The sequence below is a fragment of the Pinus tabuliformis genome, chromosome 2_2 (genome assembly GCF_031772625.1).
Source record: "Pinus tabuliformis cultivar Carrire ecotype Pingquan chromosome 2_2, CPIR1, whole genome shotgun sequence".
Classification (NCBI taxonomy): Eukaryota; Viridiplantae; Streptophyta; class Pinopsida; order Pinales; family Pinaceae; genus Pinus; species Pinus tabuliformis.
In genome coordinates, this window is record NC_142300.1 from 699,101,397 (window position 1) to 699,173,485 (window position 72,089).

Sequence of the window (72,089 nt, forward strand, 5' to 3'; positions counted from 1 at the left end):
TCAAGCTTGGACGCAGCCATGAGCGGACCTGGGGGTGGGGAGTCCGCTCCCACCCCTCCTTCATCCTCTGAATAAGCATTCTAAAGACTCTTAACGCAAAAAGGGAAGAAGCGCCAGAATTCTGAGGTGCCGAAGTTCATAAAAAAGCTTGAAGAAATACCAGAGATAGCACTTCCAGAGGAACAGCCGATTAAAATCGCTCTTGCTCTGTCTGACAGAGGCCTGGTAGGGCAGTTTATGGGCCGCTGGCCTTCCACTAAAACCACGGACGAATGGATTCAGCGAAACTGGAGACCTCAGCTGAAAAACAACGTGATTTGCTATGCTGTGGGACGAGGCTATTTCATTTTTGAATTTACCACCAAAGAAGATCGCGATCTGGTGTTCAGAAACGGGCTGTATTTCATGGGAAATCGGGGACTGTATCTTAACAAATGGAGCCCTGACTTTGACCCATCTGTCGATGTCCCCAAGGAGGCGCCGGTCTGGGTTCGATTACCTAATCTCCCGATACACTGTTGGAGCTATCAATCCCTGCAGAAGATTGGTAATGGGCTGGGTCGTTTCATTGACAAAGCTGATCACAAGGGCCAATATACATGCGCTAGAATCTGCGTGGAAGTCGATTTGGAAGCCGGTCTGCCAGAAGCGATCAAACTAAAAGTTGGAGAATGGCAGCACTACCAGAAGCTGGACTACGAGCAGTTGCCTTTCAAATGCCGAACCTGTCATGAGCATGGACACTTCCAGCGAAACTGCCCAAAAGCTTCAACAGGGAACACGGTTGAAGAAGAAGGATGGAAAGAAATCAGAAAGGGAAAGGCTGTTCCAAAGCCTCCGGGCAGAACAACTCCGTTCCAATGGGGAAACCTCAAACTAATTCAAAAGCCGCTGCTGCTTCTAAAGATGGCTCCTCCTCAGGAGAAAAGATGGATGTCAAGGAGACCCAAGAGGAAACAGAAAATAAGGAGAAGCAAGTGAAAGTAAATGAAGTTGAATCAACTGTTCCACCAGCTGAGGATTATCAGAGGGGAAATGAAGGCAACGAAGAGCACATCAGTCTAGCCTCAAACTCTGAGGGAGAATCAGAAGAGAGAGATTCTGAAACTGACAACTCGCTAGTCACTTCTATCAAGACGACTAGAGGGCGGAAATCCAAGAAGAAACAGAGAGAGGAAAAAACTTATATAGATGTCCTCCAAGGTTCCCAAAAAACTCTCAAAGCAATGATGAATACCAGATCTGGGCGCAAGAGTAACAGGGCTCCAATAGGAGCCTCATCCCCCCAAGTCAATAAATAATGAAATACGTCTCCTGGAACTGCAGAGGTTTAGGTAGTAGGTCGAAAGAGGAAGCCTTGAAAGATATAGTGAGAATATACTCGCCTGAAATCCTCCTCATCCAGGAGACAAAGCTGGAGGATCTTCCTCTCCTCCATTCTAGTAAAGCTTTTTGGAAAAAAGGCCATGGAAGAGCGGTTAGTGCAAGAGGCGCTTCTGGTGGAATAGCCACCTTCTGGAACATCGCCATATATGATCTTATTCAAGAAAAAAGTAGCCCCCACTGGCTTTTCACTCAGCTCCTCCACAAGGATTCTGGTCAGCAAGTATGTTTAATGTTTATGCTCCTGTATTGCCAAGCGAGAAAAAAATCTGTTGGAACTCGCTTCAATCATTTCTTTTAGAGCAAAATCCTGGAAACATCATTATTGCAGGTGACCTGAATGTCACCCTTGCTCTTGATGAGAAAAAGGGAGGCTCCATTGTCAGGGACCCTGCCAGAGAATGGGTTGAAGATATAATGTTGGGCTGGGACCTGGAGGATATTAAACCATCTTCCGGTAAATACACCTGGTCCAACAAAAGAATAGCCCCTAATCACATTGCTGCTCGTTTGGATAGATTCCTTGTCCACACTACTTTCCTGACATGCGGTCTTATGGCCACCTCTAAAATTCTTCCAAATCTCACTTCTGATCATAAGCCCATCCTCCTCGAGCTTTCCCTGGATAGCAACCTAGGTCCCATTCCAAGAGGTGGTCTCTGAATCCTGGAATAGGCCCGTTCATGGTTCTCCATTCTTTGTGTGGGAAGAGAAAATCAGGGTCCTAAAAAGAAACCTTAAAGAGTGGGCTAAAAGATTGAAATCCCCTACTGCCAAAAGAAAAGAAACTCTAAACAGGCTTGCTGCTCATCAATTAGAAATGGAGCATAGTCATGTTTCTCAAAGTCTTCTCCAAAAAGAAGTCGAGCTTCAGAAAGAGGTTCATAGATCTAGCAGGGAGGAGGAAGAATTTTGGCGACAGAAGTCTAGGAATCTATGGTTGCAGTCCGGAGATAAAAACACCAGCTTCTTTCATAAGCAAGTCGAAGCCCGAAAGAATTTCAAAGCAGTTTCAGAGATACATTACCAAAATACTGTGATTAAGGATTTTGAAGGCATTAAGAGAGCTGCTTATTCCTTCTATCAAGATCTTTATTCGGCTCCTGAAGAACCAGCTATTGATCCTCATGCCTATCCGATTGAATTAATCCCCAAGTGCGTTCAGGATTCGGACAATGCCATGTTGACAGCTCCGATTAGTATGGAAGAGCTAAAGGATGTTCTGGACAGCATGGAGCCTGATAAAGCCCCAGGCCCAGATGGGTTCTCTGTCAGGTTTCTTTTGACTTGCTGGTCAACAATAAAAAAAGACCTATTGAGAATGGTCAGAAAGTCCCAGAACTGTGCAAAGCTGGGCAATGGCATTAACTCGGCCTTTCTCGCCTTGATCCCAAAAGAGAAAGGCGCCTCAGACTTCAGCAGATTTAGGCCAATATCCCTGTGCAACTCCAATTATAAGTTGGTCTCCAAAATAATAGCCAATAGGCTTAAAAACTTTCTGCCAGACATCATCCCTGAAAATCAAGGCGGATTCATAAAAGGAAGAAAGATATTGGACAACATTGTGCTGGTGCAAGAAGCAGTTCACTCTAGCTGCCAAAGAAACGAGAAAGGTATGGTTATTAAGCTCGATCTGGCTAACGCATTTGATAGGGTGAGACACAAATTTTTGTTCACTGTGATGAAGAAGCTAGGCTTCTCAACAGACTTCATAAATTGGGTGAAAGCCTGTATTGCCTCACCATGGATCGCGCCATTGGTCAATGGTCGTTCTACTGTCTTCTTCCAAGCCTCTAGGGGCCTGAGACAAGGATGTCCTCTGTCTCCGCTCCTTTATGTTGTTCAGGCCTCGGTGCTTAGTTTCCAACTCGATCACAATCAGCAGAATCAAACTCTGCCTGGCCTCAGAACTACTCACAAGGTGAAAGACATTAACCATGCCCAGTTCGCCGATGACACCTTGTTGCTCGGAGGAGCCAGCATAATCTCTGCCAGATCCTTCAAGAGGGAGCTGGACATTTACAGGTTGATCTCGGGTAGCAAAATCAACTATCGGAAATGCTCTATCTATGGCTGGAACTGCTCGATCAAGGAGCTGTCTGATATTGCAAGCCTTTTAGAAATGGATGGAATTCGAAATTGGGAGTCATTTAAATACCTCGGGATCCCAATCTTCAAATCTAAGCCTAAAGTTGCTTATTGGCTGCCACTACTCGATAAGATAAAGAATAGAATCCAAGCTTGGGGTGCCTCTTGGCTGAATAATGCAGGGAAAGTCACCCTTATGAAATCGGTCCTTATAAGTATGCCTCTATATCAAAACTCTATTCTCCTTGCCCCCAAAACCTTTCTCAGCAAATTGGACAGTCTGTTGAGAAGATTCTTGTGGGAAGGTGGGAATAACAACGATAGAAGGATCCATTTAGTGAATTGGGAAACTCTCAAGAGACCATATCTGGAAGGAGGCCTCCATCTGCGTAACTTGGCTGCTCAAAATCTTGCTTTGGGATCCAAGATTCTGTGGAATTTAGTCTCTGGAAAATCTAGCTGGAGTAAAAGAGTCATTTGGAAGAAATACTTTCAAGGGCAACGCTTGAGATGCTTGGATAAGCCCCCAAGATCTCTAAAAGGATCCCCGATCTTCAATCTTTGCGGTTCTGCTAGGGAGCAATTCAGCCATTATCTTTATTGGATCCCTGGTAATGGAAGAAAAATCAAAATCTGGGAAGACTCGATTTTGGGTGATCAACCATTGAACCAAGTGGAAGGTCTTGCAAACATCAAAGATTGTCTTCAGTCTTGCAAATTGCACACTCTGTGGGATATATCGAATTGGAAGGAAGCTCCTGATAGAACCTGGGACTGTTGGAATCTGGGGGAGGTCCCCATTATGCTGCAGGGGGAAGCTTCTTTTCTGTTAGATCTGCTCCAAGGAAAATCTCCTTCAAAGGCCACTACTAAAGACAAAAGAGGTTGGGGCTCTCTCTCCGGCACTTACACTGTTTCCGAAGGTTATAAAAGAATTATGGCTGTCCCATATGCTCCACCTAATCCAGCTCAATGGAAATTTATATGGGATTTCCCATCTCTCCCCAAAATTGACTTCTTCTGTTGGACTGTTGCACACCAAAGCATTCTTACCAGAGATAATTTGCGTAGACGAGGGATGGAAGGGCCTTCCAGATGTCCACTTTGCTTGTCTGATGAAGAAACTGTCAATCACCTGCTGTTGATCTGTCCCTTTGCTCAAGAAGTCTGGAGGGGAGTTCTGTTGTTAGATCCAGCTAACCTTGATTTCCCAGATAGCATTCCTTCTCTGTTCCGAACTTGGGCCAGTTTATCTCCCTTTTGCCTTAAAAAAAAAGTCTTCTTAAAACAAGTTGGATGTGGATCCCTAAATTCATCTGCTGGAAACTGTGGTTGGAAAGGAATAATAGAATTTTCCGAGAAGAAAGCTGCACTCCTATAAGAGTTATTTCTAAAATCAAAGCTTTGCTGGGCGAGGCTTTGGAAGCCAATACTTCCCCAAGGAATGAAATGAGTCTGGTCAAAGAGGAGGAGCAATGGCTCAAAAATCTGGTTCCAAATCTGAAGGATAGGTCCATGCCTCCTGCATTCACCCATGCCAACTGGGAGATTAGGCTGGAAGAATTGGAGTTCATTAAGTGGAGATCAGCCCTAGATGATCACTGTTTATTCTTCGACGGGGCCTCTAAAGGAAACCCTGGGGTTGCTGGCAGTGGTGGAGTTCTACTGAGTCCTGGAGGTTCTCCGGAATTGCGGTTCCATTGGGGTCTGGGAATCGAAACCAACAACAGAGCGGAGGCTCTTGCACTGTGGCAGGGGTTGAATCTGGCGATTAATAGAAATATCCTCTCTCTCACTGTCTTTGGAGATTCTAGACTTATCATCCAGGCACTGCTCTACCCTAAGACCTCCCATCAGGTTCATTTAGCCACTATTATCAAAAAAATCCGGCTATTACTGCCCAAGTTCAATAAAATTTCCTTCTTCCACATTTTAAGGAATCTCAACACTCAAGCTGACATGGAGGCCAATTTTGGCTCCCTCTGTACTCGGAGATCTCTGGTGGTCAACTCGATTGAATCTTCTTGCTACATTCCTTAATGTATCTGCTGACCAGACCTCCTATCCTATTTGATCTAAGGGCTATCTCTTTTCTCCTCATTACCCTGCTCTACGAGACCTCTTCTCACTGTATATTCAAACTAATTAAAATGGTGGTCTCAGGCCTGATCTCAGTCTTCCTTTCAATGGCCTCTGTTTCCTGTCGAGTACCTGCTTCTCAAGAGCCTACAAAGGACCTTCAAGGGGGCAACTCAGCTCCAGTTTTGATCTTTACTTTACATTCAAATCTGAAGGCCGTGCTCAGCATAATCAGAGATTCTCATCTCCGAAAGGTAGCAACCTTTGTGCGATGCAAAAACTGCGATGAAGCTCCTTGTTGCAGAAGCAGTCTCTCCAAAGCAGATGTGGATAATCAGGTTCCTCCACCAATCAATAGCACCGATGCCCTTATGTACAGCAAGATCAGGATTCGCCCAAGGAAGTCCTCTGGCTCTGTGCGATGTTCCACCCTGTCCAACAGCCAGCTCTGAGGGAATTCAGGTCAAAGTCGACAAATCGTTCAAAACACGGATTCCGAACATCGGGCGGACTGGTAAAATTCCGGATGAGAGGCGAACAAACCCACACCCAAACAGATTTCTTCAGGACTCTGTCTCTAACTTCGCTGTATTGTAAGAGCATGCGGCAGCTTGTTTGCCGCCCTAAATAAAATTAACCGTTATTGTCAAAAAAAAAAAAAAAACAATAAAGAAAGTAACAAATTTGATACTAATAAACCAATGGCAAATGAACATGTTAAAAAAATTTAAAATTAAAATTAAATTTCTAATCAAAGGTGTTTACCATCGTACACAATGAAGTCGTAAGTGGGTCTGCCAATCCTGGAGGTAGTTTAGATGACTAAACAACAATTTCAAAAGAATTTGGTGTAGCTTTTGTTTTCCAAAGTATGTATCGTTATAGATTTTTATCCTTATAACCTGCACAGCTTGTTTGACCAATCATAAACAGCAACATATTGTGTATCGTACCAACACTAATATTTCAATTCACCAATAAGTTAATAAAAATTTGTGATAAATAAAACTAGCATTTGCACCAGATGTTGCAAAGGAAACGCCGTAAGGCATAAATTGAAGAACACAAATACAACAAAAGAATACTTTGATAAAGAATAAAAATATATTGAACGCTCAAATCAATGCCCCATTAACTGGAACCACTTAGTAGACATATCTATCAACATTAGGATTATACACAATGATCAAGAAATTTCCCATATACAAACAACACCTTCCACAACAACCTTTTGTCACATCCACATTTTAAAAAATGCCTTGGAACGTGATTGGAATCTCCCATATTGCCTTTTTCATTATGTAGATAAATCTTCCATATTGCTATTTTCATCATGAATATTGTTAGTTCATTGTTGTAAAGTGTTAGTGTGTTAAATTCAATACTATAAGTTCGACAAGCGAAAAACATTCTTCAATTAGCATAATATGCATTTTTCTCTCACCGTGTATTTTTCAGTCAAAGAGCACATGTAACAGATTAACATGTATTTTCCCTTCATTATTTTCATCACAGAGCCAAGAAATCTATGCCTTATCTATAAAGTAACAAAAACATTTTGGAATAAGTTTCATATTTCAAGCTAGTGTCTAACCTATAAAGTAACAAAAACTTTTTGAAATGAATTTAATATTTTAAGCAATTGACTAACCTAATTTAATGATTGAAAAATTCTCAAAGATGAATTATACTCCATAATAAAAGAGCCAACATTGGAGCCCATACTTTCAATAAACCAAAAGAAACACAACCACTTGTTAAGAAGAAATTCAAGTAATAGTAATAAAACAAAAATAATAAACATTAAAGTATAAAATGGTATTTCTGCAGCAGTATCAGTTGATACTTCTCGTCTAACTCTTTGGCTTTGCTTTAAGTATCTTTTCCTAAGGTATAACCTTTTGATAGCATTGTTGTAACCACTTTTACTGCCTGGTCAGCAAAATGGAACAAAATAAAACAAAAATAATAAACATTAAAATATAAAATGGTATTTCTGCAGCAGTGTCCATCACTTGATACTTCTCGTCTAACTCTTTGGCTTTGCTTTAAGTATCTTTTCCTAAGGTATAACCTTTTGATAGCATTGTTGTAACCAATTTTACTGCCTGGTCAGCAAAATGGAACAAAAAATCTCAGTTGCTTATCAAGGACTTCAAACTGTCCAATAACAACAATGTTAATATCCTCAGAATATCATAGGTTAATTGAGAAAATCATTTTCAGTCTAAGAAGTATGACTTTCTAAATTTTGATGTAGTATCTAAATTTTACTTTTCTCCATTGGTAAGGTAGGTGGCCTTTTTAAGCTACTTCTATTCTACAAAACTACAGGAATAAGTAGAATTTGAAGGGTAGGATCTTCCTTCTTTGCAAATAGTTAAGTAGAATTTAAAGGGTAGGATCTTCCTTCTTTGCAAATAGTTATTTACAGACAATTTGTAAAGCAAGATTACATTTAAGACTTTTTCTTACAAAACAGTCAAAATAAATGAAATTTGTTTTTCATTATTTTCCTTTCCTTTCACAACTAAAATCTTATTCTAGGTTACTCTCAATATCCTTGACCAAAATGGCCTTTGAGGTAATCTACATGATCCAATCTTGATCTTGGAACTATACAACAGGAAAAAAGTATTGTCGTTTACCCATGAATGGTATTCATTTATCAAAGACCTCAAAACAAAATTGAAAGATCAGACATTTAAACACATATACAGAGACCATAAAATTGATTTGATATAAGAACGACTATGGCAGGGTAAGCAAGGTCTAGATCTAAGTGCAGTATGAATGCTATTTTGAGGAAACATATTTCTTCTTAAATTTATTTGAACATTGTTCCTCCACATATAAAAGTAAATCAAAAATATAAAAGAGTAAAAATAAGTAAATGAAAATACTCCTAATGCATTGCCCTCTTCATGAAATTTTATCATTTGCTTTTCTCACTGATTAACTGCCTCCTCTGATCCTCCCCATGGCACTATATACACCTCTTGATTTAGGATTGTTGCTCCCTGATTCAAAAACGCCAAAAACATCAGAAACCTACAATTTTTTTCACCTTTTGTATTTTTACCAGAAAACCAAAACTATATTCAGAATGCCATGTCAATCTGAAAGTGACTATCAGTAAAGTTACATCTTGAATTCCATCTCTTTATAGCAAATTCAAATCCCAACCCAAATCCACTTGTAACAAAATCACAACAGAGAATTTACCCTTTAAACCTTACAATTGCAAACACTGATAAACTAAGAAAACCATGCTTACACTAAGAAGGATAGCAGCTTCTAAAGCATGGGGCTCCTTGATAGTCACTAAAGCAACTTGTGTCCACTGCCCCGTCCTATCACCACCCAAAAAATATAATCAAGCACTGGTTTTGGCCGGTTAAGGTCTGCTGTTACACAGACCTTAAGTATGTATATCAATGCAAATCCTCTAGTGTTATCCAGTTTTATCAGGAAAAATACACACTAGGGCTACTGCCTGGCTTGATATTTCCTGAGTCATTGATGTCAAGTCTTACTACATCCAACAAGTTTTCCATGAATCACTTCTCTAATTTTGATAACACAAAAATAATATTGTGACTGCGCTCTATTTCTCAACCAATTCTTAATAGAACACTTCTCTACAACTCTGATAAAACACAAGTTGACAACTATTATGCTCAATAGATATTGCAACACAAAAATAATATTGTGACTGCACTCTATTTCTCAACATATTCTTAATAGAACACTTCTCTGCAACTCTGATAATACACAAGTTGACAACTATTATGCTCAAAAGATATTGCAGAAATTGGAAATCAACACTTTTACATAAAACTCAGTCAAGAAATCCAACACCCACCTCTCTAATTTTACGTTCTTTACTATGCCACAGTATGAGAAAAACTGCTTAACGTCCTTAACTGTTGCTTTGGTAGACAAATTACAAACTTGGACTATCTAACCATCTGTAATGGCCATTGACAACACTTGGAAGTATCTGTTATGCTATGATTCACAATCTTCTTCTCAGAATTTTAGGTGAATAGCAAACACATGGATATGATATATATACTGTGACACTAAATAGTAACCAAAGGAAGATTGATTAAATTAACATTAGTTGTTTTATTCGTTATCAAAATTTTTGATTCAATGCAGTATTGAGCCTCCAAATCTTTTTTTTCCACAGTTTGAAGTGTATCCATCGATCACTGTGCAATATTTGCAGATGCATTGTTGAATGTCATTGTTCAAAATGAAAAGTGCAAAGCATCACAGCATCACAGTGAACTACTTTTTTTGCAGCGTCTGATAGGGAAATGGATAAATATTATTTATATTGGTTGGCGGTAAGAGAGAAATTATGAAATTGTGTGTTTAGAATACGGTTGTGTTTTGATAGATGAATCCATAGAGGCGATATTTGCACCGTAACGATGTTTTATTTTCCATGTTTCTTAAATTTCATTTCCATAACATATATTTGAAACCAATTTATCTAATAAATTTCATTTACACTACCTAGATAATTTAAATAGAATCCTTAATCTATGTGATCTTGCCATTTGAACCATCCTTATTTATGTAATTTGAAAATCATTTTACGGGGAATGAGGTTGAATTAGCATGTTTGGTTAATCGAGATGATGAGGTTGAAGCAGATTTTGTGAGGGAATAACATGAATTAACCTATTTGGTTAATGGGGAAGAAAGGATTGAAAGAGATCTTGTTGGGGATGAGCTTGAATCACCCTGCTTGGTTAATGGGGAAGAAAGTATTGAAAGAGATCTTGTGGAGGACAAGCTTGAATCCCCCAGTTTGGTTAATGGGAAAGAAAGTATTGAAAGGGATCTTGTGGGGGACAATCTTGAATCACCCTGTTCCATTAATAAAGATGGAGCTGAAAGGAATTTTGTGGGAAGCAATGAATTGGAGCAGAGATCACCTCTGGTTGCGGAGGTTCAGGAGATCAATTCACCAGAGGTAATGACAGGGAATGATGAGAAGTATGTGCAGTGTTCGTCAAGTGGAGATTTTGTGGAGAACAACAAATTGGAGCAGGGATCACAGCCGGTTGCTGAGCCCCGAGAGATCAATTCAAATGGACAGAATCTAGCCTGTGATTCTGAGTTCCAGTGTTTAATTGATAAAAACCGTGAGTTTGAATCTGAGAGCATTTCAGTGGAGCAACAGAAGCTGGAATTGCCAGCGTTAGATGGTAAACTTGAAGAAATAGAGTCTGTGGTGAGTGAGGACAACCAGGCATAGCAAAATAGTGAATCTAGATGCCAGAACTTGGAAAATGAGGACGATGCATGTGGCTTAATAGATGAGGAGAAGCAATCTGAACCTGCAAACAAGGGGCAGAATGATGAGATTGAAATGGACTATTTGCCAAATGGGGACAGTGAGCTAGAACCTCGTTTTCATTTAAATGATGACAATGAGCTTGAATCAGGGTGTTTTGCTAATGAGGATAATGGTATTCTCACTGAAGACACGGATGGACAATGGGTTGACAAGGTGCATCATGGGAAAGATGAAATATATGATCCAGAGTCAAGTGACTGCAATGTGTCTAAAAGTGGTGGGTCTTCTGACGTGGTAGATAAAAATTCTGGAGGCTACAATCACACAGTGCAGCCAGACATGCAAGAGGGTGTTGTTGTTAGTGCCTCTGATTTGTTATCTACACATGTTCTTGCTGGTTCAAATGCTCTGTTTACTCCTGTTTCAGAGAATGAGCAAAACCCTGAAGCAGAGGTCACTAAGAAGAAGCTCCCGTGCTTAGTGAAAATACCAAGGCACTTGGACAACAAAATTAGAACTCAAATTCGACTTGTGCAGCTACATTTGGATGAGAAAACCCAAATCAGGGACTTCATCAAAGCAGCCATACAGATGAAGCGGGTAACATGCTTATATATCTTCGCAAGTCTTTTAATTGAATATTCTTTGTTGTTTTGAGCATCTAGTACATCTGCTTTAGTCTTTTGAAAATTGTTTCTTCTTCTCACTCTGCTATATTTCGTATGGGCTTTTGTGTAGTCCAACAAAGAACAAATGATAGAGAGGTTGAGAGCTGCAAGGCAGGAAGAGAGGGCATTTCGTGAGGCAATCAAGTCCATTGAGAAAAAATTTGGTGCCTTGAACTCTGATTTGAGGCAATTGCAAGATGAATGGAATGATGCAGATTTTGTTCGGCAAGAAGCCTATGAAGCATTGAAGGCTCTAAAAAAACAGGAGTATGAGCGGGTAAGAAAATCACACTCTTTTACATTAGCTGACTAAACTTTGTAAGATAGTGTTAATTACTGTCAGACTTTTTTTTTTCTACTCATTTTTATTGTTGTGCAAAAAACAAATCAGATCAGAGCAAAATTCCTCATTTGTATATTCTTTCTTTTGGTTATAATGGAAAATTATGTCCACGCTTTATCGAAATGCATGAATTTTGAAAGTCCTGTTGTGGTGTTCTTTTACCTATTGAAATCAAGTTATATATTCAATGTATTTCTGCCAGTTCTGACCAATGGATATCAAGATTTGAAACTGCTAGGAGTCTTCATGACAGGTGTAGGCTTCTGAAGAATTAATGGTGACGGCTATTCTAATGGCCTCCAATAATCTTTGAATAGTTGACATAGTTTTGGCTATTCTTGAAGCAGTTAACAAATATCTCCATGTTTAGAGGTTTTTAGGTTTGGTTGGGCGGCCATTTATATAGGGAAATGGCTCAAGCTACCTGTCATGAGCATGGCATCTGTAGCAAAGGGCATTGCAACAATTTTATTTTCATTCAAATTGTCTTTTATGATAGGCTCCATCATTTATCATATAATACACTGTGCACATTTATCATATAATACACTGATTTATGTGCAAAATAAGAGTTGGAGAGTTTCTAGTCCTGAACATTGAAAACATGGTAGCCACTTATATCAAGGTCATTGGTAATATCTTGAGGTGCCAAATTTACTGTAAGGTTAACAGGTAGCTTGGTCATCTAGTACTGGCATCCTCATTTATTTCTTTTTGGCAGTTAATAAATTAATGGCCTTCCACTTTATGGTCATCCCCAAAGCCAATAGATTTAAAGAGCAGATTGAGCCATTGGAAGTTGTACTTCATCTCTCTGCATAATCATTACGAACACCCCTTCCGATTAAAGGGGGGGTTGATAGACACCTAATCCTTAAGAATTTGGTAATTTGTAAATATTTAAAATAGGGGAAATCTGAACAGTTAGAATAGGAAGAGACATAGCAACTTGGAAGACAAAACCAAAGGTCATGAAATCTTGTATATATGAATGTTTGAGTAATGGAAAATCAATGTAACTTGGGGTTAATTTCTCTGTTCAACAGTTAGAATAGAATTCTAACACTAACGTGTGATTTCTAATTAAATAAATGTATATATGATTGGGGAAAATAAGAAATTCAAATAGTTCCTATATGAAATAGGAAATTCACATTCCATTATAATCTAGCAAGCAAAAGAAAAGGCTATACAATTTCAGGTAAGTGACACGAGTGGGTGACACAACTATAGTATGTAAGGCTTAAGCAGATCTACCATTTCCAATTTCCACTCTTTGAGGAAGTTGCTTCTTCTTCTTCTTTCTTCATTGATTCTTCTTTTTGGCGTGACCTTTGCATAAACTGTTTCACCAAAACATTACGAATAGGAAAGGCATGAGATTGCAGTCAAACTTTCTCAAACAGTAAAATTCCAACATAGTACAGTAACACCTCCTTCACAATCAACACCGTAAGGTGGAAGACAGAAGTTTCTCATAATGGGAAAAACACTTCCACACTTTAGGATCCTTCCCGGTTAGTCTCTGAAAGTGGGAAAAAGACATCCACACTTTAGGATCCTTCCCAATTCTCTGAAAGTGGTCCCCAGATGTATGGACAATGTGCAAACATAGCATGATTCAAAAAAATTGAAAATATGTCAAATGGTCTATCTTTACCTGTCTCATGGTCTATACATACTAAAAAAGTCAAAGCAATTAAAATTTCAAGAAACAATCTGCCTCCATTAGAAAAAACAGTTAGAAGGAAAAAAAAAACCCTGTGATGCTGCATTGTTACACTTTCACGAAGTCAGAGCAATTAAAAGTTCAAGAAAAACCCTCTGTGATCTTGCATTGCTACACCTTCATATACAGGAAAAAAGAAATAATGTTCCAATGACATGGATTACTTATCAAACACCTCCTTGGTTTGGTGTTTTGGTTAAAGATCCGCATCCATGGGTAAAAATTTATGAGTTCCAATCCCCTCGGTGGTGTTGCATCATTACATCTACATGTACAGGAAAAAAGAAAATGGGGTTCTAATGATTTCAAACACCTTAGTTTGATGTTATGGATCCATATCCACAGGTAAAAGGTTCTGAATTCAGGAGTAATATAAGCCAATCCAATCAGTAAAAAGAGGATTGAAAGAGAAGGGACTTCCACTCTTTGAGGAAGTTGCTTCTTCTTCCTCTTTCTTCACTGATTATTCTTTTTGGCGTGACCTTTGCATAAACTGTTTCATCAAAACATTACGAATAGGAAAGGCATGAGATTGCAATCAAACTTTCTCAAACAGTAAAATTCCAACATAGTACAGTAACACCTCCTTCACAATCAACACCGTAAGGTGGAAGATAGAAGTTTCTCATAATGGGAAAAACACTTCCACACTTTAGGATCCTTCCCAGTTAGTCTCTGAAAGTGGGAAAAAGACATCCACACTTTAGGATCCTTCCCAATTCTCTGAAAGTGGTCCCCAGATGTATGGACAATGTGCAAACATAGCATGATTCAAAAACATTGAAAATATGTCAAATGGTCCATTTTTACCTGTCTCATGGTCTATACATACTAAAAAAGTCAAAGCAATTAAAAGTTCAAGAAACAATCTGCCTCCATTAGAAAAAACAGTTAGAAAGAAAAAAAAAACCCTGTGATGCTGCATTGTTACACTTTCACGAAGTCAGAGCAATTAAAAGTTCAAGAAAAATCCTCTGTGTTCCTGCATTGCTACACCTTCATATACAGGAAAAAAGAAATAATGTTCGAATGACATGGGTTACTTGTCAAACACCTCCTTGGTTTGGTGTTTTGGTTAAGGATCCGTATCCATGGGTAAAAAGTTCCGAGTTCCAATCCCCTTTGTGGTGCTGCATCATTACATCTACATGTACAGGAAAAAAGAAAATGGGGTTCTAGTGATGTCAAACACCTTAGTTTGATGTTATGGATCCGTATCCATGGGTAAAAAGTTCCGAGTTCCAATCCCCTTTGTGGTGCTGCATCATTACATCTACATGTACAGGAAAAAAGAAAATGGGGTTCTAGTGATGTCAAACACCTTAGTTTGATGTTATGGATCCATATCCACAGGTAAAAGGTTCTAAATTCAGGAGTAATATAAGCCAATCCAATCAGTAGAAAGAGGATTGAAAAAGAAGGGATATCCAAAGGTAAAAGGTTCTGAATTCAGAAGTAATATACGCCAATCCAAACAATAGAAAAAGGATTGAAAAAGAAGGGATTGATCTAGAAGCCTGAAAAGGCTTCACATAATGGTTGTTATTTGACACAATCTCAGCCCTCTCCTTAAACAACCCCCACATCCGAATAGAGGATTACAACCACAGTGCAATTCCTTAACACCTGGACATCAATGTGTCAACTACAAAAGGAATGTTTCTGAGTGAGTGATCAAGAGGTAAAGGAAACAGTCTTTGGCTGGTTTGCTCAGTGTCCAAGTCGGCACAACAAAGAAAGAATCATATTAATCTCCACTGTTGAACAATGTCTCAAAGGAATTTCTAAGAATTCTCCAATCTAAAAACAAATAAGTGTGAGAAAAGCTAACAGTGTTATAGAACAGACATATATGAGATTCCCTTTTAACTGTGAGTAAAACTGCTGCAAGACGCAAATATCAACCTTACTCATCAATCACATAGGACATTCTCAATGCTGCAACCTAGCAAAATTGCAAACAAGTTGAACGTCAGAATGTGGTCTAGCAGCAAGTTTAAGCGGTTGGAGAAGTGATGACCCAAATTTAAATCCGGGCAGCACATTCTCCGTGTTGGCACTGTTGTTTATGCATATAAGAAGCTAGATGCAAGTCCTCGAGGACTTTGATAGAACAGACAATTCTCAGTTGCAGCTCCTAGACAAAGGTAGCACTGATTGTAAAGCAGATGTTGCATGGAGATTCATACTCTCTTCCGTCCAAAAATCGGGACATTTGATGTTAAATGCCCAAAAAATATCAGCAAACAGTTTTTCAAACACCGTAGGCACACAGATTGTCAGATTGAGAAATTTTCCCCTGTTCCTATAGTCTGATTCTTCTAAGTTTTGGTCAATTTTGCTCAAAATTCGGTAGATATTTGTTACAATTACATATTTGAGTTGTGTAACCTGCATAATGCAGGTGTTCCAAGATTGTCTCAAGTGTTCAATCCATTTATGGAATCAATAATATATTTCAAACAACCGAAGATGGCAATCTCACTCACAATTGTATCGCTAGAGTCCAGCCATAAAAGCTAAAATATTTGATGCTTTCATTTGGAGTTGATTACATCAATTAGATTTATTATGACCAGAATCTAATGTGAGTTATCATTTTGGGATTCAACTGCGTTAAGTAAGTCATTCACGTATGACCATTTCCATGAGAGGTATTCGTAACCATTGTTTTAAGAAACGGCCGTTTCGAAACCGAAACGGCCTGGTTGATCCGAGTTATTGGCCCAAGTTATGACCCGGCCATGGAAACGGTTCAGTTGGCCGAGTCACCCATGACTCGGCCGAGTCATAGTCATTGAATGACTCGGCCGAGTCATTGAATGACTCGGTCGAGTCATGGGTGACTCGGCCAACTCGCCCGTTTCCGTTATGACTCGGCCGAGTCACAAAAAAACGCCAGCATCACATCAAACTGTGATTTAATTACTTTCCTTGGGAAAAAAATGTATGTATTCAGTCTTGAGTCTATGAACTAATAAAATTCACTTATCTGTCTTTCCCGAACTTAATAGCGAATTTTATTATGCTTTTTTGCACTAGTGAACTCTTCAATTTTCATTGCCCCCGGAGGTGACATAGTATTAAACTATGAAACAGGCTACAGAATTGTATGCATCCAGTTTTGCACATTGACCCAAATGGTTACCACAGCTGTAAATATCCAGTTCCGTGAGTTCATAATTTTGTGTCAGAAGCTGTAGGGATTGAATAAACTAGTATCAATTTTGATCATATAATTTAGGGTATCAAATCTTTTATTTATCTAGTTTATAATGTGTGAGTGATCTTAGTTTGGTATTACAACCGCTTAAATCCGGTATTGTTATGAATATAGATCAATTTTTAAAATTTTTGGTATCAAAGCATTGTGCATATCCAGAGCATTAATGCCTAGAGAACAAGAGGCATGAGAGCTTTGAAAAATCGGATAGTGATAACAATATAGTTCATTTATTACTAGTTTGCTTATTCAGACTATTGATACCTAGGTCCTGAAGATTGAACATAATGTTTGGTATCTTTAAAATTATGTTTAAAATCTTTAAAATTATGTTTTTTTATAAAAAAAAAAATATATTTAATGTATTTTTTACAATGACCGAGTCATTGAAAGCGAGCCGGCCGAGTCATTACCGTTTCGGAGTCGAAGTCGGAGTCGATCCTCGGCCGAGTCGAAGTCGGAGTCGGAGTCTTAAAACATTGGTCGTAACTGACTAATTTCTCATGATTTTTGAATAGTTCACTTAGCACTCATTGCATCGGGTGATGCTCACAGGGGTGAAGAAGTGGGATTGAAACTAGTGAAATGAATCACATAGCATCAATCATCACTTCCAGGGCTTGCACCCGGTAACCAAGACTTCCCAGGAGGTCACCCATCCCAGAACTCCCTGGCTCAAGCGCGCTTAACTGTGGAGTTTTCCCCACAATCAAGCCCACTTAGCTTGCTACCCCATTTGCAAAACCTTAGCAAGTATTGTGTCTCATGAACCATTCAAGTAGAGATCCCTTGACTCTTTTTTAATTTAAGTATGGGGGTTTACGCAGTGCATTATATTAGATATCATTTTGGGATTCAACTGCATTAAGTAAGTCATTCACGTATGACCATTTCCATGAGAGCTAGTCGTAACTGACTAATTTCTCATGATTTTTGAATAGTTCACTTAGCACTCATTGCATCGGGTGATGCTCACAGGGGTGAAGAAGTGGGATTGAAACTAGTGAAATGAATCACATAGCATCAATCATCACTTCCGGGGCTTGCACCCAGTAACCAGGAGTTCCCAGGAGGTCACCCATCCCATGGTCATACGTGAATGACTTACTTAACGCAGTTGAATCCCAAAATGATATCTAATATAATGCACTGCGTAAACCCCCATACTTAAAATCTAATGTGAGTGTCAAATGTGTAGGATGGAGAAAGTAGACGTTATGTGTATTCACAGCAGAGCCAAAATTCTGGGAACTGTAATTTGTGTGGGTGGAGCAATGGCTATGAGTTTCCTTCAAAGTCCTACTCTAGCCCAACTCTGGCCTCTGTGGGGATAATCAACATCAGTTTCCAACACTAATATAGTACACCTACTGGAAACCATTCTACACGAGGAAGATTCACGCAACCAGATTAGAGGGTGTATTTACCTTATCTCAGCAGTGATAATGTTATCCACTACCATGATATTGCAGGTCTCCCTACCACCTTGCATATTAAATTGATACCTAATTATAACCCTTTTCTGTATTTAGAAGTTTCAGAGCTCCCCACCCAATCAAATGTATGATTATAATTTCATGTGCAGGTTGAGACATTGAAGAAGTTTCCAGCCACACTATCCCTTACATCAATTACTGCCATTCTAGGCTCCATCCAAAATGCTCTCCTAATAGCCATTCTTGACAGAGGCATCATTCCAACATCATGGATACTGGATAGGGCTGGGATTTTGACTGTGGTCGCTGCAGTAAGTCTACATACATGAATGATGTTCTTCCTCAATTTTCCCAGCCATGAATAACTTAAATTTTTGTTAGGTGGTTAAGCTGATTTGTGGAAGATTAATTCAATTTGGCAGGGAATCATATTCAATGCAATGGCATTTCCATTACAGTTATGGTGTTTGCAGAAACGAGGGCCAGTATTCATTACAGTATTCAGCCCAGTGTCTACCGTGTGCTCAGCAATTTTATCATCTATAGTTCCGGGAGACACGCTGCGTTCGGGAAGGTGTTTGTCATTCTGCCTACAGATTTACAAAATTAATTAACTGAAATGCTTGATTTTCCTGCACTAGAACAGTTTGATGGGCGTGATTCTTATATTCATTGGTCTCTACCTTTTTCTGTGGGGCAAAAGCCAAGACGATGCTACCCAGATCAAAATATCTTCTGACGAAGAAGCAGATATAGCCATAGCAACAGAAGGAGAAAAAAATCAGCACCCACCTCCTGCTTCTGAAGTAGTGGATGTTAAAACACCTTTACTACACTAACATTCTTGACATTTTGTTGAAAAATTGCAATGTTTGTAATAAACACTTAGTCATTAACACAGTAGAACTGCTTCTGAAGTAGTGGATGTGAAAACACCTTTACTACACTAACATTCTTGACATTTTGTTGAAAAATTGCAATGTTTGTAATAAACATTTAGTCATTAACACAGTAGAATCGCTGAGAATTCCAACACTATAACACTATTGTGTATTATTCTCGGTTGTTCAATGCTAACAAGATTCATAGGTAATGTGGTTACCTGACAAATTAGACAAAAATTTATTGCACAGTTTGAAAAAAACCAGTACATATAAACTATGAAAATGTACATTCTAAAATCTTCTTGAATCCTTACATTATCATTTGTATGATGTATAGTCAGTGCTCACAACTCACCAGCTGCTGGTAAGTGGGAATTTGTAAAGCATTAACTACATTCTGAAATCTTTATAATATTATCATTTGAATCATTTCTGATGAATGCTGCTCACCACTTTATCAGGGTTCTACATGGATTAATTTCGATAAAGAGTTGGTTGCACTGATTTTGAATGGCGCCAGCAGGATCCTTTTCCATGAGCTGTATCCTCAAAATTTCGATTAATTTGATCTTTCACACAAAAGGTATGAATAAAATAGCGTGTTCTAAGAAACATCCGACAAAATAGTTCACCTGAAGGTGCTTGGCTCTACCGTAAGGGGTGTCTCCAATCGGGACCTTGTACAGAGCATGAAAAGGATCAGTTTTCTCCTGTGTTTTCAGGAAGCCGATTGGCTTTGCCTGAGCAGAAGCAGGGAACGCGTTGTCCTGCTCATAGCACCGGCTAACGCGAGGGTTTCTGGAAGAAAACGGAGAAGACTCGGCTTCGATTGTCATTTCCTTTGGTTTTACAGTCTATTTCACCGAAATGTGCAAAAAGGTTCCTGTGCCAGGAGTTCTATGCACAGTAAACGCCTATTTGCCTAAACAATTTTAGCATCAGTAGTCGGCCATTAGAAATCAAACACCTTATGCTCTACTTTTCTAGACTAGAGAACATAAATTCTGAACTAAAATTCACGAAACTGTCTGAAATCTGTAACACCAAATAATATGAACTTAAACGCGTTCAGATTAGGGCATTTAAGGAATCTCCTAGAGTCTTCAGCTCAGAAAAATTCAGTGGATAAGCACAAATTTCGAAAAATACCTGTGGTCATTCGGATCCGAATTAAATTGAGACCTTTTGGAAATCTAGACCAGTGCGCGAACCATTTCAGCAACTAATTTTCAGAGACAGATTCAGCGACAAATTTGTAACCATTAGACCAGTCCACAAACCGTTTCAGCTTCTAATCTAACGGCTGAAACCTTTGCAATCGTCTAACATATAATCCTATGGCGTATAAAGATGACAGGTAGGCAGAGAGGGGAGTTGATTTCAGAGGGAAACGCCTTACGGCATAACTAGTAATCGATGTTTTTGCTTGCTATTTGCCAGCAAGTTTTGGGACAATGATCCATTCATTTCTTTGTTTGGAGAAAAGTTAACTAGTAATCAATGTTTTTGCTTGCTATTTGGCAGCAAGTTTTGGGACAATGATCCATACATTTCTTTGTTTGGAGAAAAGTTAACTAGTAATCGATGTTTTTGCTTGCTATTTGCCAGCAAGTTTTGGGACAATGATCCATACATTTCTTTGTTTGGAGAAAATTTGAAAGAAATATTGTTCTGATCTTCTGCGAAAATTTGAAAGAAATATTATTCTGATCTTCTGACATGGCTTTCACCAATCACTTTTAACTCTCTGAATTTTGGAAGTTTTCAACATCAGCATAAATGTATCTTAACCCTAAATTAAGTAAGCACCAATAGGAATTAAAAATTGAAGGTGTAAACAATGAGATTGCAATGCTTTTATGATATTTTGAGACAAGTAACATATGAAGGTTAAGATAGATTTAAGTTTATCCAACTTGTTCAGCTTTGTGCATGAATCTTTATCTAAAAGTTCCACAACGATAGGACCCATCTTTTCTGGGGGATCCATTTGTTACAAGTCCTGTCGGGGTTCCCCTAAATATCACAATCTTGGTTAATATATAGACTGTTGCAAGGAATACTGAGATGTATTTTTTGTAAATTACTTCCTTTCAATGATGAATCCACTTTTATTTTCCAGTTAAATGCTTGACTCTGTTTTAGCCTAAATTATATCAAACCAGCAAGGAGAATATGGACTTCACTTGACGTTGGCACTGAAATCTGTCAGTGACAAGGATGAAATTGCAGAGATGAGTGTTAGTGACTTTGATGTCGTTGTTTCAGTCGCAGACAATGCATAAGCAGTTAATTTCATAAAGTATTATGCAGTGACAAATGCATGAAGAAGCCAGAATAAGCTGAGCCTTTCCTTTATCATTCATTCTCACATTTTAGTAGCTTTCACATTCCTGCCAAAGGGCAAGGGAAATCTTTCCGGCAGTTTCCCATCTTATTGTTGGTATCAACAAGAGATTTATTAGATTGAGATAATGGTTCAGAAAGTATTTGCAACCTTAAGAAATTTGTATATTACTGCTCTTGATAGCAAATCCAAAAGAAAAATAATACGACTACATAAAGGAGAAAATCATTGCCAACCATTTTATTTCTCTGTAGTTTGAGCTGTCTAGTTATGATTACATTAGACATGGTCATTTCACACTGCCTGTTATTAGGAGGCATTTTCAATGGAATATGGGCAATTAAGAGTAGAGTTTTGTACTACAATAATGGGTAAAGAAGTCAACTAATTCTGACTAATAATGGTGCGTCCTTCTTCTAAGGATGACTACTCCAGGCCTGCTCCTTACTAAATTCAGATTTGCTAGTTAGCTTTTTGGCTTATCGATTATTGGAATTTTATAAACAGAAGACATACTCTAATTTGACAAGCAATCGAACATTCTGGTGTAAACTATAGGAATTTTTTGTTCAAAAGATGCCTAGCCTGTAGATGTTAGAACTTGCCTGTAAATGAAATGAAGATCCAGCTTGACTTTCAATAAGGCTATCCGCTATCCGCTAGAGAAAGGTGCGCTATTTACGAGGGTCGGATAGAGAGAAAGCCTCGCCCTGCAACGATTCCATGATTTCAAACACCGAGTAAATTGCAAGAAGCTTTTCCTAAAACAACGTCTAGCTAAGGACAGTATGAAGAGGAGCCTCATCGTCCTGTTGCAATTCGTCTCCATGTTTGCAGAAGATAGGACTGAGCGCCGCGGAGAGATGTCCGTATGGCCGCGTGGTAAAGGCTCCTTCAATTCGACTGTCTTGCAGCCGCATTCTTCATCTGCTGTCAAAATCTCGGGGCAGCGATAACTTGGAGCGTCTGGAACGCCCATTTTAATTGTCATAACTGGAAGAATTCAGGAATACCCATTATGAGACGCTTTTGGTCATTAGCCCTTCGACCATGGTGCTCTCCTCCTCCTTCTCCTCTGATCCAGCAATGGAGTTCCCTTCAATTTCCCCTGTAGGGAAGAATGGAAAATGAGAATTGGCCGTTCCCTTCCTGGTTAAGCTAAAGGTCGAATAATGGAAATGAGAATGGGGAAGAATGGAAAATGAGAATTGGCCGTTCCCTTCATGGTTAAGCTAAAGGTCGAATAATGGAAAATGAGAATGGACCAGTGCGCAAACCGTTTCAGCTTCTAATCTAACTGCTGAAACCTTTGCAATCGTCTAACATATAATCCTATGGTGTATGAAGAGAGGGGAGTTGATTTCAAAAGGAAACGCCTTACAGCGTAAATATGCAAGGCAGTTCTAGACACAATACACCCGTGATACTTTACTTCCTTTGGAACTGCTCATGAGTCAGAAGATCATATTATGGAATCTGTCAATTGTAACCCACTCATACAAACAGTTTACAAAAGAGACTGCAATTTCAGAGACATGCAGAGAGCATTTGGAAAACTAGGTGCAGAGAATATATGAGATGACTCCTTAGCTCTGCATGCTCAAGCATTTGATAAACCACACACTCAAACTTCTGCAGTTTTACTGCTGCTCATTACTCTTCTGCCAAACTCTGCTTTGCATCAACACCTAATCAAAACTAAGTCACAAAATAGATAAGATTAAAAAACAATTACATATATAAACTTACAATAACATTAAAGAAAGTAACTATAGGGCCTTCCCGATGCCCAAACTGCAATGCCAATAATGAAACCATTAGTCATCTCATGGAAGACTGCCCACTCGCAAAACAAATTTGGAAGAAAGTTGAAAACTGTAATATGAGAGCAATACCCAGACAGATGGATGTTACGGAAAACATAAGAAACTGGGTCAAAAATCCATTTAAGAGTCAAGTTCTAAACTCACTATGGAATATCATTCCCGGCTTCCTGTACTGGACTCTGTGGAAAGAGCGTAACCATCGGATCTTCAACAATACATACCGTTCCATGGACGATCTTTGGCTCATTCTCAAGCAAAATATCCAAGAAACCCTGGCCATCCGAATCTGGAATGACACAGACTGGCCGGATCTTCCTCAAGAATGCAGCATAATGAAGGCATGGGATCTAGATCTCAAGCCCCTGGTCAAAGCAAAAACTGCTCCCAGCTCCATATCGGCTTCTCCTTCATCATGGTCCCCTCCAGCCTTAAATGCCTACAAGATCAACTTCGATGGAGCAGCCAAAGGCAATCCTGGCCCTGCAGGTTTCGGAGGAGTCATAAGAAATCACTCAGGAGAGGTGAAACTCTTATACTATGGCTCTCTAGGCAAAAATACCAATAACGTGGCCGAGCTGGAAGGACTTTGGAAAGGAATATGTTTGGCAGCGCAATATAACCTCTCTCCCCTTGAAGTTGAAGGGGACTCGCTCATACTAATAGAGGCAGCCAAACGAATACAAGCAGGGGCCAGAGCAGTCAAAATTGCAAAAAGTTGGAGGCTGCTAAGCCGTATGGAATCTTTGGAGGAACAGCTTCTCACTCCCCACAACATAACCTTCAAGCATGTCAGAAGATCAGCAAACCAGGTAGCAGATCGATTGGCTAATCAAGGAGCGACTCAGTCGACATCGTATTTCTCGGGGGCCATGGATTTGGTAGAAGATGAACAACTTAAGAAAGATTGCATCTCTCTGGTGCAAAAAGATCTCCTTCTCCCGGATGCGGGTGACATCACCGCCCATGCCGCGTGTTAGAGCAGTAATGAGGCATGTGGCTTGTCACATGGGCCTCTGTCAGCCCGGACAAGCCACGCCAAGCCAAGGAGCAGGTTCCTTAAATTCGCCGGAAGGCGAGGCAATCAGTTATTTCGCAATGCATTGCGAGGAGAGGAATGCAGTTAGGCTGTCTAGTCTGGAGCAGAGGAACGATGGGGGAATGTACAGGAGGTTGCAGGTGCCATTCAATGCGCTGCAACATTCGAGGAGCATGGAAGCTATTAAGGTTGCCTCCTTGACCTCTCTGCCGCAAACCAGGCCGTTTGAGTGGGTTATTGCTTGGAACAAGGTTTCTGGAGGCACTGTAGGTGAGGGAAGCTACAGCCAAATGCCAAGGGAGAGGCTCAGGATGAGCAGTCGCAGGGGAATGGCTAGAGGGCATTCTGCCTCTCAGAGGCCTGAGATTTCTCCATCGTCCTCAGTTGAATTTACCTCTGAGCAATACAGGCCTCCAGGCCGCAATGCCAGAGGCAATTGGGGCAATCCGGAGTGTGGTCACTCGGAACATCCGGCCATTCGTTATAGAATTCCCTGTGCTTTTGCTGATAACACTCTGATAGTGTCGGTCACTGTGGAGCATTGTAGCAGTGCTCGTGGGCGTTTGGATACGGTGACTGTCCCGCGGGTCGACATGGAGACTCCCACTGTAGACTTCACGCGTCCGGTTCAGACGGATGAAGCAGGCCCCAGCGAACCTGTTCAGAGAAGCTCGCGTCAGGGTAAGGAACCTGCTCAAGGGAGCTCGAGCCAGGGTAAGGATGCGGCGGAAAAGCTCAAGGGTCCAGCATCTGATGAACCTCACACCACGGATGACGATTAACTCAGCAGTCGCCAAGTCTGGGCAGCAAGGAATGAATTTCTCTGACCTTTTCATTTTCATAATTTTGTATATCGATTATGGAGTTCATGTCTGTAATTTCGGTCCATATCACCATAGTTTCAGCCCACGCGTCGTTCAACATGTTCATCATGTCGTTTTCCATCCACAGCGTGTCGATTTGTGCTCACTTTGTCCAGTAATGCATCCATCGTGTCAGTTTGGATACTCACCGTGTCATGTAATGAATCCACCGTGTCAATTACCGTATGTTACGTGTCGTTCTGCTATGCAAGGTAGCAATGACTGATATCTTCTCTGAAGGTACAGGGCTATGGCCCAGATGTAATTTTTGTAATATTTTTGACTTTTTGTAATATAAATAGCTCAGTGTTATCGAGAAAAAAAAAAACATTAAAGAAAGTAACAAATTTGATACTAATAAACCAATGGCAAATGAACATGTTAAAAAAATTTAAAATTAAAATTAAATTTCTAATCAAAGGTGTTTACCATCGTACACAATGAAGTCGTAAGTGGGTCTGCCAATCCTGGATGTACTTTAGCTGACTAAACAACAATTTCAAAAGAATTTGGTGTAGCTTTTGTTTTCCAGAGTATGTATCATTATAGATTTTTGTCCTTATAACCTGCACATCTTGTCTGACCAATCATAAACAGCAACATACTGTGTGTCGTACCAACACTAATATTTCAGTTCACCAATAAGTTAATAAGGATTTGTGATAAATAAAAATATGCAAGGCAGTTCTAGACACAATACACCCGTGATACTTTACTTCCTTTGGAACTGCGCATAAGTCACATTTCTTTTGGAACTGCTCATGAGTCACTTGATGATTGACATGCATTACAGCCACGCACAATTGCTAATTTGCATTGCTCCAGCTATGCACAATGGATAATTTACGTCAACCTGTTCTTCAAATGAGACGTATAATTTTTTACGTTAACTTGATCTTCAAATGAGATGTACTATAATCTATAGTAAAAGTCAAAAGTGATTGAAAATGCTTGCCTATAAATTAAGAGACAAAGAAGGAATATAGAAAGGAGAGTGAAAAGATAGAAAACATGCATACAAATTTCCGTAAAACATTAAACTCCAGTATTAACAAAGAAATCGCTTGTCCAGACTCCAAATTACACCTGAAACTTAAGAACCATTTCAATGTCAGTTTAGAATGGACTTCTGGATGAAGCTTATGATTTTAAATTGGTTTGCCCGAATTTTGACCCAACTTATAGTAACATGGAGCATATACAATCGAGCACTAGATAGTTGGATCCAATCAGAGCATAACTGATTACATTTGAAGTTTAGCTCAAGTCTCATATCTCAATATCCCTCAATATCCCTCCATAGGAACACAGAAATATGTCCAGAACAGTATGTGGCTGACAGATGGACCAGACTTTACACTAGAGAGTAAAATAAACGGATAGAGCTACAAAAAATATCTTTAAGTGAAATTCAACAATAACTTCCCATAAGTAAATTAGCAACAAAGAAATTAAAATGGCATGAAATATAAATGTAGGCTATGTTCATTATTTAACATCTTCAACATCCCGTGATAGAAAGTTAGTCTCTTTATATGTAACATCCTGAATGCCAAAGACATCGATGAAGCAGTCAACAAGGGAATCTATAATCACATTCTCTTCTGGAAGTGTCATCTGAGATTCTTTTCTAAGAGATGTTACTTCTTTGTCAGGGATTCCACAAGGTACAATATGAGAGAAAAAAGTCAAATCTGGATCAATATTGAATGCCAGACCATGAGATGTTATTCCTGATGATATCCTTACACCAATAGCCCCTATCTTTCTGTTTGAGACCCAAACTCCAGTTTGTCCTTTCACGCCACGCTGAGCTTGAATCCCATACACAGCAGCTAATTTGATCATAGTGTCCTCTAAATTTTCCACATACCTCCTAGCACCAAGTCCAGATTCTCTAAGAGAAATGATAGGATACAAAATCGCTTGATGTGGTCCATGAAATGTCACATCTCCTCCCCTTTCAGTATAATGTAACTCAGCACCCATGTTTTCAAGACCAGTTTGAGAAACTAGCAAATTATGATCGGTCCTCCGCTTTCCAAGTGTGTAAGTGGGCGGATGCTGCAAACATAAAAGTGTATCTGGAATTATTCTCATCTGTCTCTTCTTAACTAGTTCTTCTTGGAGTTTTAGTGCATTTAAATATTTAACTATGCCCATTTTCCAGACTTCCAGGCCCCCTCTTAGTTTCATAGCTCCTCTTTTTATCCTTTTATCTTACTCTAAGCAGGTAAAACATTTATTTATGCCCTGCAAGAAAGACAACAGACATAGAATTATGCAAGTTAAGCATTCCAATCTTTGCTAAAGATGTAAGGAATCGTATAATGCAATCAAAACATCAACTATCCAAAAGCAAAACAAATATGAAGCACTACCACGCAGAATAAGACCATAGATACAGAATTATGCAAGTTAATCATTCCAATCGTTACTAAAGCTGTAACAAATTGTATAGTGTGATCAATACATCAACTATCCAAAAAGCAAAACAACTATAATGCAATCAATATATCAACTATCCAAAAGCAAAACAAATATGAAGCAATATTATCCACAATTCTATTGAGCTTATGTGGTTAAATTTTCTCTTGAGGCCACGTGCTAATGTATTGATGGCTTCATTGAGCCTGCACATGGGTAACTAACCCAATTATTGTAATTCTTTTGGCTATCTAGGCTAAGGTTGACCTAATCAAGCTCTTGGAGCTAGTACAAGGGCTATGGGGGAATGCCACCCCCCAAATCCGCTCGGGAGCGGATCCGGAAAGACCTCGGGAGTGCGCTCCCTAAAAAAAATTCTACTCCTTGGTTTTTCGAGAGCGGTTTTTTAAGTCGGGGAGTGATCACTCCCGACAGCTCCCCGCAGCGAGAATCACACGGCCGGTTTTTTGGAGGGAGGGGAGGGACCAAAAGAAATAAAAGGCCTCCTCCCCTCCCACAATGCACCATTTGCAAGAGAGCAAGAAGGCTTTTGAAATTGTAGCTTGAGTTAAGGAAGAAGATTGAGAGGTTTGCTTAGGAGCTTGAGGAGTTTGCAAGGGAGATTGGAGCTTGGGATTGAAGGCACCATTGGAGAGCCAAAGAGGTAGGGTCTAGACTATAATTTAGCATTTGTGTTTTTTATATGTTTATTGTTGAAAGATGTTTTCTTCTCTCTTTTCCATTCTCATTGCTCCATTTTATTGCAAGCAAGAAACTATAACTCCACCAAAGTTCAAAACTTCAAACATCATGGCTATATGACCTAAGCATTCTCTTGATGTTGGTTCTTTTTTTGTTATGATGATGTTGGGGAGTAGAAGAAAGAGGAATGATGAAGAGGATGAAGTGGGTAGTAGTGGATTTGAAAACCCTAGAGAGGTGGAGTACCAAGAGGAAGAGGATAATGAGGGGAGATGATGAGTGCAAAAACCAAAGTAGACCAAACCCCCTTGCGGATATATGTTAGTAGGCTTTCAGGAGGTAAAGGGGGTAAAATCACTAACTTTACATGTCCCCATTGCAAAATCACTTACACAGGTTCATACACCCATGTCATAAAGAACCTCTATGGGAAAATGGGATGGGGTGGAAATAAACAAATAAGAACCAAAACTCGTGGAAGTGTGTCACAACAACAAAGAACCAAACGCATAAGGGAAGAAGAGAAAGCCCAATACAAATTTAAAAGATCAAAGAGTGACTTTGAATATTACACCATTAGCCCACAATCAGATAGGGTGGAACCACTAACTTTACATGCCCCCATTGCAAAATCACTTACACAGGTTCATACACCCATGTCATAAAGAACCTCGGTGGGAAAATGGCATGGGATGGAAATAAACAAATAACAACCAAAACTCGTGGAAGTGTGTCACAACAACAAAGAACCAAACGCGTAAGAGAAGAGGAGAAAGCCCAATACAAATCTAAAAGAACAAAGAGTGACTTTGAACATTAGGGTGGAACCACTAACTTTACATGCCCCCATTGCAAAATCACTTACACAGGTTCATACACCCATGTCATAAAAAACCTCTGTAGGAAAATGGCATGGGATGGAAATAAACAAATAACAACCAAAACTCGTGGAAGTGTGTCACAACAACAAAGAACCAAACACACAAGGGAAGAGGAGAAAGCCCAATACAAATCTAAAAGATCAAAGAGTGACTTTGAACATTACACCATTAGCCCATAATCACATAGACTAAGAACTCCATCAGCACCCACCCATAGTAGTGGGTATGCAGGCACAACCACAGACATCCCTTTAAGGCATAGAACCATATCAGATTTGCTTGATTTGATAAAAGGTGTAGAGATGATTTAGATGCAAAAATTTACTAGTTTCTCTATGCATGCATGTGGCATACCACTCAATGTTGTTCGCTCACCTTATTGGCATGAAATGGTTGGCGCCATCAATGATGCCCCAAAAGGATACAAGAGGCTCTGGATATGACAAGGCGTGCTCTGCGTTGAAGGTGTTACCGTTTGGAAGGAAAAACAGTCTGAAAAATTTCTTAAGCTCTCCAAATATTCCTCTAGTATTGGAGATTCTCCTGTTCCCTCCACTAACCGATTGATTTGTTCTCCTAACCCTTCCCGCAGCACAGTAAGGGAAGAACAGGTCTCCGCTCTTCGCTCTTGGGTTTCCAGCTCTTCTCTTTCTTCTGGATTGATGGCGGCAACCCCATCGATTAGTGCTCCTGATTCTCACTATCTAAATGTTGATCCCTCTGGAGTCCATTCTAGCGGAGCTCTGTCGCAATCTTCGCAGCGAATTATTCATTGCGGCGCAATTTCTGCTAGCCTTTCCTCTGGCTCGATTGTTAAAGGTTCGGATCTTTCTGATCAGTTGAACCCTCCGTGTTCCAGCTCGACCTCATCTAATGGCGTTCTTGGGAAAGATGTTCTTCCTTCGTTTAATCAGAATTTGATTGCTGATTGCTCGGAAATTGCCGCAGTTGAAGGTCTTCCCTCCCCTTCGGTCATATCAAGCAGATCGCACAGTGAGGATTCCTTTCCCTCATCCGGTTTGTGTCCTAGCGTCTCGGTCGTGGCTGATTTTCCACTCTCTGCGACGGATTCTATCTCTTCCGAACGTGGTCAGCTCCCTTTGAGGGTTTTGTCTCCCTCCAGTTCCCCAGACCCCTCCTCTTCTGGTCCAGATCCGCTCCCGGCTTTCGAAAATCCGCTGCTGAACGGTTCGACAGTCCCCAATCGTGGTGGTTATATCTACCGGGTCCTTTTCTTTTTCAAACCTTTCGTGTTATGACTCTAATATTAGTCTTAAGTCTAAAAATATAGGTATTATTATAACATCAGTAACTATAATAATAGTAATAACTTATCCCTCCTTGCCAAAAATTGATTTCTTCAAGTCACTGCTATGCCACTCTACAATCTTGACAGATGACAATCTTCAGAAGCGAGGTTTCCATGGCCCTTCAAAGTGCAGTCTTTGTAAGGTAAATCAGGGAAGTCAGGAAGTGTAACTCCTCTGATGCTTGAATGCATCTTCATATTGCAGATTTGGACCGAGCCGCTGGGAGTTCCAGCCTCATTTTGCCTTCCTCCATTCCTGATTTTTTTGCTAAATGGCTGCAAAGGTATCCTGGTCTTCCTAAAAAACAAAATTATCAGAGCTGTTTGGTCTCCTCTCCCTAAAATAATCTGTTGGCTTCAGAAACTACGTTGGCAGGTTTGGCTTGATCTTCAGAAACTACGAATAGGATGCCAAGCTTGTGGTAGTTAAAATTAAATGCCAACTAAAAGAGTGTCGAAAAAAATTATAAAGATGATTTAAATCTCAGCCAGCAAAATATAAATTGGGGCTCTTCTCTTGATTTTCAGTTACAAAAAATTTGCAAAGAATATCTCCCTCCCCAAAGAATGGCAAATAAGGATTACAGCTAAAAAAAATTCCAAAGATGGATCACAAAACATCAGAGATACTCTCTATTTTTTGATGGGCTGCAAAAGGCAATCCCGGAAGAACGGGCGCTGAAAGCGTCATATTGAATCCAGATGACATAAAGACCCACAGTTTCGCCTGGGTTTGGGCACCACTTCACCGGCCTGCATGGGATGCACTCTGACTCTGCTCAAGCATTTCTGCATGGGAAGTTCTATTTTCCATTTCAAGGGCCTGAAACGGGGAACAGGCGGGCGAATTTTTTTCTGTTGTTTCGGACATCTCAAAAGACGGATATTCCAACAGATAAATTTGAGGGGAGCGGCCGAGTACAAGTGTCAAAACTCCTCGAAATCAAATGACGTACCAGAGAGCAGTCGTTTGATGGGTGGCAGTTCCTATTTCCAATCCTATAGAAACATAAATGAGCCCTAAGTACCTGTGACAGGACATTCGTGCATCTGAAGGCATGATACATCTGCATATGAAAGCCATACATCTCCATGCATATTCCGGCTACTCGATCACCCTACCTCCGGCAAGCTCCAATATTCAATGTATCTGCGACCACTGTCAGACCTGTCCCGTCTCCTCCTGCAACCTCCGTTGGCTTCCTCGTCTACCACCGTTTTCCAAATTCCGTTTTATTTTGAATTTAGTAAAGGCGCTAAAGGCTGCACCTTTTCTTCTCCGCTTTCATCCGGTCATGGGGTTGAGCGGGACCAGCAGTGGCTTCCGGGCGAGGTTGCGAGGACGCTTGTGCACTACGTGACGAGCAGGATCCTGCGCCAGCGGAAGAAAGCTGAAATCAATCTCACCCTGGAAGTACTTTATGTGAGAAGCCCCTGCAATTTCTTCGTCTTCGGCCTCGGCTACGACAGCCCCCTTTGGAATGCCCTCAATGCCCATGGCAAAACCATTTTCCTGGAAGAGGACTCCAATTGGATACGGAAAGTCGTGGAGAGCCAACCAGGAATTGAAACTTATCACGTCCAATACCAAACGAAAATGTCCATGGCGGACGCCCTGCTGCACAACTACAGAAGAAATGGATCCTCCTACAGCCCCACCCGGGCCTTGAGGTCCTCCAAATGCGAGCTCGCTGTCACCAATTTGCCCGCGCTCATCTACGAGACGGAGTGGGATATGATCATGACCGTGGTTACTTCGATGCCGCGCCCGGGAGAATGTCTGCCATTTTCACGGCAGCCGTGATGGCCAGTAACAGGAAGAAGGAAGGATCCACAGATATTTTCCTTCATGATGTTGATAGGAGAGTGGAGCAAATGTATGCCGGGGAGTTCCTGTGCAGCAGCAATCTGGTGGGATCTTTGGGGAGGCTTTGGCATTTCAGGGTTCCCCCATTTTCCAAGATGAAGCCCACCAGCGGTAGCACTGACGGCTTCTTCTGTCCATCACCTATGAGCAATAAGGAATAATGGTTGCAGTGTTTACTCATCATCAGCGAGCTTTGTCTAATAAGGAATAATCATGCCCTTCATGTCCTCTTCAGTGAGCTTTGTCTAAATGGTAAGATCAATTACTGCTTTTCTTGGTTCACAGTTGTTTAGTGTCATTATGGTTCTGCTGAAGTATTTCATTGTAATCATTCTATAACCACAATGGTCGTTCTCGGCAATGGTAACTCAACGACGGTGCAAGGTATTCCTTCCACAAAGGTAAATATTAATTTATTTTTTTATTTGTTATCTTGTAGCTCGGCAAGGTGTTCAATATTTTTCTTGCTTTCAATGGTCTTGAGGGTGTTAGAGTTCAACTTTCCCTACATAGTTCCTCTCTGTCTTTACAGGTATTACTCTTTTAACATTTCCCAAGTTAAGTATTTCAGGTGGACGCTCTGAGATTATTTGTAATATGTCTCTTTATTTGTTTGCAGGTTTGGAAGGATTCTTGATTTTCCTTCTTATTTTCTAGTGGTCAGCTCAATCCGTCCTCTATTAATTCCAAAATGTTCCTTGTTCTAGGTTAGGAGCCTGACTTGCATGGTTTACTGGCTCTCTGCATGTAGTCTTAGGTTGATGGGCCATCAAATATATCTCCCAATTACTTAAATGGATTATGTATATTTTTGGTTGAATTTTAACAACCATACAAAAATCCCTCTTGGGGTTTCTTTTACTTTTACTCCCCTTGAATGTTTCTATCACGGTCTAAGTAATTTTTTAGGGTATTTAAATGTGGTATTGTTATAGAAGTCAACATATATTTTACTCATGTGGATTCTTAGTATTCAAGTTTTGATTAAAAAATGTATTTGCAGTAGAGGTTCTCTTTCCTGTTAGTTAAGAAACTATTTGTCTTCTTAAGGAATTATATGGACTGTCATTATCAAGTTCATATCAAGAATATTATTTATGATTCATGCATTTTGTACTCTTTCCATTTTGTATTGTTGGTAAATGGTTAAGTTGTTTTCCTTCTTAAATAGTTACCATCTTGTTCTGAGTTTGATGGGTTTCCCCTAGACTCGTTCGAGGGTAATTTTGTTCGCAGTCTTCTATCTTGGCCTTACTTGGGATTCTTTACCCATCCATGATTCTTCTCTGTGGTAACAACAATTTTTTTTGGTAACTGCATAGGACATTGTTCTCTGTCACTTAGTGTTATATGTTTATATATTGGCTACAAACATTCTCTGTTCCGTATTGTGTGTTTTGCTAGCACATATTTTATGATTTCGTTGCTTTTTTTTACCCGCAATGCGGGGTGTTGGATCTCTGAGTTTCTTTTGAAATATTCACCTGCATGTTTGTTCTTATTATTGTTATTGTTTTAATCTTCTACTTATATAGATGCTACAGAAAAAACCACATACATTTCCTCAGTTTGGTTCCAGATGACTCTGGTGTAGTTACTTATTAACGTGGAGAGGGACTATTTTCCAAGGAATCCATTGGCTCACCATCGGAAAACTAACCATCGAAACCCTCTATAATTATTTTCAACATATTTTGGAAGTCATGTATCCTGGTACATGCAAGAATTAGTTATTACGATTATTATTTTAATTTTCAGAGATTTGTCTCCCTCATATTGCATTACTTGAGTCTAAGTTCTTCTTAATACCGACTCTTTCTTTTAATATCCAGAAACTCAACCAACATAGAGAGTTAATTTTACCGAAGAGAGGAAGTATATCTCAAGTATATCTCACAAAAGAAGTCTACTCGCCAAATTTTATATGCAAATACAGAAAGGGTTTATGGCATATTCTTTACCCTTGTGAACATTTATTCTCAACAGTCAACTTGGTTTCTTTTTGTTTACCTAATAGTCATAAGAAACAATATACCAATCTGTTTAGACTTCTTTTCTTTTACAAGGAATAACACACAGATCGTCATTTGTAGATACAGCTTGAGTGGGCCGAATGGTTAAGAGCATGTGTTTCCTCCTAAGAGGTCACGGTTCAAAACCAAAGGGGGGTAGAGTATGTATGCCTTCGTAGACTTAACCAGTCAAATCGCTACTCGACAGCTTGAACAACGTCTTGTCACAAGCACTTCTTTTTCCTCTTTCCTCAGGCCACTTGTGACCTCATCCAGCGGAGAGATTTCTTTTAATCCCAGAAAAAAAATCACTGTCTAACTACCTAGAAACTAAAGATTTTTTTTTTTAAATCTTTTCCCCTATAAAATAACAACACAATGAAATAATGATAAATATACTTTGTTTTCAAGTTCACTTACCAACCTATAACAAGTTACCATGTCTTTGCATAATAAAAAAAAAGTAAATAACTATTATTTACATAATCAGTAGTGTCACACCATCCATTTGACAAATTTACGCGAGCATTCTTCACCATTGTGTTACACCAATAAAAAGATCACATTAAAATTTTCTTTTATCATCCTTTTCAAAGTACATTCTGAGCTCATCCAATTAACAATGCCGGAGGAAATGAAAAGTTTGTTTCCGCAAAGGAGAAAAAGAATGTCGTGGACAAAGATTTTATGCTTAAGAGAGAACTATTTTTGAAGTTAATACACCAGTAAATGACAAGAATCCATTAAGAGTAGAGTTAAATATTGAAATCTCACCTTTTAAAGGAGATATAAATAACAAAAACCCATTAAGAGTAGAGTTAAATATTGAAATCTCACCTCTTAATGGAGATATTAATACAAAAGAATTTATCTTTTAATGGAAATATTAATACAAAAGAATTTAGAAACAAAATTATAGTCATATTTTTTTAATAAAGAAAAGCTTGTATTATTAATTTAAAATGTGTGAAATTACAATTTGAAAATATAAATATCAAATTTAAAAATGGTAAAATATTGAATTTTAAAATATAATATAAAATTAAGTAAAAGTACATATGTAATATTATTAATTTAAAAATTCATAATATTAATTTAAAAATTCATAATTAATTATTCATTTATAGACTTTAGAATTATGTGGTTTATTTTGTAAATAATATATATATATAAAGTTTTGAATTTAAAATATCATTGGAAAATTTAAACTTTTTGTATACGATAATTATTCATTGTTAATTTATTTCATAAATCCATATTTGTCTATAAAAAAAATTACTGATTGAAAATCAATACTATTTCATTATTTTTAAACCAATATTATAACAAATTAAATTAACTACAAAAATATAATGCTCTATCTTAAGGAGGGAAAAACAAAAATTAACACATTTACCCATCTACGAATAATAGAAGTTATACTCTTTTATCCAAAAGGATTTTCGTTATCTTACTCATGTAAAAAGAAGACAATGATTACATTAAATTTCCATGTTACGCATTATTTAAACCACTTTCTTCAAAAGTTTTTTACAATAAATTTCCATGTACTACATTATTTAAACCATTAAATATTATTTACACTTTCCTTGAGTATTAATAAGTATTGTAGTTATAATTGAAATTATAAGTTTATTTTATTTATATTTTGGGAATATTTTTCAATTATATCTATGTTAAGTATTGTTTGATAAAATTAATAATAGTTAAAATTATATTTGTATATTAGATATTTTAATTTATTTATTTTGAAAACTTTAACATATTTTTACTATTTGTTTTATGTATAATTATTGTATAACTATTTTAGGATGGATTGTATAATCCACAATAAGTGGATGTTGTATTATCACTATCCTACTAGAGACTCGAGAGTAGACGTGGAAATGCATCTTTCCAAATGAAACATTTACTACTCCCATGGTTTTATATGGCTTTTAATTGTTTTATGACGGTGGAGGATGCTCATTTCGATATTGGTTTAATGTGACATTTCACTTAGGGATTTATCATATCTTGGTTGGGATTGCTATGTTTTTTTTGGTCACTAAATGTCCCAGTTTGGCCTAGCCTTCGCATATGTATTAGTCATTTCAGAAGGTGGCAAACACTCATGCTACATGGTGCTATCATCCTACATAGGAGAAGAACTTATTTTCACATGGAAAGAGATTTACAATGAGTTTTATGGTTCCTCATGAAAAGGTTTAGTTCTATATAGTCAGTGCCACATCAAGTAGTTCCTTAGACTTCCTTTATATATCTTCTAGTTCTAATAATTTTGAATTTTTGTTTCCCTAGCTCTTTGGGTAAACCAATTAACCCTTTTTCTTTTTCACATCAATTGTCTAGAAAGATTATGTGGTTGGGATCGGGGAATTCTATTGGGAATCACGATTGTCGTTAAACCAAAACCTGCAGGTGTTAGTCAACGATCGCATCGCCAGAGATAAGGATCCACGAGAGGCTGTTAGTCCATGTCACAAAACACTCAAGGAGCGTTGGTTTATCCAATGTCCAACAAATTCCTCTCTGCCCTATGTCACAAACTCATATTTCCCACCACCCTAGTTGCATCTTATGAATTTTTCTACTTCTAACTCCTCACACAATCTCACATATTCTAGTATTCCCTATCCCAATCCTCACAAACGTGCCTAGTTTGTAAATGCTCCTTCCCCAACCACTCCATGCATTTACTTTATTGATCACTCAGCTCAAACATGGGAAAGTATTTCTTCATAAATATGCCCTATCAACAAGTTTGAAGTCGCAAAGGAGTGGCATAGTTCTAAGAGAAAGGTGGCTCTCACACCCAATAATGGGTTGAGTTGTATAATTATGGTGATAGAATTGCAAATGCTTAAGAAATTTTAATCTAAATCAAGATACATAATTCTACTCTACTAATCTGTGGAATTTAATTCACAATTTAGAACAACATTCACAAACATGCAATATGCCCAAAACACACATGCACGGTATTTTTTTCTAGGGGAACCGAACTGGGAAAAACTCCTCAAGACTCTTTGCATTAATCAGAGGAATAGAGATGTATTACAATTCCTTGCCCTCTCTAAGCAGAACCTGCAAGTGAATAACCTCTCTCTCTACTCAATGAGAAGCTCTAACCCAGACTTAGTCAATTTTTTCCTCTTCTTGAGCCCTTATTTCCTTGCGCAAATCTTGAGGGATTAGCACCTATTTTTAGGAGTTTTCCTCCAATTGATTGTGAAATTCCCAAGGATTGATCATTTGGCTACATGCAACACCTATACACTCAAACTATTTATAATTGCTTGTTACATTGCCTTGGAATCTCCACCACAACTGGGGAACTTGAATTCCTAGCATACACTAGCTATTTTGAGATGATTGATTAGCTAACTAGATGATCATTGAGTTAGACTACTATCCCACTACACAACTGACCTTCCACTATTTCCATTAACTATTATAACTAGTTTAAATGAATACAATGAGATATAACTGAACTGGATTACTAAAATTTAGCAATCACGCATGCTTAACTGAACTCCAAGACCTCCTACTCGAATTTACTAAGCTAACTAAGTGACAAGAGCCATGTCATACAAGTTAACTACCTCCAAGTTGTTTGTCGATGTGGAAATTCAAATTTTCTCAATTTGACAAAGGCAAAGTCAAATTGATACTTTCTTACTACACTTCTCAACACTTTCTCTTAGCAAGAAAGGGATTATCGGCCACCCCCATCTTGCACCTATGGAATTCAAACTTCCCTCTTGACAAAGCCTTTGTCAAGATGTTAGCATCTTATTCCTCTATCACAATGTATTGTAGCAACATTTTCCGCCTCTACACGCAATCCTGTATATGATGATATTGGATATCTATATGCTTGTCTCGATCGTGAAATACCAAGTTCTCGAAGAACTGAATGAAACTTTGATTATCACAATAGATCACAATTGGATCCAACATATGACAAAACAATCTCGCAAGTATCTTTCTCATCTAGATCGCCTCATATATTGCTTGAATGACAACCATGTATTCAGCTTCTGGGAAAATAATTTTGTTCTGGTTAGACTTATAGTATTAGAGAAAAAAAATGTTTGGGAGACAAGATTTGAGTGACTTATTTTTGTACATAACTAGCAGGAACTTCTACACGGTGGATCATTATTAGAAAGATGCCCTGACTAATGATGGTTGGAGGAAATGGAAGGAACGTCAGGATTGACCTCAACCCCCTGAGTCAGTTCAATGGAAGCAACTGGACAGAGAGTTAGAATCCAGGAAGCTTACAGTCCAAAATGGACCAGACATTCTTCGATGGGGATATACTACAAAGGGAATATTTACCATCAAAGAGGCTTACCATTTAAAGGCAAGATGGGAGCAGGGGCATCACCATCCAATTTGGAAGAAGCTTTGAAAAGGTGGGTGGTGGTCGAGAGTTGCATACATTCTCTCGTTGGCATATAGGGGTAGAATCCTCACTTGGGATCAACTACAAAAAAGGGGTATCTATGGACCCTTGTATTGTATCATGTGTGGTCAACATAATGAGGATCTCAAACACCTATTAAATCCATGTCCTTTTGTAGTTCAAAAGTGGCACCAAGTGGAAGATCTCTTTGGAAGGATGGATAGAGACCATCAAAGCATTAGAGAAACCATCCTTATATGGTGGACATGCCTCTTCTCAAGCCTGGTCTTAATCGCGCTTGGGGACTATCTCTAGACTCCACACTTTGGGCTATATGAAAAGAGAGGAACTGTAGGACCTTTTAGAATAGCCAACAATCTTAGGAAGCAGTATGGGAGGGAACCATCCAGAATATCCGGGAAACAATCTTGGCTAAGAAATGGCAACCAGATGACTAGCAAGTTATGAAAGATATATATTAATATTCTCCATATTATATTAATATTAGTTTAAATATCTCATAGTATATTTTATATGTATCATGTTATCACCTTCTATGTGCAAATTTTCTAGCAACATAATCCCTATTTTCAATGGCAAGGACTATGCTTCCGTGTAACACTTGTGTAAGGTTGTATTTTTGATAATAAAGAATCATACCTCCATTAAATCAATTTTTGAACCTTAATGCCTAAAAAAAACATGTAGGTAATTTTCATAGCATTAATTTTTTGTTAATAAGAAATCATACTTTGGTTCAATTAGTTTTAGTCCCTAGTGCATCTTCATATTGAGTAGGGATAGATAATTCATTAAGTCGGTCATCCTTCTGCAATTTTGTGAGTGTTCTATATTTTATTTGAAGCAATTCCCATTTATTTCTCCCTAGTCTTAAATCATCCAACTTTGTAAAGTTTGTTATACATTTGTAATTCTGTCTGCATTCCTTTTGCTTTCTTCTAGCGTAATATATACCATTTATTGTTCCTCAAGAGTCCCATTCGAGTTCCATTCTAGTCCCTTAAGGATGAATGCATTCAATTTACATTTAAGTATTAGGAATTTTGTAGAGTACTTTACACACCTGCTCTATTTGAACTTAAAGTTTGTAATGTCTTTTTGACTCTTATAGAGAGCTATTTCCAAGAAAGCATGGAATTTGTGGTTTCGTATACTTTTAATTAAGCATTGAAATCTCATGAATGTTCTCCTATGATTGTTTATGATATTGAATGAAATCATTTTAGAGCTCTTTAAAATATTTGGACCATTTCTTTATTTTTTGTCTATGTATTTGTTTCAAATGTGTCTCCCTCATGATATGTGAATGGATATGTGCCATGGAATGACTTAATTAGATAGTATCTACTTCTTTTTGTTTTTATTTATTTTCTTTAAAATCACATGGTCCACTCAAAGGTGAATATGTTGAATGTTTAATTCCACATTTTTGAGTTAATCAGAAAATGTGAGTGTGTGAAAGAGGAGTATCACCTCTATAAAAACACCATAGAATATATAAAAGTCCCTAGGATGTTGACTTTTATCGTTGACGGGAAACGAGATCAACAACATTGTGTCTTTTGATATGAGGCTTATAGGTATTTTTCAAACAAGTTTTCATAATTTTGTGAAAGAGCCAAATCCTAGTGAGTTGCCCAATAAGTCTATGATCAACAAGGGCCAAGATTTTGTATCTTCACATGGTAGGATATGTGGGCATATACGGAATGTGGGCATATACGGAAGATGTAGGCATATACGGAAACTGGGCATATACGGAAGATGTGTGCATATACGGAAACTGGGCATATACGGAAGATGTAGGCATATACCGAAGATGTAGGCATATACGGAAGATGTGCGCATATACGGAAAATGTGGGCATATACGGAAACTGGGCATATACGGAAGATGTGCGCATATGCCCAAATTGGGCATATACGGAAGATGTGCGCATATGCCCAAACTGGGCATATACGGAAGATGTGCGCATATACGGAAGATGTGGGCATATACGGAAACTGGGCATATACGGAAGATGTAGGCATATACGGAAACTGGGCATATACGGAAGATGTGCGCATATACGGAAGATGTGGGCATATACGGAAACTGGGCATATACGGAAGATGTGGGCATATACGGAAACTGGGCATATACGGAAGATGTAGGCATATACGGAAACTGGGCATATACGGAAGATGTGGGCATATACGGAAGATGTAGACATATACGGAAACTGGGCATATACGGAAGATGTGTGCATATACGGAAACTGGGCATATAGGGAAGATGTGCGCATATACGGAAGATGTAGGCATATACGGAAACTGGGCATATACGGAAGATGTGCGCATATGCGGAAGATGTGGGCATATACGGAAACTGGGCATATACGGAAGATGTAGGCATATACGGAAACTGGGCATATACGGAAGATGTGCGCATATACGGAAGATGTGGGCATATACGGAAACCGGGCATATACGGAAGATGTGGGCATATACGGAAACTGGGCATATACGGAAGATGTGCGCATATACGGAAGATGTGGGCATATACGGAAACTGGGCATATACGGAAGATGTGGGCATATACGGAAACTGGGCATATACGGAAGATGTAGGCATATACGGAAACTGGGCATAAACGGAAGATGTGGGCATATACGGAAGATGTAGGCATATACGGAAACTGGGCATATACGGAAGATGTGTGCATATACGGAAACTGGGCATATAGGGAAGATGTGCGCATATACGGAAGATGTAGGCATATACGGAAACTGGGCATATACGGAAGATGTGCGCATATACGGAAAATGTGGGCATATACGGAAACTGGGCATATACGGAAGATGTGCGCATATGCCCAAACTGGGCATATACGGAAGATGTGCGCATATACGGAAGATGTGGGCATATACGGAAACTGGGCATATACGGAAGATGTGGGCATATACGGAAACTGGGCATATACGGAAGATGTAGGCATATACGGAAACTGGGCATATACGGAAGATGTGCGCATATACGGAAGATGTGGGCATATACGGAAACTGCCATATACGGAAGATGTGGGCATATACGGAAACTGGGCATATACGGAAGATGTAGGCATATACGGAAACTGGGCATATACGGAAGATGTGGGCATATACGGAAGATGTAGGCATATACGGAAATTGGGCATATACGGAAGATGTGTGCATATACGGAAACTGGGCATATAGGGAAGATGTGCGCATATACGGAAGATGTAGGCATATACGGAAACTGGGCATATACGGAAGATGTGCGCATATGCGGAAGATGTGGGCATATACGGAAACTGGGCATATACGGAAGATGTGGGCATATACGGAAACTGGGCATATACGGAAGATGTAGGCATATACGGAAGATGTGTGCATATACGGAAACTGGGCATATAGGGAAGATGTGCGCATATACGGAAGATGTAGGCATATACGGAAACTGGGCATATACGGAAGATGTGCGCATATACGGAAAATGTGGGCATATACGGAAACTGGGCATATACGGAAGATGTGCGCATATGCCCAAACTGGGCATATATGGAAGATGTGCGCATATACGGAAGATGTGGGCATATACGGAAACTGGGCATATACGGAAGATGTGGGCATATACGGAAACTGGGCATATACGGAAGATGTAGGCATATACGGAAACTGGGCATATACGGAAGATGTGCGCATATACGGAAGATGTGGGCATATACGGAAACTGGGCATATACGGAAGATGTGGGCATATACGGAAACTGGGCATATACGGAAGATGTAGGCATATACGGAAACTGGGCATATACGGAAGATGTGGGCACATCTTCCCTATATGCCCAGTTTCCGTATATGCACACATCTTCCGTATATGCCCAGTTTCCGTATATGCCCACATCTTCCGTATATGCGCACATCTTCCGTATATGCCCAGTTTCCGTATATGCCTACATCTTCCGTATATGCCCAGTTTCCGTATATGCCCACATCTTCCGTATATGCGCACATCTTCCGTATATGCCCAGTTTGGGCATATGCGCACATCTTCCGTATATGCCCAGTTTGGGCATATGCGCACATCTTCCGTATATGCCCAGTTTCCGTATATGCCTAGTTTCCGTATATGCCCACATTTTCCGTATATGCGCACATCTTCCGTATATGCCCAGTTTCCGTATATGCCTACATCTTCCGTATATGCGCACATCTTCCCTATATGCCCAGTTTCCGTATATGCGCACATCTTCCCTATATGCCCAGTTTCCGTATATGCACACATCTTCCGTATATGCCTACATCTTCCGTATATGTCCAGTTTCCGTATATGCCCACATCTTCCGTATATGCCCAGTTTCCGTATATGCCCACATCTTCCGCATATGCGCACATCTTCCGTATATGCCCAGTTTCCGTATATGCCTACATCTTCCGTATATGCGCACATCTTCCCTATATGCCCAGTTTCCGTATATGCACACATCTTCCGTATATGCCCAGTTTCCGTATATGCCTACATCTTCCGTATATGCCCACATCTTCCGTATATGCCCAGTTTCCGTATATGCCTACATCTTCCGTATATGCCCAGTTTCCGTATATGCCCACATCTTCCGTATATGCCAGTTTCCGTATATGCCCACATCTTCCGTATATGCGCACATCTTCCGTATATGCCCAGTTTCCGTATATGCCTACATCTTCCGTATATGCCCAGTTTCCGTATATGCCCACATCTTCCGTATATGCCCAGTTTCCGTATATGCCCACATCTTCCGTATATGCGCACATCTTCCGTATATGCCCAGTTTGGGCATATGCGCACATCTTCCGTATATGCCCAGTTTCCGTATATGCCCACATTTTCCGTATATGCGCACATCTTCCGTATATGCCCAGTTTCCGTATATGCCTACATCTTCCGTATATGCGCACATCTTCCCTATATGCCCAGTTTCCGTATATGCACATATCTTCCGTATATGCCCAGTTTCCGTATATGCCTACATCTTCCGTATATGCCCACATCTTCCGTATATGCCCAGTTTCCGTATATGCCTACATCTTCCGTATATGCCCAGTTTCCGTATATGCCCACATCTTCCGTATATGCCCAGTTTCCGTATATGCCCACATCTTCCGTATATGCGCACATCTTCCGTATATGCCCAGTTTCCGTATATGCCCACATCTTCCGTATATGCCCGGTTTCCGTATATGCCCACATCTTCCGTATATGCGCACATCTTCCGTATATGCCCAGTTTCCGTATATGCCTACATCTTCCGTATATGCCCAGTTTCCGTATATGCCCACATCTTCCGCATATGCGCACATCTTCCGTATATGCCCAGTTTCCGTATATGCCTACATCTTCCGTATATGCGCACATCTTCCCTATATGCCCAGTTTCCGTATATGCACACATCTTCCGTATATGCCCAGTTTCCGTATATGCCTACATCTTCCGTATATGCCCACATCTTCCGTATATGCCCAGTTTCCGTATATGCCCACATCTTCCGTATATGCGCACATCTTCCGTATATGCCCAGTTCCGTATATGCCTACATCTTCCGTATATGCCCAGTTTCCGTATATGCCCACATCTTCCGTATATGCGCACATCTTCCGTATATGCCCAGTTTGGGCATATGCGCACATCTTCCGTATATGCCCAATTTGGGCATATGCGCACATCTTCCGTATATGCCCAGTTTCCGTATATGCCCACATTTTCCGTATATGCGCACATCTTCCGTATATGCCTACATCTTCGGTATATGCCTACATCTTCCGTATATGCCCAGTTTCCGTATATGCACACATCTTCCGTATATGCCCAGTTTCCGTATATGCCTACATCTTCCGTATATGCCCACATTCCGTATATGCCCACATATCCTACCATGTGAAGATACAAAATCTTGGCCCTTGTTGATCATAGACTTATTGGGCAACTCACTAGGATTTGGCTCTTTCACAAAATTATGAAAACTTGTTTGAAAAATACCTATAAGCCTCATATCAAAAGACACAATGTTGTTGATCTCGTTTCCCGTCAACGATAAAAGTCAACATCCTAGGGACTTTTATATATTCTATGGTGTTTTTATAGAGGTGATACTCCTCTTTCACACACTCACATTTTCTGATTAACTCAAAAATGTGGAATTAAACATTCAACATATTCACCTTTGAGTGGACCATGTGATTTTAAAGAAAATAAATAAAAACAAAAAGAAGTAGATACTATCTAATTAAGTCATTCCATGGCACATATCCATTCACATATCATGAGGGAGACACATTTGAAACAAATACATAGACAAAAAATAAAGAAATGGTCCAAATATTTTAAAGAGCTCTAAAATGATTTCATTCAATATCATAAACAATCATAGGAGAACATTCATGAGATTTCAATGCTTAATTAAAAGTATACGAAACCACAAATTCCATGCGCTCTTGGAAATAGCTCTCTATAAGAGTCAAAAAGACATTACAAACTTTAAGTTCAAATAGAGCAGGTGTGTAAAGTACTCTACAAAATTCCTAATACTTAAATGTAAATTGAATGCATTCATCCTTAAGGGACTAGAATGGAACTCGAATGGGACTCTTGAGGAACAATAAATGGTATATATTAAGCTAGAAGAAAGCAAAAGGAATGCAGACAGAATTACAAATGTATAACAAACTTTACAAAGTTGGATGATTTAAGACTAGGGAGAAATAAATGGGAATTGCTTCAAATAAAATATAGAACACTCACAAAATTGCAGAAGGATGACCGACTTAATGAATTATCTATCCCTACTCAATATGAAGATGCACTAGGGACTAAAACTAATTGAACCAAAGTATGATTTCTTATTAACAAAAAATTAATGCTATGAAAATTACCTACATGTTTTTTTTAGGCATTAAGGTTCAAAAATTGATTTAATGGAGGTATGATTCTTTATTATCAAAAATACAACCTTACACAAGTGTTACACGGAAGCATAGTCCTTGCCATTGAAAATAGGGATTATGTTGCTAGAAAATTTGCACATAGAAGGTGATAACATGATACATATAAAGTATACTATGAGATATTTAAACTAATATTAATATAATATGGAGAATATTAATATATATCTTTCATAACTTGCTAGTCATCTGGTTGCCATTTCTTAGCCAAGATTGTTTCCCGGATATTCTGGATGGTTCCCTCCCATACTGCTTCCTAAGATTGTTGGCTATTCTAAAAGGTCCTACAGTTCCTCTCTTTTCATATAGCCCAAAGTGTGGAGTCTAGAGATAGTCCCCAAGCGCGATTAAGACCAGGCTTGAGAAGAGGCATGTCCACCATATAAGGATGGTTTCTCTAATGCTTTGATGGTCTCTATCCATCCTTCCAAAGAGATCTTCCACTTGGTGCCACTTTTGAACTACAAAAGGACATGGATTTAATAGGTGTTTGAGATCCTCATTATGTTGACCACACATGATACAATACAAGGGTCCATAGATACCCCTTTTTTGTAGTTGATCCCAAGTGAGGATTCTACCCCTATATGCCAACGAGAGAATGTATGCAACTCTCGACCACCACCCACCTTTTCAAAGCTTCTTCCAAATTGGATGGTGATGCCCCTGCTCCCATCTTGCCTTTAAATGGTAAGCCTCTTTGATGGTAAATATTCCCTTTGTAGTATATCCCCATCGAAGAATGTCTGGTCCATTTTGGACTGTAAGCTTCCTGGATTCTAACTCTCTGTCCAGTTGCTTCCATTGAACTGACTCAGGGGGTTGAGGTCAATCCTGACGTTCCTTCCATTTCCTCCAACCATCATTAGTCAGGGCATCTTTCTAATAATGATCCACCGTGTAGAAGTTCCTGCTAGTTATGTACAAAAATAAGTCACTCAAATCTTGTCTCCCAAACATTTTTTTTCTCTAATACTATAAGTCTAACCAAAACAAAATTATTTTCCCAGAAGCTGAATACATGGTTGTCATTCAAGCAATATATGAGGCGATCTAGATGAGAAAGATACTTGCGAGATTGTTTTGTCATATGTTGGATCCAATTGTGATCTATTGTGATAATCAAAGTTTCATTCAGTTCTTCGAGAACTTGGTATTTCACGATCGAGACAAGCATATAGATATCCAATATCATCATATACAGGATTGCGTGTAGAGGCGGAAAATGTTGCTACAATACATTGTGATAGAGGAATAAGATGCTAACATCTTGACAAAGGCTTTGTCAAGAGGGAAGTTTGAATTCCATAGGTGCAAGATGGGGGTGGCCGATAATCCCTTTCTTGCTAAGAGAAAGTGTTGAGAAGTGTAGTAAGAAAGTATCAATTTGACTTTGCCTTTGTCAAATTGAGAAAATTTGAATTTCCACATCGACAAACAACTTGGAGGTAGTTAACTTGTATGACATGGCTCTTGTCACTTAGTTAGCTTAGTAAATTCGAGTAGGAGGTCTTGGAGTTCAGTTAAGCATGCGTGATTGCTAAATTTTAGTAATCCAGTTCAGTTATATCTCATTGTATTCATTTAAACTAGTTATAATAGTTAATGGAAATAGTGGAAGGTCAGTTGTGTAGTGGGATAGTAGTCTAACTCAATGATCATCTAGTTAGCTAATCAATCATCTCAAAATAGCTAGTGTATGCTAGGAATTCAAGTTCCCCAGTTGTGGTGGAGATTCCAAGGCAATGTAACAAGCAATTATAAATAGTTTGAGTGTATAGGTGTTGCATGTAGCCAAATGATCAATCCTTGGGAATTTCACAATCAATTGGAGGAAAACTCCTAAAAATAGGTGCTAATCCCTCAAGATTTGCGCAAGGAAATAAGGGCTCAAGAAGAGGAAAAAATTGACTAAGTCTGGGTTAGAGCTTCTCATTGAGTAGAGAGAGAGGTTATTCACTTGCAGGTTCTGCTTAGAGAGGGCAAGGAATTGTAATACATCTCTATTCCTCTGATTAATGCAAAGAGTCTTGAGGAGTTTTTCCCAGTTCGGTTCCCCTAGAAAAAAATACCGTGCATGTGTGTTTTGGGCATATTGCATGTTTGTGAATGTTGTTCTAAATTGTGAATTAAATTCCACAAATTAGTAGAGTAGAATTATGTATCTTGATTTAGATTAAAATTTCTTAAGCATTTGCAATTCTATCACCATAATTATACAACTCAACCCATTATTGGGTGTGAGAGCCACCTTTCTCTTAGAACTATGCCACTCCTTTGCGACTTCAAACTTGTTGATAGGGCATATTTATGAAGAAATACTTTCCCATGTTTGAGCTGAGTGATCAATAAAGTAAATGCATGGAGTGGTTGGGGAAGGAGCATTTACAAACTAGGCACGTTTGTGAGGATTGGGATAGGGAATACTAGAATATGTGAGATTGTGTGAGGAGTTAGAAGTAGAAAAATTCATAAGATGCAACTAGGGTGGTGGGAAATATGAGTTTGTGACATAGGGCAGAGAGGAATTTGTTGGACATTGGATAAACCAACGCTCCTTGAGTGTTTTGTGACATGGACTAACAGCCTCTCGTGGATCCTTATCTCTGGCGATGCGATCGTTGACTAACACCTGCAGGTTTTGGTTTAACGACAATCGTGATTCCCAATAGAATTCCCCGATCCCAACCACATAATCTTTCTAGACAATTGATGTGAAAAAGAAAAAGGGTTAATTGGTTTACCCAAAGAGCTAGGGAAACAAAAATTCAAAATTATTAGAACTAGAAGATATATAAAGGAAGTCTAAGGAACTACTTGATGTGGCACTGACTATATAGAACTAAACCTTTTCATGAGGAACCATAAAACTCATTGTAAATCTCTTTCCATGTGAAAATAAGTTCTTCTCCTATGTAGGATGATAGCACCATGTAGCATGAGTGTTTGCCACCTTCTGAAATGACTAATACATATGCGAAGGCTAGGCCAAACTGGGACATTTAGTGACCAAAAAAAACATAGCAATCCCAACCAAGATATGATAAATCCCTAAGTGAAATGTCACATTAAACCAATATCGAAATGAGCATCCTCCACCGTCATAAAACAATTAAAAGCCATATAAAACCATGGGAGTAGTAAATGTTTCATTTGGAAAGATGCATTTCCACGTCTACTCTCGAGTCTCTAGTAGGATAGTGATAATACAACATCCACTTATTGTGGATTATACAATCCATCCTAAAATAGTTATACAATAATTATACATAAAACAAATAGTAAAAATATGTTAAAGTTTTCAAAATAAATAAATTAAAATATCTAATATACAAATATAATTTTAACTATTATTAATTTTATCAAACAATACTTAACATAGATATAATTGAAAAATATTCCCAAAATATAAATAAAATAAACTTATAATTTCAATTATAACTACAATACTTATTAATACTCAAGGAAAGTGTAAATAATATTTAATGGTTTAAATAATGTAGTACATGGAAATTTATTGTAAAAAACTTTTGAAGAAAGTGGTTTAAATAATGCGTAACATGGAAATTTAATGTAATCATTGTCTTCTTTTTACATGAGTAAAATAACGAAAATCCTTTTGGATAAAAGAGTATAACTTCTATTATTCGTAGATGGGTAAATGTGTTAATTTTTGTTTTTCCCTCCTTAAGATAGAGCATTATATTTTTGTAGTTAATTTAATTTGTTATAATATTGGTTTAAAAATAATGAAATAGTATTGATTTTCAATCAGTAATTTTTTTTATAGACAAATATGGATTTATGAAATAAATTAACAATGAATAATTATCGTATACAAAAAGTTTAAATTTTCCAATGATATTTTAAATTCAAAACTTTATATATATATTATTTACAAAATAAACCACATAATTCTAAAGTCTATAAATGAATAATTAATTATGAATTTTTAAATTAATATTATGAATTTTTAAATTAATAATATTACATATGTACTTTTACTTAATTTTATATTATATTTTAAAATTCAATATTTTACCATTTTTAAATTTGATATTTATATTTTCAAATTGTAATTTCACACATTTTAAATTAATAATACAAGCTTTTCTTTATTAAAAAAATATGACTATAATTTTGTTTCTAAATTCTTTTGTATTAATATTTCCATTAAAAGATAAATTCTTTTGTATTAATATCTCCATTAAGAGGTGAGATTTCAATATTTAACTCTACTCTTAATGGGTTTTTGTTATTTATATCTCCTTTAAAAGGTGAGATTTCAATATTTAACTCTACTCTTAATGGATTCTTGTCATTTACTGGTGTATTAACTTCAAAAATAGTTCTCTCTTAAGCATAAAATCTTTGTCCACGACATTCTTTTTCTCCTTTGCGGAAACAAACTTTTCATTTCCTCCGGCATTGTTAATTGGATGAGCTCAGAATGTACTTTGAAAAGGATGATAAAAGAAAATTTTAATGTGATGTTTTTATTGGTGTAACACAATGGTGAAGAATGCTCGCGTAAATTTGTCAAATGGATGGTGTGACACTACTGATTATGTAAATAATAGTTATTTACTTTTTTTTTATTATGCAAAGACATGGTAACTTGTTATAGGTTGGTAAGTGAACTTGAAAACAAAGTATATTTATCATTATTTCATTGTGTTGTTATTTTATAGGGGAAAAGATTTAAAAAAAAAAATCTTTAGTTTCTAGGTAGTTAGACAGTGATTTTTTTTCTGGGATTAAAAGAAATCTCTCCGCTGGATGAGGTCACAAGTGGCCTGAGGAAAGAGGAAAAAGAAGTGCTTGTGACAAGACGTTGTTCAAGCTGTCGAGTAGCGATTTGACTGGTTAAGTCTACGAAGGCATACATACTCTACCCCCCTTTGGTTTTGAACCGTGACCTCTTAGGAGGAAACACATGCTCTTAACCATTCGGCCCACTCAAGCTGTATCTACAAATGACGATCTGTGTGTTATTCCTTGTAAAAGAAAAGAAGTCTAAACAGATTGGTATATTGTTTCTTATGACTATTAGGTAAACAAAAAGAAACCAAGTTGACTGTTGAGAATAAATGTTCACAAGGGTAAAGAATATGCCATAAACCCTTTCTGTATTTGCATATAAAATTTGGCGAGTAGACTTCTTTTGTGAGATATACTTGAGATATACTTCCTCTCTTCGGTAAAATTAACTCTCTATGTTGGTTGAGTTTCTGGATATTAAAAGAAAGAGTCGGTATTAAGAAGAACTTAGACTCAAGTAATGCAATATGAGGGAGACAAATCTCTGAAAATTAAAATAATAATCGTAATAACTAATTCTTGCATGTACCAGGATACATGACTTCCAAAATATGTTGAAAATAATTATAGAGGGTTTCGATGGTTAGTTTTCCGATGGTGAGCCAATGGATTCCTTGGAAAATAGTCCCTCTCCACGTTAATAAGTAACTACACCAGAGTCATCTGGAACCAAACTGAGGAAATGTATGTGGTTTTTTCTGTAGCATCTATATAAGTAGAAGATTAAAACAATAACAATAATAAGAACAAACATGCAGGTGAATATTTCAAAAGAAACTCAGAGATCCAACACCCCGCATTGCGGGTAAAAAAAAGCAACGAAATCATAAAATATGTGCTAGCAAAACACACAATACGGAACAGAGAATGTTTGTAGCCAATATATAAACATATAACACTAAGTGACAGAGAACAATGTCCTATGCAGTTACCAAAAAAAATTGTTGTTACCACAGAGAAGAATCATGGATGGGTAAAGAATCCCAAGTAAGGCCAAGATAGAAGACTGCGAACAAAATTACCCTCGAACGAGTCTAGGGGAAACCCATCAAACTCAGAACAAGATGGTAACTATTTAAGAAGGAAAACAACTTAACCATTTACCAACAATACAAAATGGAAAGAGTACAAAATGCATGAATCATAAATAATATTCTTGATATGAACTTGATAATGACAGTCCATATAATTCCTTAAGAAGACAAATAGTTTCTTAACTAACAGGAAAGAGAACCTCTACTGCAAATACATTTTTTAATCAAAACTTGAATACTAAGAATCCACATGAGTAAAATATATGTTGACTTCTATAACAATACCACATTTAAATACCCTAAAAAATTACTTAGACCGTGATAGAAACATTCAAGGGGAGTAAAAGTAAAAGAAACCCCAAGAGGGATTTTTGTATGGTTGTTAAAATTCAACCAAAAATATACATAATCCATTTAAGTAATTGGGAGATATATTTGATGGCCCATCAACCTAAGACTACATGCAGAGAGCCAGTAAACCATGCAAGTCAGGCTCCTAACCTAGAACAAGGAACATTTTGGAATTAATAGAGTACGGATTGAGCTGACCACTAGAAAATAAGAAGGAAAATCAAGAATCCTTCCAAACCTGCAAACAAATAAAGAGACATATTACAAATAATCTCAGAGCGTCCACCTGAAATACTTAACTTGGGAAATGTTAAAAGAGTAATACCTGTAAAGACAGAGAGGAACTATGTAGGGAAAGTTGAACTCTAACACCCTCAAGACCATTGAAAGCAAGAAAAATATTGAACACCTTGCCGAGCTACAAGATAACAAATAAAAAAATAAATTAATATTTACCTTTGTGGAAGGAATACCTTGCACCGTCGTTGAGTTACCATTGCCGAGAACGACCATTGTGGTTATAGAATGATTACAATGAAATACTTCAGCAAAACCATAATGACACTAAACAACTGTGAACCAAGAAAAGCAGTAATTGATCTTACCATTTAGACAAAGCTCACTGAAGAGGACATGAAGGGCATGATTATTCCTTATTAGACAAAGCTCGCTGATGATGAGTAAACACTGCAACCATTATTCCTTATTGCTCATAGGTGATGGACAGAAGAAGCCGTCAGTGCTACCGCTGGTGGGCTTCATCTTGGAAAATGGGGGAACCCTGAAATGCCAAAGCCTCCCCAAAGATCCCACCAGATTGCTGTTGCACAGGAACTCCCCGGCATACATTTGCTCCACTCTCCTATCAACATCATGAAGGAAAATATCTGTGGATCCTTCCTTCTTCCTGTTACTGGCCATCACGGCTGCCGTGAAAATGGCAGACATTCTCCCGGGCGCGGCATCGAAGTAACCACGGTCATGATCATATCCCACTCCGTCTCGTAGATGAGCGCGGGCAAATTGGTGACAGCGAGCTCGCATTTGGAGGACCTCAAGGCCCGGGTGGGGCTGTAGGAGGATCCATTTCTTCTGTAGTTGTGCAGCAGGGCGTCCGCCATGGACATTTTCGTTTGGTATTGGACGTGATAAGTTTCAATTCCTGGTTGGCTCTCCACGACTTTCCGTATCCAATTGGAGTCCTCTTCCAGGAAAATGGTTTTGCCATGGGCATTGAGGGCATTCCAAAGGGGGCTGTCGTAGCCGAGGCCGAAGACGAAGAAATTGCAGGGGCTTCTCACATAAAGTACTTCCAGGGTGAGATTGATTTCAGCTTTCTTCCGCTGGCGCAGGATCCTGCTCGTCACGTAGTGCACAAGCGTCCTCGCAACCTCGCCCGGAAGCCACTGCTGGTCCCGCTCAACCCCATGACCGGATGAAAGCGGAGAAGAAAAGGTGCAGCCTTTAGCGCCTTTACTAAATTCAAAATAAAACGGAATTTGGAAAACGGTGGTAGACGAGGAAGCCAACGGAGGTTGCAGGAGGAGACGGGACAGGTCTGACAGTGGTCGCAGATACATTGAATATTGGAGCTTGCCGGAGGTAGGGTGATCGAGTAGCCGGAATATGCATGGAGATGTATGGCTTTCATATGCAGATGTATCATGCCTTCAGATGCACGAATGTCCTGTCACAGGTACTTAGGGCTCATTTATGTTTCTATAGGATTGGAAATAGGAACTGCCTTGATGGGTTAGCGCCCTTGTTCAAAAGGTTCAACGTAGAGCACCTCGACTCGTTCGACGCGACTGTCCAGAAGGTTCCGCTTTCGATTCCTGACGACTCGTCTCTCCCACGCCCTACCTCTCCACTTTTAACACCTCTTCCAATTGTTTTCGCAAGCAATTGACCCCTCCTGTCCCGGGTTTAGATAGACACCCTCGTTTATTATTAAAAAATAATAATATACTGCAGCTTCGATTACTGTGACAATGATTCCTGTCATTTCCCCGTTTTGTAATCCAGTCTCCTCTGGTCAAAATTTCCTTATATGTTCTAACTGTATGAGGGATCTTGAAATTTATTGTTTGATTACAAAATTTACATGTATTTATTTAAAGCTTTTGATTTTCAAAATTTACCGTTTAAAATAAACCAGCATTCAAATTAATCCACCATAGTCAATTTTAAACATAATATTAAAACGAGAATTTATATATTTAATTATCTTTTAGTTTTAAATTATTTTACCATATATTAGTAATTTTGATTATTTATGTTTGCATTGTAAATTTTAATTTCAATTACTTTTCTTTACAGAGTTTATAGTAGGTAGTGGCCGATGCTTTGTTGAGGCCGTTTTAAATGCAGTAGTCTTTAACGCGACTTTTTGAAAGCCTTTTCGACGATTTTTTCCGGTGAAAATCCGGCAGTAATTTATTGGAATCCAAGTTTGATAGCTAATTTCTGCACAATGAAACCGTCCCAGGGGTTTTTCAGGGTGCTGAATCCGAATATGCAGTTAAAAAACCATTTTAACTGCAACAAATCATGATTTCACCTCAATTTCTTCCGCCGGATTCCGTCACCGGAATCTCAAAAAGTCGCATTATAGACAACTCCGTTTTAAATTATTTTATCGTATGTTAGTTTTAAATTATTTTATCGTATGTTAGTAATTTTGATTATTTATTTTTACATTGTAAATTTTAATTTCAATTCTTTTTCTTTATAGAGTTTATAATAGATATGATTATTTATCTTTACATTGTAAATTTTAATTTCAATTATTTTTCTTTACGGAATTTATAGTAGATAGTGGCAGATGTCTTGTTAAGGCACAATGTCATGTAAAGGTTATTGGTTCGAATTTTTGTGGGCAAAAATATAGTCATGTTAAGGGTTAGTGTGGCCCAAGCCTGGTAAGTGCTTAAATGTCCCTGGGTTGTGGCTACTCAAACTATAGGTTAGGGGTATGAGTGATCTCAGAACTCACATAACCTAGCAAGCAAAAAAAACTTCAATTGCTTATATTACATATTTGTAAAAGGCATTGTTAAAGAGCATTCAAGCTGAGACTTTGACTCTTTTCCAAGATCTTAAGATTTGGCTCTTTTCCAAGATCTCAAGATTTTGAAAGTGCTGAACATCAGGGAGGCTAATGTAATTGGGGACTCTCAGGTTATCATTAACACTATGGTGACACATTCTAAACCAACGGACCTAAGGCTTGCAAGGATGATCTTCAGAATAACAGATCTTGGAGAATCATTCCAAAAATTGAATTTCTACCATGTGTTGAGAGCTAATAATAAGGAGGCAGACATTGAAGCCAACAAAGCAGCCCTTCTTACGGCTGGAGCCTTGCTCAGAGGCGGACAGGAAACATGGGAACCAATTCCTTAATTTAGAAAGCTGTCATGTTTTACTGCCTATTGTTAAATCAGTTTGTATGTATTCACAAACTTGGGAAAATCTCTGAAATTGATCACTTAGTAGCAGCTAAAAAGAGATGTGAGCTAAGCATAAATGCCACGGCCTTGCAAGGTTGTGAGGTACTCGTGGAATTAGACTCACCTTTTGTAATCCGCTTTTTGGCATTAAGGCCAAGTATCTAATATACCCACTATCCGTTTCTAAAAAAAAAACAACAACTTTAGTTATTCAAATAATTCCACTAGTTATTCATATTATAACTTTGACTCGATTTTGACTCTAGCTATAATAATAATGATAATTTTGATAATAAAGGTAATGATAGTAAAAACTAAGATAATATTAAAAATTATAATAATAATAATAATAGTGATGTCTCTAGTCTTAATAATAGTGAGGTCTCTAGTCTTATTAATAACTTTAGTTTATTTTCGATTGATAATGTAGACCTTAAGGCTTTTTCTTCCCCTTCTACTAATAAGGTCATAAATCTCTCCAAATTCTCATTTAATCCTCATGTTTTCAGTCTCTTAGAGAAGGGTTTAAACTTTGCGGTAGCTCCAAGGAAGATCCCTATCCACGATATTATATGTGACATTGAATTCAGGATAAAGGAGTTACCGAAAGTTGCTAAAGATATTATTAGGAAAGATTGTGCAATTATCCTTAGAAAGGCTAAACCCCCTGGGAACAACCTTAGCAAACCTGAATCCGAAGCTCTAAAAGCCTTGAACAACAACAAGGACATTGTTGTTCTTAACACTGACAAAGGAGGTGCAGCTATTATCCTTAACAGGGAGGATTACTGCAATAAGATGTTAGATCACCTTTGTAATGGCGGGAGCTATAGAAAGCTGCCTAAAAATCCCGTGAAAAAGGTTTCTAACACAGTTGCACTAGCCCTAAAATCTAGTAGCATTGTTAGCTCTCTGAGTAAGAAACTTATTGTGAGCAACCCTCTCACTTCTAGGATTTATGGTCTTCCCAAAATCCATAAGGAAGGGGCCCCCCTGTGCCCCATAGTCAACACTATAGGAGGGTCGACTTATCTTCTCACTAAATATCTTGCTAATAAGCTTAAGCCTCTTGTTGGTCGGATCGAGTCCTTCGTTAAAGATTCGTCCTTCTTTGTTAATGAATTAAAGGGTATTAGAATTGATCCAAGTGATATGTTGGTTAGTTTCGATGTGGTCTCATTATTCACTAATATCCCTATTAATGAGGCCATTGATGTTATTAATCATATTACGGATCCTGATACTACTTTTTTAGTCAAGATTTGCCTTACCTCTACTTTCTTTAGTTTTGAGGGCGAATTTTATGAGCAAACCTGTGGTGTTGCTATGGGTTCACCCCTTTCCCTTGTGGTTTCCAATCTCTTTATGGAATTCTTTGAATCTAAAGCCTTGTCATCAGCGCTTTTCCAACCTAAGTTGTGGAAAAGGTTTGTGGATGACACTTGTACCGTCTGGTCTCATGGCAAAGAGAAGTTGGAGTTGTTTTTCCATCATCTTAACAATCAGTCGAATTCCATAAAGTTCACCATGGAAATTGAGGTTGATGGCAGCATTCCTTTCCTTGACATTCTCATTTCAAAAAAGGATGACGGTTCTTTCTCTCACTAGGTTTTTCGGAAGAAAACTCACACAAAGTAATATCTTCATGCAAATTCCCATCATTTCCTGACTCAAAAACTAGGTGTTCTCAACACCTTAGCCACTCGGGCGTTACGAGTTTTTGATGAAAATCACATTGATGATGAAAAGACCCACCTCCTTAGGGTCTTTAATAAGAATGGTTATAGCAAGTCCCAGGGTCTGAGAGCTTTCCATAATGTGGAAAGAGGTCCTAAGAAGAGGATCGATCCCAAGGATCGAGCTTATGGGGTTCATCTTCCTTTTATTCAGGGGACCACGGACAAAATCACAAAGATCCTGAAAAAAACATAATATTCCTTCTTCCTTTAGACCCCTTCGCACTATTCGAAGTTCTCTTCATTCGATCAAGGACCCGGTCAACCCCAAGGATGTGAAGGGGGTTTATATTATTCCTTGTTCCTATGGAACTCCTTATATTGGTGAGACTGGTCGATCAATAAATCAGAGGATCTGTGAACATGCTGCGAACATCAAACATGGGAGGTCTCGCTCCTCCGCTTTGGCAGAACATGCAGAAAAGACCAATCATCACATATGTATAGAAGAGGCTAGAGTCATAGCAAGGGTTGACCATTTTCATCATTGTCAATTTAGAGAGGCCTTATAAATTGAAAAAAGGCCCGTTAATCTAAACAAAGATGATGGTTGGAGCATCAGTAGGTGTTGGATCCCTGCCTTGAACTCTTAAGGGTTTTTAATTTATTTTTTTCATTAAGTTTTTAACATCTTAGCCACTTGGTTTATTTAGTTATTAAAATATGAATCCCTAATAGTACCTCCATAGTAATATTAATTTTTATTATAATATAAATATTATTTAATTTGATGTTATTTAAAATTCAAACTTTAATATATATATATATATATATATATTCTTATTAAATCATTATAACTTAAATTGATTTATTCAAAAAATAAAATCAAAAATAAAAATAATGATAAATAAATAAATAATTATTTTTAGTCAAACTAGTTGTTTTTTCTAACGGCTAGTTAGTTGCTCTCTTCATCTATTTATTTCATTGCCTGGATCTGATTCATCATCTTGTCTTGAAGATGAACCACACTGGTTGGTTCGAAATGCGTCGACGATATTACTCCTATGTGATTTTTTCCGAAAGATTTTGTTATTATTAATATGGATCACAGAAGTCTAAACTCAGAAAAGGCTAGAACCGTGGGACTTGATCATGAAAAGCCAAAATAACACATGCTTTGGGTAAATTGACAAGTTCTTTGAATGACTATGGGGTATCCCTTGTATCTGATGGTTGGACAAATGTAAAAGGAAATCCATTGATAAGTATTCTTGATGTGTCTGCTAGTGGTGCAGTGTTCCTTTCAGCATATGATTACTTAGAAAAGTTCAAGACCACCATTAATATTGTAGAACTATTCAAACAATTGAAAGTATTGGGTCGTACAACGTCATCCAAGTCATCACTGATAATGCTTTTAATTGTAAGGAAATAGGAGCAATCATTGAGGATAAATACCCCAACATATTTTGCTATGAGTGTTTGATTCACATAATGAACCTGTTTACGCATGATATTATTAAGTAAAAACAACCTTAATACAGATGGATTGATGATTTGTAAAAAAGAGACAAGAGAATAATAAAACTTATTACCAATCATTACCCATGGGCTTTTCCCCAGTCACTCAAGGTTGGAGTTGTTGAAGATTGCGAAGGCTAGATTTGCTAGCTATTACCTCACCTTCCGGTGCCTTTTGAAGGTAAGAAAGTTATTGGCTATCATGGTTTCAAGTCAACACTGGTAGGTATTAAAGGACAGGGCTCCAACCGCACTTGATAGGGAAGGTTTTCAAGAGGTGGAGGACACTGCTCTTGATGGTCTATTTTAGGAACGTGTGAGGGAATTTTTGCAATACACCAAGCCCATTTATAACATGATTCGTTTTGCAGATACATGTTAATTTTAGGTATGTTCTATGCTTAGAGAAATTTATTTCAATTTTTCCAATTAGCTCAATATCTTTTCCAGATAGTGTCCAATCATTATTAACACAACAATATTTACATGCTACAATGCTGCAATTTTGTGTCTAGTTAGTGTACTAACACAGTCCCTAATAGCTGATCTAAGCTAGCCCAGAATTGCTCCTAATGACTGTGGTTTTCCTCTAATGAGATGTTGCCCTCCATGCTGCATCATAACAGTCCTCCTTGATATAGCAGACCTCCCAAATAGTCCCACTAATGAATTGTTGTAACCTTCTCTTTTCTTGCAGCTAGGGCAATCATGAGACTGCATATAAAGAGCCATTCAAATCCCTTCTCACAGCAGTTTAAGGGCACATGAAACCCTCCACAAAATGCGGCCTAGAACAACGTTAAGGTGACTGTGTTTAGGCCTGCGTTCAGCTATGTATAGACTACGTCTAGGGCACATTTAACCCTTCCTTAGATTTGCGGCTAGGGCTCCTTTAAGGCCGCCTCAAGTCTGTGGATTAGGGCTGTCTTGTTGTGTATAGAAGTTCCCCTAAACAGTGGATAGATCTGCCTTCTTTGTTGCGGTTAAGCAAACTCTTTTTTACTGTTGTTAAGGCATCCTTTAGGCAGCATATTACGGCAGGTTTGGGCAACGTATAGGAGCCTCTTTAGGCTATGAATAGGAGCCTCTTTACTGCAGCTAGATCTCCTTCATGACTGCGGCTAGGCTTCCTCTGGACAGCATATAGCTAGGGCATCCTCATCATCTTCATGTCTGCAATTTAGGCCTTTCTTACAGTGTTAGGGTATCTCCTTTCATCCTACGTTTAGGGCTTCGTCCTCTTAGATTTCTCTTCCACTAAAACCCAAAACAAGTGGAAAGAAATCAAGAGTGAAGTGTGTCTAAATGACTATCAAGCCACCTCCTTTTATACTAAAACGTTGAGCACAAGTGGGGGTTATTCGGTTGTTGGTCGACCTTGACGAATTGTCCCATAACACAAATAAATTCATATCTCCATGAATACTTATCGGAATCGGATGATCTTTAGATCAATCCTACACCTCTCAATGAGAGGAATCCAATAAAAACATCAGCTGTCATAAATAAGATGACCCACATGGAGTTTGGCCCTAGCTGCCAATTTTAACAATACAGATGCACCAGTGATTGGGGAGTTGTATGAGCAAATGGATAGCATGTTGGGGCAAATAAAAGATATTGTTCAGCAAAAAGATCCTAACTTGTATGATATTATTTACAATTTTTTGTATGCACGGTGGGATAAACTTAATGTTCCTCTGCATGTCTTGGCATATATCCTTATGCCAAAATACTACTCTCCATCTTGGTTGGGCAAACTTGCACCTGGGGGTGGGATTAGGACCAAACCCCATATAGATATAGATGTACAAAATAGGTATGTGATAGCATTTGATAGTGAGGAGTGTGCTAGATTGTGTCTTGTATTAGGCAAATACTTCACTAGCACTAGAGTGTTTGGTTGTTTGCATGCAATGGAAGATAATGACAGATTGGATGTTGTCACATGGTGGGACATGTATGGCGGCCAGGGACTTTTGGATAAATTGGCAAAAAAAGTGCTTTCATAGGTTGTAAATACTTCTTTTGCAAAGAGGTGTTGGAGCACCTACAGCGTCATCCATAATGTGAGAAGAAACAACGTCAATGAAAATCAGGCAGTAAGCTTGGTTTTTGTGCACTACAACTTGAGGTTGTTGACACATTATTGTGATCGGGCTCGTGATGATGCATCATATATGACTTGGGACAACAACCCAGAAGAAGATAATTTGGAGGATGGAGCTCTACATCTAGAAGAATTGGAAACATAACTTTTGAAAGATGATGATGAAGCAACACAAGCAACAACAACAGCCATGCCACCCCCATCATCCACTGGCAGTGCACGAGTTCCACAAGCTTTGCGGCCGCCACCTCCACCTACATCCTCACGTGGAGGTCATGTGCCTTCTAGTTTAGGTTTTGGACATGGTCGTTCTACTATGCAGGAAGAGACTCCCAGTAGACCACGAGAAAAGAAATTAGAAATTTCTTGTGGCAAGAGGAAGAAATAGATAATAGATTTACTTGTCTTTTCTAGTTTCTAGTAGTTTTTATAACTGTTGACTCTTTCATATTTATTGTGATATTTTTTGTAAACAATAAATGGAATTTAAGTTTGAAGTTTGAAGTTGGAAATTATAACTCATTAGTAACAAACTATGATTATGATGCTTCGTGAAAGTTGAAACATTTCATTTCATGTTAGATATTCTTTGTTATAGTTTGGTTACTTAGTAATGGTAATGTTTACAAGTAAAACTTTCGTGATCAATGATGACAAATGTTATATATTGAATTTTGAAAGCTTGAAACATAAGATTGATGAATCATGAGATTCGATATGTTGTATGTTACTGACTTGTGGACGTGGTTGATGAAGATTATAACTTCTAAATTATTGATGTTATATGGTTTAATCCATGTTTTTATTTTTTTATATCTAATTCATCATTCTACATGCTTTTGTTGACATATATGCATCAAATTATATAAAACTATATATATTATATAAAAATTCACTCCCAATTCACTCTCGACCGAAGAGCTTTTGAAAATGTCACTCCCTGCTTCTGCTCGCAAGTAGCCTTGGCTAGTACCCCAACCCTAAAGGATGTGTAAAATACAACACACATCTCTCATTTGTATTCATTCAAGTCGATTATTGATAAAGGCCTAAGGGCATCTCTTCTATAGCATGTCTCTCTTGAGTACTTGTGTTTGGGTTATGCAGCAATCCTTCTCAATTATGTTTGATTTCTCTCTCATGTGCACTTATGCCTCTTGAGTGCATTATGGTACAGATTCATCTATCTTATGATAAACAAGAGAGCATCATAAGAATATCCTTATGATTGCAATGAGTTCAACTTAGCTCTCTTGTTGTTGTATTATGATTCTACAAATAACCACATGGAAGTTTTAGTAAGGCAATTATAGATGTCTTGGGTATAGGAGACCTCCTTTATTGTACAAGATTATGACTTAAATTAAACTAAGCATACGAAAAGGATCAAGGTTGACTATGCCAATGAATTTCTCGCTTAGTGATAATAGTTCACCTTCTCAACTTATACTCCACCTATAAATAAGAGGAATGTGATAAGGGAAAGAGAACTCCAATTTATCATTGTATTATGAATCATGATCTCTACCACTTGGGATGATGAAGAGGAAGTTGGGTTAAAAGAGTGTAACACCATGGATAGTACAATTCCTATAATTAATAAGATAAATTTTCGAATGCTTTCGGAATGGGTTGTTTTCCCACTCTATCGGGTTCTTTTCCCATCCAAACTGAATTGTTAAGTTCAAGTTGTTTTGAGCATGAGATCAGTTAAGTTAGGGTTTATTCATATTGGGCCTAAGAAGAACCAACATTTAGTTGACATTCTATTAAACACACTAAACATTTCACAGTGGAGATAATCATACAATTAGAATTTATCTTATGAACCTTGCCAAAATTTTCACTGGCAGAAACATGTAGGAAATAGCTTATCGTGGTTGTATTACAAAGTGAGGACTTCAACATAAGGTTTTTTTTTTTTTTTTTTGGAGTCAAATTCAAGATCAGCTCCATTGTCTTGAATTATTGGATTATAAGTGTGCCTTTCCATCCAGAAAATATTAAGCACCATGCACTAATCCAATGATTGGCTCAATGTTTTTTCATATTGTCCATTGAATATCACTTTATTCTCATCTAACGAAAAAGATGAAAAGTTACTGAGCCAGTCATTAGCTTAGTGTTGTGAAAATTCCTACACTGAAGGAACCCCTACTGCAGCAAATCTGAATCTACTTCACCTACTTGATTTGTTTTTTAAATTACATTCATCAAGTTAATCTTCTAAATATTGAAGCAAATTACTTATGCAACCTACACTAATTAAATATTTGATCTCATGAAACAAAAAATAGAGCAAAGAACAAGATACATAGGACACACTTAATTTTGGACACAATAGTCCCTGGAAAAACCCAATGCAGGAAAACTGGTGCAACAACTCTAAGGGTTTTATTATTATGCAGGAGAAATATCTAAATACAAATCTAGGATGCTCATCTAGCAATCCTTTACTGAGAAAATACTGGTGGAAAATCTGAGTGAGTTTTACCTCATGTCACCCGACATAATTTCGGCTAATTCGCCACAAGATTGGATAACCCCGACTATTTCCATGTCACCTCTTCTGCCCTCTACGTCAGCTTTCTCGGCTGTTCTTGTAGTTTCGACTGTTTCCAGCAATTCCGACTTCTGCCCTCCGCGTAAACTTTCTCGGTTGTTCTGGAAATTCCCGACAGTTCCAGCTTCTGCCCTCTGCATCAGCTTTCCTGGTTGTTCTTGGCAATTCCAGCTTCTGCATAACAGACAACTTTTCTGCTCTGTTGGCTCTCTCCGCCTCTCTATCTGTATTCTCCGGAAAGTCCTTCTCCTAGATTCTCACTGCCCCTCTACTGCAAAGTGAACACTTAATTCGAAATCCTTAGCAAACCCTACCCTAGGAATCGAATTCTTGACCAATTCGTTCTCTCTGTGTGTGTTTCCAAATGAATCCCAAGCCTCCATCTTATACTTTTCTTGTTGAGATTTCAACGATCGAGATTAAGTCTCTATTCAACATCTACGATTAAAACATGACTTGATCCGCCTTCTAGTTCATTCTCACCCATATTTTGATTAATACCCATTAATATTTTAATTTTCCTACGTTTAGACTTAGGAACCCCATTAAAAATATTAATTATTTTAATAAAATAAAATCTGGGTGGAATTTCACCAAACGGTTTTTGGATTCTTTAGAACTCATGTGCCTTAGCCTCTCCACCAATTTTCAAAGCTATAGCACTTCTGATGGTACCAAAAACTAATGCTTCCTCTTAGCGAGGAAAGTGCTCTAGCAACAATGCCCAACTGCATGCTGCTATGCTTCTGAAGCATCTCCCTTTCCGCACTATTGTTGCCACAAACATTGTGTTGTTGCTACTACTGTACTACTACCCATGACATTTCCCTCTGGCACTGCTGCATTTGTACTACAACTCCCTCTCAAACGTTGCATCTGCTATGCTGCTAGCACTGCCACTGCTAACACTACATTCGTACTGCAACTCAGTTGCTGAGAGAAGCAAATGAAAAACATCCAAAATTAGTTGAACTTAACTGTGTTCAACATCATATAATGAATGTTGGAATCTGACTGCTGCTAATTCAGACCCTCTGAATCTTCTGCACTGCTGCTGACTCCTGCACTGTGCCAACTGCGCTACTTCCAACTTTGCTCTGCGCTAATCAGTCTCTGGTCCCAAGCTACTGCATCTGTCCTCCAAACAATCCACTGCATCATCCCACACTAAGTCCATCTCGCTATTGTTGAATCTTGGGCTCTCGTATCAAGGAATTGATCCAAGAGGTGGACTCCTCAAGGATCCTGCCCACATGTAGTCCTCCCGACTATAGCGCAATATCACCCCATCTCCCTCCTAGAGATGCTTGGGCACTCATGGCATACTCATCCTTGTCAATATTTGCTGAAGAAGCCTTAGGATCATGTTTCTCATCCTTGTTCTTTTTCTTCAAAGGACACTAGGATGTATAGTGGCCCATCTCGCCACAACTGAAACATTTCACCTTCGAAATGTCCTTCTTTCACTTTGGCTTCTACTATCCCTTCGATGCTAGAGCTGCATTCTCCTCCTCCTCCTTCGTCTTTGTGCCACTCCCACTGCTGCCATTGAGTTTGACCTTCACTAGGTCCCTTAACTCCTCATGTTGAAGAGTCGCCCACATCTCCTCCCATGAAGGTAGCTTTTCTCTGCCCAATATGATTTGGATGAAAACTTGTCATTCATCTGAGACTCCATTCAGGACTATCCTCACCATCGCAATTGGCTGAGGAGTGGACCCCACTACAGCAAGTTGGTCTCTAGTGTCCTGAAGACGCTGAAGATAGAGGTTCACCCCTTCTCCTTTCTACATCAAAGTTCGCTGCAACTTTTGCTCCAAATACATCTTCCGTTGTTCGGAAGAGCCTTCATTCAGAGAAAACAAGGCTTCCCACATCTCCTGGGCTGTATCATTGCCCTGCAAGTGTGAGACCATATGATCTCGAACTCCATCGAGAATCACCCTCTTTGCCTTCCCCCGCTCGGCCTTGTATTTCTTCTTCTGATCATTGTCAGTAGGAACAGGTACAACACTTTTGACGTAGGCCTCGACATCATATTCCTCTAGAACAGCTAAGATTCTGGTCTTCCATATGACATAGTTGGAGGCTTCATCCAACATGTCCTGAGCTCTGAGCCCATGCAATGCCATCTCAGCCAACTGTCGAACTAACTCCTCTAGTCACTGCTCAGCAAGTGAGAAATTCAAACTTTCTAGAGGAAAATTCTTTGAGAAAACCCCCCTTCTACGTGTCTTCGCTCTTTTCCAGCGGATTTTTGCCCCGATAGAAACTGCGCCCTTCAACCACTGCGCTGAGGCTCTGCGTCACTCCCTCTGCCTCTGCAAACTCATGAACTGGAAATCATACCTCTTTGTCATCTCACTCAGAGAGGGATTTCCTCGGATCTGCTTCTGGCAAGGACTGTGCAATCCCTTCAAGGGGATTCAAATTGTTGCAAAGTGCAGCTTTCGGCCTCACTGCTCAGCACTGGATCTACTCTTCTTGTTTCGAAATCAATCCTCTAATACCATGTGAAAATTCCTACACTAAAGGAACCCCTACTGCAACTCTACTTCACCTACTTGATTTTTTTTTAAATTACATTCATCAAGTTATTCTTCTGAATATTGAAGCAAATTACTTATGCAGCCTACCTTAATTAAATATTTGATCTCATGAAACAAAAAACAGAGCAAAGAACAAGATACATAGGATACAATTATTTTTGGATACAACAGTCCCCGGGAAAACCCAATGCGGGAAAACCGGTGCCGCAACTCTCAGGGTTTTATTATTATGCAAGAGAAATATCTTAATACAGATCTAGGATGCTCATCTAGCAATCCTTTAAAGAGAAAATAATGGCGGAAAATCTGAGTGAGTTTTACCTTACTTCACCCAACAGAATTCTAGTTGATCTGGCCCAAGACTGGCTAACCCCGGTGATTTCTGCATCACCGCTTCTGCCCTCTATGTCAGCATTCCTGGCAATTCTGATTGTTCCCAGAAATTCTGGCTTCCACCCTCTGCATCAACTTTCCTAGTTGTTATGACAGTTCCAGCTGTTCTTGGTAGTTCCAGCTTCTGCCCTCTACGTCATCTTTCCCGGTAGTTCCAGCTTCTGCCGTTTGCGACAGCTTTCCCAGCTGTTCCTGGAAATTTCGGCTTTTGTGTGACAAGCAGCTTTTCTGCTCTGTTAGCTCTTTCTGCCTCTCTCTCTGTATTCTCTGGAAAGTCCTTCTCCCGGATTTTCACTGCCCCTCTGCTGCAGAATGATCACTTAATTCGAAATCCTTAGCAAACCCTGCCCTAGGAATCGAATTCTTGATCAATTTGTTCTCTCCGTGTGTGTTTCCAAATGAACCCCAAGCCTCCATCTCATACTTTTTCTGTTGAGACTTCAACGACCGAGATTAAATTTCTAATCAACGGCTAAGATTAAAACATGACTTGATTCGCCTTCTAGATTATTCTCACCCATATTTTGATTAATACCCATTAATATTTTAATTTTCCTTAGTTTAGACTTAGGAATCCCATTAAAAATACTAATTATTTTAATAAAATACAATCTAGGTGGAATTTCACCAAATGGTTTCTGGGTTCTTTAGAACTCATGTGCCTTAGCCTCTCCACCAATTTTCAAGGCTAGAGCACTTCTGATGCTACCAAAAATTAACAAGTGCATGTTGCTTAATATTTGCCTTTCAACAATGTCATTATTCTACTACACGTGAACTCATTATGAAAAAGACTTTTTTTGGGGTCAATGAGTTGACAGTTGGTAAAATATGATGGGCAAAAAAGTGATCTACAAATCAGCACATGCACCCATCGCACATGCTGACAAAACCTTGATGCAAAATGATGGAGTTGCCTTACTTAGATTTGAATGAACAATACTTGTCAGTCAACATTATGACCCACATTTGGACTAGAACCTAAAAATGGCAGTAATCATTACCATTCTAATGGTTAGTTACCAGCTATGTAACCGGATTCGTCCAAACCCCTCGTCGAATCTGAATCCTGCGAATCAGATACGATTCGCTAGGAATTCGAATCCTAGAACAGGATTCGACGTGTCCGTACGGGATTCGTACGAATCCCGATTTTGGGATTCGAATCCCCTAAATGTGACTTCCACGGACTTAAAAACGTGTTGTTCTTTTTCTCATTCACCTTATTTCTCATTCACTTTGCATAGTTTGAGCTGTGGGCAAGGAGCTAAGGGTTTGGAGCAAGGAGCTAAGGGAGTAGAGCATTCGGCAAGGAAATTCAAGCACCAGGTAAGTGCATTTCAGCTCCATTTTTTTGCATTTCTTATTCTATTACAGCAGTTTGTATATGATTTTTTGTTTACAAATTTGTGCATGCTTTGTTCATTTTTTTTACAGTGTTCATGGCTCAATCAAAGGCAGCAGATAGGGGGCAAAGGAAGGGGAAGAATGTCTCCATTGGAGATGCCCCTCCTCCCCCAATATCATCAGAGTCTGCTGCAAGTAATGTTAAGGGAAGAGGAGGACTTAAAGACAACATTGAGAAATATCCCTTGTGGAAATATGTCACAAGAGAGGATGGGACAAGCACCAAGGGGAAGGGAGAAGGCAATGTGCAATGGAGATGCAACTTTTGTCACATTGCTTTCAAAAGCACATATTTCTGTGTGAAAGGCCATTTGTTGGCTTTACCGGGTTGTGGAATTGGAGCTTGTAAAGTTGTTCCTTTACAAAAGAGGAAAGAAATGGAAAAGGAGTCCACTGTTGGTATGGAAAATGTGGCTGCAAAATCAAGAAAAACCAAGAATGAAGACCCCCTTCCATTTTTGAGGAAAGGCACCACCAAATTTCCATTTGAGAGTTCTATTGGGGGACAAGCAGCGAAAAGAAGAGCAATTACACTTGGTCCAATGGACAAGATTTTTCAAAAAGAGAAACGGGAAGAGCTTGATCTCACCATTGCCTTCTTTTTCTATCAAAACTTCATATCATTTAATGTTGCACGCTCACCTTTATTTATTGAGATGTGTCGAGCTCTAACTCACGGGTCTCCATCATGGTATGTGTCTCTTGGTTCAGAGAAGATTAGAACCACATTGTTGACGAAGGCAAAAAAAGAGGTGCAAAAAATGCTTGAGCCTATTGTAGCATCATGGCCAACATCTGGGGTTAGCATTGTTTCTGATGGATGGACAGATCCAGCATGGCACTCAATCATCAACTTCATGGTGTCTTCCTTGAATGGTCCAGTTTTCTTGAAAGCAATGGATACACTTGGAGAATGCAAGGATGCACAATTTATTGGTAAGTTATTTATTAAAGTTATTGAAGATGTAGGTGTTGATTCTTGTGTGCAAATCATTACAGATAATGCACCTGTTTGCAAGGCTGCTAGCATGATTGTGGAAGCTAAATAACCACAAGTGTTTTGGACACCTTGCATTGTCCATTCATTGAACTTAGCACTGAAATCCATTGCTTCTGATGTGCTTTGGATTGGTAACATTATTGAGGATGCACGACATATCCATAACTTTGTGCAAAATCATACAAATGCCCTCACTATCTACAAGGAGTACACCAATCTATCATTGTTGAAGATTGTTAATACACGGTTTGCCTCTTCATTAATGATGTTGAAGAGGTTGAGGGAGGTCAAGACTGCTCTTGGGTCCATGGTTATTTCTGAGTTTTGGTCTTTTTGGAGAAAGACAGATTAGGTAGCCTCTAAAAGAGTGAAGGACACAGTACTATATGATGCTTAGTGGGAGAGGGTAGATCTAATTATTCAGATCATGGACCCTATCATTTCTTTGCTTCGATTTGCAGATACAAACAAACCCATCCTAGGAGAGGTTTATGAGGGATGGGATTCCATGATTGAGTCTGTGAGGAGCATTATTCTACAGAGTGAGTGCCCCGAGTATGAGACATCACCAGAGGCCTTCTGTGATACTATACAGGATATTCTTGTCAGTAGATGGGACAAGAATTGTACACATTTACATTGTTTGGCTCACTCATTGAACCCAAAATACTACAGCCATGAGTGGCTGAATGGTGGACCTTCCCGCAGATTCCCTTCTCACATGGATGGTGAAATCTCATAGGGGAGGAAAGGGGCATTCAGGTGGGTTTTTCAGGATAGTGCACTGCTTGATGAGGTGGAGGATGCCTTTGTAGATTTTTCCACTGGCACTGGTCGATTTGCAGGATATGATGTGATTAGAGACATGGGGGCTAAGAAGCCCTATTCTTGGTGGGGAAATCATGGGGCAACAAGCCCTCCTCTTCGGCGGTTAGCCATGAGGCTCCTCTCTCAGGTGACTTCATCCTCTTGTTGCGAGAGGAATTGGAGCACATATGGGAATTTGTATAGTGTGAAGAAGAGCAGGCTTGAGCAGTCCAAGGCAGAGACAATGGTGTATGTGCACACCAACCTTTGTCTTATTTACAGGCAGAGGGAAGAGTGGTTGAGGGGAAAGACAAAGATGTGGGATGTCTTTCCTGATGATATGGGTCTGGATAGCAATGTTGAGTTGGCATTGGCCAACATGGATCTCAATGATCCAGTGCTAGAGCCTGTTAGGTTTGATGACTTAGAGGGGTCATCCTCTACACCAGCAGATGCAGAGGCGACTATGGATACAGGGGAGGAAGAGGATGTAGAGGAGAGAAGTGGTGACCATGATGATGAGGACATTGATGTTGATTCTGATGATGACTTTGAGGATTGATGAATACCTATTGCCTTGAGGCTTTTATACCTGTAATTGTTTTATATTTTCTATTTCTATTTGCCATTGGCATTGCACCAACACTACCTATGTAACACATTTTGATTTGATGACTTAATGAGAAAACTACAGTTGTCAGTGTCTTTATCTTACTATCTTGTAGTTGTAAGTTGTCTTTCATTTATGAATTATGAATCATGATTTATGTGACCACTAACATGTATTTGAGTTTTGTATGTACTATGCATGCTATAGATGAAGATCTATGTTTGAAATCAATGAATTTGTATCATTAATTAGAATTTGTGTAAGAAATGTCTAATTTTTAATATATATATATATATATATATCTTTTAATAAAATAATATATAACGAATCCTACGTGTCCTGTTCCGGGGGGTCAACGTGTCTGAATTCGACACTCGAATCCCCGAATCCTACAAATCCTGAATCCCCGTGTCAGGTGACTTAGGTTATCAGGCTAGATCCATCTTAATTCTAGATCTACCAAGTGTTGAGGGATCACATCTCTTTTCACTCTAAAAGAGGTTTGCATCTCAAGATATTTGATCCCTCTCGACGCTTGGTAGATCCTGAGTTAAGATGGATCTAGGTTGGTTTAATTTCCCCTTTAAATAGGCTATATCCCCCCCACATGAATAACATGGGTCATTTTTATTTTATTTTTATATGGTTATTTTTATTTTTCAATTTTATTTTGACCGAGTTAAAATATTTACATTACATTAGATTAATCTTGTTATTTTATTTTATTTTGTGTAATGACTTAGTCAAAATGTTAAACATGACATTATGTTACAACATCTTTACCATACTAGGTTGGAGAGCGCCTCTCGGCGCAATAAAAACCTTGGCTATCGCATAAATGTTGTGTTTTCATAATAGAACCGATACTTGTTAATTTAGGTAACATTATTTGGCTCAACGTTTTCACCGGGCTTCTTTCCACTCCTTGCAAACACTTTCTGAAATCCCCTCTTCCCAATTGCAGTTGCTCTTCCATCTGGAAACTCTGCAAAAAAGCCCTCCCCTTCAAAAAATCTCACACATCTCGCATGCATGGAAATGGAGCTGATATACTTTTGAGAAGAAAGCATTCTTGGAAAGCCTATTATATCCACTATACCTGCCCTTTAGCCTCTCAAGAATTGGTGTTTTGCCAAAGGCATCTCCCATCTAGAGAAAATCTCTCTCTGGGAGCAGGAAGGAACCATTTGGAAACCCTGGAATCCCCCTCCTCCCAACCCCCACCCCTCTTCCAATCGGCTTATCTCATCTTTGGTGTCTGCTTGTAGAAAATTTAAAGGGTGTTGCTCTAGTTTCCATCACTCAGAAGGATGGCTGCAAGTGGAACTTATCAGGGAGAGATTATACTTTCAAGAATGGTTATAATGTGTCACAAGAAGAGCAAATACAACAACCAACATGGCCCTACTGGAAATTAGTCTAGAAATCTGAAAGCTTGCCCAAAATCAAGCTCTTCATCTGGACTCTCCTCAGGGGGAAAGTCCTGATCGCTGAAGCCTAAGGAAACACAATATTCATGGTCCCTCTTGATACCCCTATGTATGAAATCTGAAGAAACAATGCAACACTTATTTCTCCTCTGTCCATTCTCCCAAACCTGCTTGAAAACCCTTCTCTATCCCTCCCTGTCCATCTAAACTTTAGCCTCTCTATCCCTGAATTTTTCATTCAGTGGAATGATAGCTACCCCTTCCCTCCTTCAAATAAACTTCTCATAAAATGCTTTTGGCATACCCTTGCAGCAATCCTCTACTGGTGAATTTGGCTTGCTAGAAACAAAAATACATCCGAGTCAAAAAATTCCTGAGCAAAGAAAGGTTACAACCAAGGTTTGGGGCCTCATTACTAAGGCTATTCTGTCAAAAGGGAACAACAAATTGGATCAGAACACTCTACAAGAAGATGAATTGACCTGGTTTCAATTCATTCTACCAAAAATCAGCAATGAAGCTACCACCA

At 38.7% G+C, this 72,089-nt stretch overlaps 2 protein-coding genes and 2 pseudogenes across 2 annotated transcripts; 2 read left to right on the plus strand and 2 right to left on the minus strand.

Annotated features, from left to right (window-relative positions):
- The first annotated feature begins 17,873 nt into the window (after window positions 1-17,873).
- LOC149194594 (auxin-induced protein 5NG4-like) lies at window positions 17,874-19,474 on the plus strand. The gene is made up of 3 exons (XM_089407732.1): window positions 17,874-18,302; window positions 18,416-18,577; window positions 18,689-19,474. Exons 1-3 carry the CDS (start codon window positions 18,276-18,278, stop codon window positions 18,878-18,880), a joined length of 381 nt encoding a protein of 126 aa, XP_089263858.1. The 5' UTR covers window positions 17,874-18,275; the 3' UTR covers window positions 18,881-19,474.
- A 7,196-nt stretch (window positions 19,475-26,670) lies between these two features.
- LOC149194595 (octanoyltransferase LIP2, mitochondrial-like) lies at window positions 26,671-30,519 on the minus strand. Its single transcript, XM_089405119.1, has 2 exons — window positions 29,608-30,519; window positions 26,671-27,475 (listed from the first exon to the last, which is right to left on the minus strand). Exon 2 carries the CDS (start codon window positions 27,416-27,418, stop codon window positions 26,711-26,713), a length of 708 nt encoding a protein of 235 aa, XP_089261245.1. The 5' UTR covers window positions 27,419-27,475; window positions 29,608-30,519; the 3' UTR covers window positions 26,671-26,710.
- Window positions 30,520-31,519: 1,000 nt separating this feature from the next.
- On the plus strand, window positions 31,520-33,492 carry LOC149194596 (arabinogalactan O-methyltransferase 1 pseudogene; annotated as a pseudogene).
- An 18,309-nt stretch (window positions 33,493-51,801) lies between these two features.
- Window positions 51,802-53,779, minus strand: LOC149194597 (arabinogalactan O-methyltransferase 1 pseudogene; annotated as a pseudogene).
- Between the last annotated feature and the right edge of the window lie 18,310 nt (window positions 53,780-72,089).

Coding starts and splice junctions, on each gene's coding strand:
- LOC149194595 (XM_089405119.1), bottom strand. CDS start 27,418: ATGAAACTAAGAGGGGGCCTGGAAGTCTGGAAAATGGGCATAGTTAAA.
- LOC149194594 (XM_089407732.1), top strand. CDS start 18,276: ATGTTATCCACTACCATGATATTGCAG. Junction 18,303..18,415: donor CCACTACCATGATATTGCAG/GTCTCCCTACCA, acceptor TTTCATGTGCAG/GTTGAGACATTGAAGAAGTT. Junction 18,578..18,688: donor TTTTGACTGTGGTCGCTGCA/GTAAGTCTACAT, acceptor TCAATTTGGCAG/GGAATCATATTCAATGCAAT.